The 71431-nt window shown below is 45.0% G+C and overlaps 3 protein-coding genes across 4 annotated transcripts in view; 2 read left to right on the top strand and 1 right to left on the bottom strand.

Moving 5' to 3' along the window:
• Positions 1 to 534: 534 nt before the first annotated feature.
• On the top strand, positions 535 to 38396 carry LOC127476653 (deleted in malignant brain tumors 1 protein-like). The gene is made up of 43 exons (XM_051799776.1): positions 535 to 647; positions 2202 to 2337; positions 2573 to 2884; positions 3147 to 3191; positions 3725 to 3766; positions 3885 to 3929; positions 4164 to 4475; positions 4741 to 4785; positions 5173 to 5217; positions 5747 to 5791; positions 6027 to 6338; positions 6604 to 6648; positions 7039 to 7080; positions 7615 to 7656; positions 7776 to 7820; positions 8055 to 8366; positions 8632 to 8676; positions 10076 to 10117; positions 10423 to 10464; positions 10933 to 11083; positions 11292 to 11500; positions 12592 to 12764; positions 13166 to 13554; positions 14426 to 14697; positions 21956 to 22267; positions 23437 to 23934; positions 24136 to 24330; positions 24423 to 24734; positions 25146 to 25268; positions 26055 to 26366; positions 26826 to 26867; positions 27190 to 27501; positions 27913 to 28035; positions 28822 to 29172; positions 30454 to 30765; positions 31240 to 31281; positions 31738 to 32049; positions 32461 to 32583; positions 35077 to 35227; positions 35522 to 35733; positions 35976 to 36148; positions 36648 to 37036; positions 37648 to 38396. Exons 1-43 carry the CDS (start codon positions 597 to 599, stop codon positions 37931 to 37933), a joined length of 7779 nt encoding a protein of 2592 aa, XP_051655736.1. The 5' UTR covers positions 535 to 596; the 3' UTR covers positions 37934 to 38396.
• Positions 38397 to 66891: 28495 nt separating this feature from the next.
• Positions 66892 to 67971, top strand: LOC127476557 (cell surface glycoprotein 1-like). Its single transcript, XM_051799572.1, has one exon. It carries the CDS (start codon positions 66892 to 66894, stop codon positions 67969 to 67971), a length of 1080 nt encoding a protein of 359 aa, XP_051655532.1.
• A 2063-nt stretch (positions 67972 to 70034) lies between these two features.
• CUNH10orf88 (chromosome unknown C10orf88 homolog) overlaps positions 70035 to 71431 on the bottom strand; it is a 5129-nt gene continuing 3732 nt past the window's right edge. Inside the window, exon 6 of one of the 2 annotated variants that reach the window (XM_051801187.1) lies at positions 70035 to 70590. In XM_051801187.1, the coding sequence (XP_051657147.1) occupies positions 70362 to 70590 (229 nt within the window). In that variant the 3' untranslated portion in view covers positions 70035 to 70361. The remainder of the gene's footprint in view (positions 70591 to 71431) is intronic. The other variant, XM_051801188.1, reaches the window with a different exon arrangement.

The following is a 71431-nucleotide window of genomic DNA, read 5'->3' on the forward strand; positions in this document are numbered from 1 at the left end:
GTATGTTGCAAATAGCTGGCATTAGTTTGCTTTTGATACGTGACATAATCCCACTTATGTACAAACTGCAGGGAAACAAGCCTGCAGTTACAAATGCAGAACAGAAATATAAATATTTATAAGACCAGGACTATCTGCTGAAGAAAACCTGCTGGGAATTTACTGCAATGTTTTACAGTCTGCTTAAGTAAATAATTATCTATTAGCAGTAAGAAAATAACATTGTGATAATTAAGGAAAGGAAATATGTATATTCACCATTCTGGTTCCAAAGGTAACACTGGGCCTGCACATAGAGTTAAGATAATTTATAATAAGGGTATATGCTGGTTCTGGCTGGATTTTCACCCCTAGTGCTACTTCCAGAGCAGCACAAATTATCCAGTGAACAAAAGCTTTACCACTCCTGTATAATCATTCTGCACAGATCAAGTAGTGATAAAAAATATTGCCTGATCTGAGATAGGACGGGCCAGATCGACCTTTGGAGCCTCATTCTTTTACAGATGTAGGGTATAAATTCTAATGTTCAGTTTTACTGGGATGTCTTGGCAAGATGGGTACCACCAGGGCCTTGCTGGCATTATTCCTTTTAAATGCAACACTCCTGGGTGCCACCTCACCTAATCCCCATTCTTCCAGAAAAGGTAGGAAAAAGGGTGTGTCACTTCTCTACACTGGTTCTATAGAGGGAACTCACATGCCAGTTTAATCAACGTTTTGCAAAGATTTGAAGTAAGTCAGATTGAAATTAGATAACATTATGTTGTCTTATTAAAACTGTAAACTGATATCATGATTAAGTATTATTTGTGCTGCAGATAATTTAGTGTGATGAAATTATTACTGTTTTGCAGTAGTGTCTTGCAGCATAGTTTAAACCAAAATTTTAAAACAATACTACCATGAAAATACTACTGAAAGATTTTGTTCCTATATATTTGTCGTTTTCAGTATGGGATGAAGAGGGAACAGAGTTTCTTTGGCTGTAATGCATGTTTGCTTTAAAACACTCCAACCTTGCAAATGCACATGGAATCACCAAATACTTATTAGCTTTATATAATTTATAGAAGTGCAATAGAAAGACACAGTTGCTATCCTGCACAGTGTCATGAGGTCCCACATGTGTGCATTACGTTATGTTCCTGCTAGGAATTTCTTCTGTTCTGGACACCTGTCTGTTCACTGTTCTTTGCAGTTACACATAATAAAAACCCATCCATTATATCCCTGGGAATATTGGCAATATAGTGCGTGTTGCTAATTTTGTCCACTGCTTTCATAAAAACAGTTAAAGAGGCTTGAATTATAAAAACAGAAAACAGAGGGGAAAAAAAAAACTAATCCAAAGAAATCAGAACAAGAGACATTTGAAGCAATAAAATCATAGAACAGAGAAGCCAAAAGAGCAATACCAAAAACAAGCCAGAGTTTGAAATTTTTGTAGGCAGCCTGACTCACATACACAATGAATTACTGAGTATTATTCAGATGAGGGATGATTTGAATAAACCACGTTATATAAACATAACAGTATGACTCAAACCCATGGTTTTACACATCACTTCTTAAAGAAATTCACTTACTTTGGGAAAGGTTGGAGGGAGCATTGGGATTTTTTGTTTGTTTCAAATCAATTTTGAAGAACGCATGAATCATTACTTATTAAAGTCACTCTGTCTTTCCAAAATAATTTCCTACTACAAGAATATGTATTTTAATAATGCAGCCCAACATAGATTACCTGACCCAACCTAGAAGTGAAGGAGGAATTTACATAGTGATTATTGTTTGTTTTTCTTTTACATTAACCTCTGATACATGTCTCACTGTATAAAGTCACTTTTTGAATGTGTGGGAATTATGAAGTACTTTGTGTGTGCTACTGAAAATAAAAAAGGCTTGAGAAATATACAGTGCTTCTAAAATGCTGCCTCGGATCATGGACCATGACTAAGCATGTCCCTAATTTATTTTTACATGAAAATCTTGAATATATTTACTTATTAGATATAAAATGCAAGTTTTCTTTGTACTTGTTTCCAGTGAAGGAAACATTTCAGGGGACAAAAAAAATTAGAACTCAACTGACTGAAAAGAAAATGTTTTGGAGATGTGTTCAAAAATTCTGAGTTTCTTTACTCCTATAACAGACAAACATCCTGCTGAGATGTTGCTCACAATCTCCCATGTGACAGGGTAGCACCAACATCCCCAGCAATGGCAGAAAACCTGGCCATGCTCCTTCATCCACCAGGGATTCACTTGCCTCTTTCTCTTCCTCTCCAGACACTACCACAACCCCGGCAACAACTACAGGCAGCATTCCTCCAGGTGGGTCTGAATTAATCCTTGTTTTTCTGGCCAATTCTTTTTTGGAACCAGGAAGAGCTGCAGAGGTTGGTCTTTGCTCTTCTGTGTGGGAGAGCAGAGCCTGGGACAAGCACAGCCTAATGAAGCCGATGGTGGGTGTGGTGGAACCTGTAGAGCATTGCCAAGGCCCCAGCAAGAGAAGGAGCCTGTGTGCTAGAGAGTCTTCCCAAGTTTTCCATTTCTCCCCCTTTCCAAGGTGCCTCCCTGAGCCTGGTGAACGGCAGGAACCGCTGTGAGGGGCGTGTAGAAATTTCCTTCCCGGGGGGCCGGGGCACCGTCTGTGACGACAGCTGGGACCTGAGAGATGCCCAGGTTGTGTGCAGGCAGCTGGGATGTGGCTCTGCTGTTTCTGCAACATCAAGCAACGCCTTTGGACCAGGCAGTGGCCAGATCTACCTGGACGACGTGCACTGTGCAGGGTGGGAGTCCTCCCTCTTCCAATGCAGCCACAATGGCTGGGGCGTCCACAACTGTGACCACAGTGAAGATGCTGGTGTTGTTTGCTCAGGTACCTTGGCTTTTCCTCCCCAGCTACCTGGACACTTTCTGCAGTTGTCTCTTGTTGACCACAATTAGGTGTGTGTTGGAGACGTGTTCAGGAATATGTTTTTGATTGCTGCCACCAGGCAAGACCACCCTTTTGTTCAGACCCCTAAGTTCTCCATTGCCCATGTGACAGGGTGGCACCAGCATCTCCAGCACTGGCAGAAAACCTGGCCATGCTCCTTCATCCACCAGGGCCTCACTTGCTTCTTTCTTTTCCTCTCCAGAGACTACCACAGCCATGACCATGACTACAGAAATCACTGCTCCAGGTGGGTCTGAATTTGTGTTTGTTTTTTTGGTCCCTTTTTTTCAGTACCAGGAAGAGCTGCAGAGGTTGGTCTTTGCTCTTCTGTGTGGGAGAGCAGAGTCTGGGACAAGCACGGCCTAATAAAGCCGATGGTGGGTGTGGTGGAACCTGTAGAGCATTGCCAAGGCCCCAGCAAGAGAAGGTGCCTGCGTACTAGAGGGTCTTCCCAAGTTTTCTGTTCCTCCCCCATTCCAAGATGTCTCCCTGAACCTGGTGAACATCAGGGTGCGTAGGGTTGCGTACAGATTTCCCACTCCATGGTCCAAGGCACTGTCTGTGACAATGATTTCAGCATATGTTGATTATGTGGGAGATTTTCTTTTATTTCTTCTCTGATTTTATGATATTTGGGCCAACATCTTTTGCTCAGACCCCCAGGGTCCCCATTGTCCCTGTGACACGGGGGCACCAACATCCCCAGCACTGGCAGAAAACCTGGCCATGCTCCTTCATCCACCAGAGCCTCACTTGCTTCGTTCTCTTCCTTTCTTGCAGATACCAAAACCACAACAGGCATCATATGTGACACTCTTCCAGGTGGGTTCAAATTTCTCCCTGTTTTTCTGGCCAATGCTTTTCCCCCCAGTCCAGTGGCCAGGGCACAGGATTCCCTTCGTCCATGAGACCTCACTTGCTTCTTTCTCTTCCTCTCCAGACACTACCACAACCTCGCCCACGACTACAGGCAGCATTCCTCCAGGTGGGTCTGAATTTGTCCTTCTTTATCTGGCAACTTCTTTTTCAGAATCAGTAAGTGCTGCAGAGGTTGGGCTTTGGTCTTCTGTGTGGGAGAGCAGAGCCTGGGACAAGCACGGCCTAATGAAACAATGGTGGGTGTGGTGGAACCTGGAGAGCATTGCCAAGGCCCCAGCAAGAGAAGGAGCCTGTGTGCTAGAGAGTCTTCCCAAGTTTTCCATTTCTCCCCCTTTCCAAGGTGCCTCCCTGAGCCTGGTGAACGGCAGGAACCGCTGTGAGGGGCGTGTAGAAATTTCCTTCCCGGGGGGCCGGGGCACCGTCTGTGACGACAGCTGGGACCTGAGAGATGCCCAGGTTGTGTGCAGGCAGCTGGGATGTGGCTCTGCTGTTTCTGCAACATCAAGCAACGCCTTTGGACCAGGCAGTGGCCAGATCTACCTGGACGACGTGCACTGTGCAGGGTGGGAGTCCTCCCTCTTCCAATGCAGCCACAATGGCTGGGGCGTCCACAACTGTGACCACAGTGAAGATGCTGGTGTTGTTTGCTCAGGTACCTTGGCTTTTCCTACCCAGCTACCTGGACACTTTCTGCAATTGGCTCTTGTTGGCCACAATTAGGTGTGTGTTGGAGACGTGTTCAGGAATATGTTTTTGATTGCTGCCACCAGGCAAGACCACCCTTTTGTTCAGACCCCTAAGCTCTCCATTACCCATGTGACAGGGTGGCACCTGCATCCCCAGCACTGGCAGAAAATCTGGCCATGCTCCTTCATCCACCAGGGCCTCACTTGCTTTTTTCTCTTCCTCCCTTACAGATGCCCTGACCATGAGCACCACTCTGCCTCCAACAACCATTCCAGGTTTGTGTTTTTAATTCTATTTCTCTGAGGCATTACTTTAGAGGTGAATTAGCTACTATTTTGTAGGTGTGAGGGGCAACATTTGCATTTTGCAATATTTAGGGAAAACATCCTTTTTGGTACTGTTTGAATCCTACACAGGAGACTTTGTTGTTTGAGTGATTCTGTTGCTGGGGATGGATTTCAGAGTATGTTGATTATGTTGGAGAATTTCCTTTGTTTCTTCTCTGATTTTATGGTATTTGGGCCAACACCTTTTGCTCAGAACCCCAGGGTCCCCATTGTCCCTGTGACACGGGGGCACCAACTTCCCCAGCACTGGCAGAAAACCTGGCCATGCTCCTTCATCCACCAGGGCCTCACTTGCTTCTTTCTTTTCCTCTCCAGAGACTACCACAGCCATGACCACGACTACAGAAACCACTCTTCCAGGTGGGTCTGAATTTGTCCTTATTTTTCTGGTCACTTCTTTTTTGGAACTAGTAAGTGCTGCAGAGGTTGGTCTTTGGTCTTCTGTGTGGGAGAGCAGAGTCTGGGACAAGCACAGCCTAATGAAACAATGGTGGGTGTGGTGGAACCTGTAGAGCATTGCCAAGGCCCTGGCAAGAGAAGGTGCCTGCGTGCTAGAGGGTCTTCCCAAGTTTTCTGTTCCTCCCCCATTCCAAGATGTCTCTCTGAGCCTGGTGAACACCAGGGTTAGAGTGGTGTGGAGAGATTTCCCACTTTGTGGGCTGGGGTACTGTCTGTGACAATGATTTCAGAATATGTTAATCATGTGGGAGATTTTCCTTTGTTTCTTCTCTGATTTTATGATATTTGGGCCAACACCTTTTCCTCAGACCCCCAGGGTCCCCACTCTCCCTGTCACAGGGGGACAACAACATCCCCAGCACTGGCAGAAAACCTGGCCATGCTCCTTCATCCACCAGAGTCTCACTTGTCTCTTTCTCTTCCTCTCCAGATGCTACCACAACCCCACCCATGACCACAGGCAGCATTCCTCCAGGTGGGTCTGAATTTGTCCTTGTTTATCTGGCCAATTCTTTTTTGGAATCAGTAAGTGCTGCAGAGGTTGGTCTTTGGTCTTCTGTGTGGGAGAGCAGAGCCTGGGACAAGCACGGCCTAAAGATGTCAATGATGCGTGTGGTGGAACCTGTAGAGCATTGCCAAGGCCCCAGCAAGAGAAGGAGCCTGTGTGCTAGAGGGTCATCCCAAGTTTTCCATTTCTCCCCCATTCCAAGGTGCCTCCCTGAGCCTGGTGAACGGCAGGAACCGCTGTGAGGGGCGTGTAGAAATTTCCTTCCCGGGGGGCCGGGGCACCGTCTGTGACGACAGCTGGGACCTGAGAGATGCCCAGGTTGTGTGCAGGCAGCTGGGATGTGGCTCTGCTGTTTCTGCAACATCAAGTAACGCCTTTGGACCAGGCAGTGGCCAGATCTACCTGGACGACGTGCACTGTGCAGGGTGGGAGTCCTCCCTCTTCCAATGCAGCCACAATGGCTGGGGCGTCCACAACTGTGGCCACAGTGAAGATGCTGGTGTTGTTTGCTCAGGTACCTTGGCTTTTCCTCCCCAGCTACCTGGACACTTTCTGCAGTTGTCTCTTGTTGACCACAATTAGGTGTGTGTTGGAGACGTGTTCAGGAATATGTTTTTGATTGCTGCCACCAGGCAAGACCACCCTTTTGTTCAGACCCCTAAGCTCTCCATTGCCCATGTGACAGGGTGGCACCAACATCCCCAGCACTGGCAGAAAACCTGGCCATGCTCCTTCATCCACCAGGGCCTCACTTGCTTCTTTCTCTTCCTCCCTTACAGATGCCCTGACCATGAGCACCACTCTGCCTCCAACAACCATTCCAGGTTTGTGTTTTTAATTCTATTTCTCTGAGGCATTACTTTAGAGGTGAATTAGTTACTATTTAGTAGATGTGAGGTGCAACATTTACATTATGCAATATTTAGGGAAAAAATCCTTACTCATGTTGTTTAAATCCTACACAGGAGACTTTGTTGTTTGAGTGATTCTGTTGCTGGGGATGGATTTCAGAATGTGTTGATGATGAGGGAGATTTTCCTTTGTTTCTTCTCTAATTTTATGGTATTTGGGCCAACATCTTTTACTCAGACCCCCAGGGTCCCCATTGTCCCTGTCACAGGGTGGCACCAACATCCCCAGCAATGGCAGAAAACCTGGCCATGCTCCTTCATCCACCAGGAACTCACTTGTTTCTTACTCTTCCTTTCTTGCAGATACCACAACCACACCCATGCCCACAAGCACCACTACTCCAGGTGGGTCTGAATTTCTCCTTGTTTTTCTGGCTACTTTTTTTTTGAAACCAGAAATTGCTGCAGAGGCTGGTCTTTGCTCTTCTGTGTGGGAGAGCAGAGTCTGGGACAAGCACAGCCTAATGAAGCTGATGGAGCGTGTGGTGGAACCTGTAGAGCATTGCCAAGGCCCTGGCAAGAGAAGGTGCCTGCGTGCTAGAGGGTCTTCCCAAGTTTTCTGTTCCTCCCCCATTCCAAGATGTCTCCCTGAACCTGGTGAACATCAGGGTGCGTAGGGTTGCGTACAGATTTCCCACTCCATGGTCCAAGGCACTGTCTGTGACAATGATTTCAGCATATGTTGATTATGTGGGAGATTTTCTTTTATTTCTTCTCTGATTTTATGATATTTGGGCCAACATCTTTTGCTCAGACCCCCAGGGTCCCCATTGTCCCTGTGACACGGGGGCACCAACATCCCCAGCACTGGCAGAAAACCTGGCCATGCTCCTTCATCCACCAGAGCCTCACTTGCTTCGTTCTCTTCCTTTCTTGCAGATACCAAAACCACAACAGGCATCATATGTGACACTCTTCCAGGTGGGTTCAAATTTCTCCCTGTTTTTCTGGCCAATGCTTTTCCCCCCAGTCCAGTGGCCAGGGCACAGGATTCCCTTCGTCCATCAGGACCTCACTTGCTTCTTTCTCTTCCTCTCCAGACACTACCACAACCTCGCCCACAACTACAGGCAGCATTCCTCCAGGTGGGTCTGAATTTGTCCTTCTTTATCTGGCAACTTCATTTTCGGAATCAGTAAGTGCTGCAGAGGTTGGTCTTTGCTCTTCTGTGTGGGAGAGCAGAGCCTGGGACAAGCACGGCCTAATGAAACAATGGTGGGTGTGGTGGAACCTGGAGAGCATTGCCAAGGCCCCAGCAAGAGAAGGAGCCTGTGTGCTAGAGGGTCTTCCCAAGTTTTCCATTTCTCCCCCTTTCCAAGGTGCCTCCCTGAGCCTGGTGAACGGCAGGAACCGCTGTGAGGGGCGTGTAGAAATTTCCTTCCCGGGGGGCCGGGGCACCGTCTGTGACGACAGCTGGGACCTGAGAGATGCCCAGGTTGTGTGCAGGCAGCTGGGATGTGGCTCTGCTGTTTCTGCAACATCAAGCAACGCCTTTGGACCAGGCAGTGGCCAGATCTACCTGGACGACGTGCACTGTGCAGGGTGGGAGTCCTCCCTCTTCCAATGCAGCCACAATGGCTGGGGCGTCCACAACTGTGGCCACAGTGAAGATGCTGGTGTTGTTTGCTCAGGTACCTTGGCTTTTCCTCCCCAGCTACCTGGACACTTTCTGCAGTTGTCTCTTGTTGACCACAATTAGGTGTGTGTTGGAGACGTGTTCAGGAATATGTTTTTGATTGCTGCCACCAGGCAAGACCACCCTTTTGTTCAGACCCCTAAGCTCTCCATTGCCCATGTGACAGGGTGGCACCTGCATCCCCAGCACTGGCAGAAAATCTGGCCATGCTCCTTCATCCACCAGGGCCTCACTTGCTTTTTTCTCTTCCTCCCTTACAGATGCCCTGACCATGAGCACCACTCTGCCTCCAACAACCATTCCAGGTTTGTGTTTTTAATTCTATTTCTCTGAGGCATTACTTTAGAGGTGAATTAGCTACTATTTTGTAGGTGTGAGGGGCAACATTTGCATTTTGCAATATTTAGGGAAAACATCCTTTTTGGTACTGTTTGAATCCTACACAGGAGACTTTGTCGTTTGAGTGATTCTGTTGCTGGGGATGGATTTCAGAGTATGTTGATTATGTTGGAGAATTTCCTTTGTTTCTTCTCTGATTTTATGGTATTTGGGCCAACACCTTTTGCTCAGAACCCCAGGGTCCCCATTGTCCCTGTGACACGGGGGCACCAGCATCCCCAACACTGGCAGAAAACCTGGCCATGCTCCTTCATCCACCAAGGCCTCACTTGCTTCTTTCTTTTCCTCTCCAGAGACTACCACAGCCATGACCACGACTACAGAAACCACTCTTCCAGGTGGGTCTGAATTTGTCCTTATTTTTCTGGTCACTTCTTTTTGGGAACTAGTAAGTGCTGCAGAGGTTGGTCTTTGGTCTTCTGTGTGGGAGAGCAGAGTCTGGGACAAGCACGGCCTAATGAAACAATGGTGGGTGTGGTGGAACCTGTAGAGCATTGCCAAGGCCCTGGCAAGAGAAGGTGCCTGCGTGCTAGAGGGTCTTCCCAAGTTTTCTGTTCCTCCCCCATTCCAAGATGTCTCTCTGAGCCTGGTGAACACCAGGGTTAGAGGGGTGTGGAGAGATTTCCCACTTTGTGGGCTGGGGTACTGTATGTGACAATGATTTCAGAATATGTTAATCATGTGGGAGATTTTCCTTTGTTTCTTCTCTGATTTTATGATATTTGGGCCAACACCTTTTGCTCACACCCCCAGGGTCCCCACTGTCCCTGTCACAGGGGGACAACAACATCCCCAGCACTGGCAGAAAACCTGGCCATGCTCCTTCATCCACCAGGGCCTCACTTGCTTCTTTCTCTTCCTCCCTTACAGATGCCCTGACCATGAGCACCACTTTTGCTTCAACAACCACTCCTGGTTTGTGTTTTTAATTCTATTTCTCTGAGGCATTACTTTAGAGGAGAATTAATTACTATTTAGTAGATGTGAGGTGCAACATTTGCATTATGCAATATTTAGGGAAAAAATCCTTACTCATGTTGTTTAAATCCTATACAGGAGACTTTGTTGTTTGAGTGATTCTGTTGCTGGGGATGGATTTCAGAATGTGTTGATGATGAGGGAGATTTTCCTTTGTTTCTTCTCTAATTTTATGGTATTTGGGCCAACATCTTTTACTCAGACCCCCAGGGTCTCCATTGTCCCTGTCACAGGGTGGCACCAACATCCCCAACACTGGCAGAAAACCTGGCCATGCTCCTTCATCCACCAGGGCCTCACTTGCCTCTTTCTTTTCCTCTCTTGCAGATACCACAACCCCACTCATGACCACAGAAAACACTACTCCAGGTGGGTCTGAATTTATCCTTGTTTTTCTGGCCATTTCTTTTCGGAACCAGGAAGTGCTGCAGAGGTTGGTCTTTGGTCTTCTGTGTGGGAGAGCAGTGCCTGGGACAAGCACGGCCTGTTTTGGAGATGTGTTCAAAAATTCTGAGTTTCTTTACTCCTACAACAGACAAACATCCTGCTGAGATGTTGCTCACAATCTCCCATGTGACAGGGTAGCACCAACATCCCCAGCACTGGCAGAAAACCTGGCCATGCTCCTTCATCCACCAGGGCCTCACTTGCCTCTTTCTCTTCCTCTTCTACAGATATCACAACCACGACCACCACTACGGGCACCACTACTCCAGGTGGGTCTGAATTTGTCCTTGTTTTTCTGGCCACTTCTTTTTGGAACCAGGAAGTGCTGCAGAGGTTGGTCTTTGCTCTTCTGTGTGGGAGAGCAGAGCCTGGGACAAGCACAGCCTAATGAAGCCGATGGTGGGAGTGGTGGAACCCATAGAGCATTGCTTAGTCCCCGGCAAGAGAAGGTGCCTGTGTGCTAGAGGGTCTTCCCTTTTTTTCCTTCTCTGATTTCATGGTATTTGGACCATGATATGACTTTCCCTGGCACAGATATGGCTGAAGTCTTACTGCAAGGGTCAGTCAGAATTGTCTGAAGAGATCATCACACCTGTTTTCTAACTAAGAAGAGAACAACAATTCAGTTTCCTTTGAGATTTAACCTCCTTTTGCTTTGGCTTGGTTGTATACAATATATTTTAATGTATTATAATTAAGTCTAAGTGAATCCTATCTAAATCTTTTTTTTTTTTCAGACACAAGATTTTTTTGTGGTAGCCTCTTTTTAACTCCCTCCGGGACATTTGAGAGTCCTTATCCTTTGAATTATCCAGAGAGAGCAGATTGTTTGTGGGAAATACAAGTAGCAAATAATTTTCGCATTATGCTCACATTCCAAAGTGTTCAGTAAGTAAACCACTTTCTGCTGGGCAATTAATAGATTCCAAATCTCGACTGCATCCACAGTTCCTGGGCACATTTCCCATCCTCGAAGTGAATGATAAATATACACGGGAAATATGTGAATGCAGAATCTTATTTTATTGTTTGTTCAGCATTGAAAAACCAAAGTTTACCAAATGCATTTCATTATATGTTCAAATTTCTTCCTCAGGTTGCTAGGTGGATGCCTGTATGACTATATTGAAATCTATGATGGGCCACCCAATACTTCACCTCTACTTGGAAGAATTTGTTCTACTTCTAAACTCACATACAGGTCATCCTCAAACTTCATGACTGTCAAGTTTTACAGTGACTCCAAATATTCCAGTGGAAGGTTTCGGGCTCAGTATCAGTCCTTTCCAGCAGACCAGAATACCAGTAAGTTTCCATTCTATTTGTAATTCCATTCTGTTTGTAATGTTTTCTTTCCTCATAAGCTTTTATACACTGATTTTATTTACCATATAAATATGGGTTACTTTGGCTGAAGAAATCCCACATAATTGACATTCCAACTTGAATTTTGCAACTAATTATTGACCGGTCACTTTCAGATAATAATTATATTTTTTTCTTAAAAAAATCTTCAGGTATCAATTTAATTGCCTCTAGATGTTTTCTATGATGTTTTCTAAATTCATATTTCTTTGTATCACATCATAATTCATATATGTTTTTGTACATTTCTGGGCAAATTTTCATAGAATCATAGAAATATTGGTTAGAAGGGACTTTTGGAGGTTTCCTTGTCCAACTGTTCAAAGCAGAGCTCTTGCCAACACCTGGTCAGGTCCATTATGAACTTGTCTAGCTCTGTCTCTAGAAATATTCAAAGGATGAAATACTCAAAGCTACTTCTCTGGGTGACCTGTTCCAGCACTGTCCTGCAGTCCCAATGCTAAGGTGTATCTCAAGCACACTCACAACCTCTCCAGCACAAACATTTGGCTCTCTTGTCTTTTTAACTGCTTTTCAAGAGGCTGTGTGTTGCCAGTAGGTCCTTGTTATCAGACATCTCACTCCACCAAAGGCCAAACTCTCCATGGAACCATTACTTTTCATGTCATGGACTCAGTGAAGCATCATGGAGACAGTATCAGGATCCCCTCCCAGGCAAGCTGTGTTTCTGTAAACCAGTCTGAAACTTCAGCTCTACGCCTTCCACAATATTTTTCGGATTCTTATTCAGGAAAAGCTCCCACTTCTTATCATTTTTGTGTGAGTTGTGATATAGGCTCAAGGTCTCAGCAAAAAACTATTGTAAGCTACATGTTTTTTGCCAGGGGAGTAACTGAAGGTCAGCTGAAGTATGTCAGAGACTATTGCTTCCTCATATCTAAGTCTAAAGTGTAAAAGTAAGCAGTTTGGCTTATCTCTAAATGATAGCAGGGACTGTATTTGTTGAAGTTGCAACATGCAAGCATTATCAAGTGCCTGGAACCACTAATAGTTCATATTTTCTTCCCTAGCCCTTGCGTGCTACCCAACCTCCATGCGCGCAGTTGTGGACAGACACTATCTCCAGTCACAGGGCTACTCAGTGAGGAGCATCAGCTTGCCTGACCCCAACTGTAGACCAACAATCACATCAACAATGGTTATATTCAACATTCCATACAGTGGCTGTGGCACGCAGAGACAGGTTGGTGTCAACACATTTGGGAGAGCTCTGGGCATGGAAATTTAATAGACATTTAGAAAATTGTCTTGAATTGCAAAGGGTGTAGTAGGCCCCAGGTATTCAAAACACAGAAAATAATCACATGTTTCTGGAGGCTAAAGTTTGTTAAATATTCCTATTTATCCTTTCCAGGGTTTAGGAAATCCCTGTGTCTATTTCAGAGTGGTGTTTTAGAGAACAAGAGTAGAGGGGAGAGTTAAGTGAGCAACCCCATGCAGATGCTTAGGTATTTTTGAGTATGACATGTTCTTTCTGAGTAATACTAAGACCTGGCAAATACAGAAGTTTATAGCACACACATGGTACACACAGTGAACACGACCACACGTGGTAATTTTGCACTCATTTAATGTGTCAAATAGGCCGACAGCGAAACCATCACCTACTCCAACGTGATAAAAGTGTCTGCTCCTGGTTACACCATCAAAAGGCAGAAGGACCTTCACCTCCATGTCAGCTGCAAAATGATCCAGAACACCTGGGTGCAAGTAGTGTACACGGCCAATGACATCACTGATGTCAGTGAGACCCAGTATGGCAGATACGACGTGGACCTGGCATTCTACAATTCCTCATCTTTCCTGTGGCCGGTGCAGAACTTCCCGTACTACGTTGACCTGAATCAGAATTTGTTCCTCCAAGCATCTCTTCACAGCTCTGACCAAAATCTGATAGTGTTTGTGGACACCTGCGTGGCATCACCGGATCCCAGTGACTTTAGAACCATGACCTATGAATTGATCAAAAGGGGGTAAGAACTTTCTAAGGAATTACTTTGAAAGTATATGGATACTTCTGAAAGGGCTTAATTTGTGAAAGAGGTGGTTTAGGGCCTGTGTACATTGGCTGCAATTCTCAGTACAAATACACTTCTAACAACAACCTTTTGGCAAAGCCTGAATAAAATACAGTATGACAAAGAAATGCCATTCAGAAGTTGCAGTCAAGCATTGAGATTTCACTCAAGGATCTGCACTGAGATTTCTTCTCAAGTGCAGAAATTGAGGTCTGATTTTGTTTGACAAATTTCATAAATGTATGAAATGTAGGGATGTCAATAGCTCTACACTTCCATATATCACAGTTAGAATTTTACAGCATCTTAGCTAGAACAGAAAACTGTCTACTCAAAAAGCAAAGAAGTCCCTTAGCCTTTTCTTGTTATTCTAGAAACCCAGAACATTTTGCTTAATTTTATACCAAGGTATATTGAGGCACTACAGAACATGTTTATTAAAAAAAAAAAGAAAAGTGTATTAGAATTAGTTTTGTGCTTCCAGAGTAGAAAAGGACACTTTCTCTTTCTTCAGCAACCTTCTAGGGCCTCTTTGCACACAGGCAAATGCAAAACAGGTTCTCAGCTGAAACACAGAGACCAGTAGAACCACTAGTCATTTTCCAGCTCTCCACGCTTACACAAACTTTGTTGAGCTATGAAATTTCTGTGCTGCATGCATTTAATAATCCCTCCTCTTGCTAAAAACGCGCGCTTTTCTTAATCCTTCCGATTTCTGATTTTGTATTTAACTCTGAAACCTATTGCACAAAGGTAATGCAATAGTGCTGCTATTCAAGAGAAGCTATTGGTCAGTGGCTAATCTGCTGGCTTTATGTCTCCCCAGGTGTGTTAAGGACCCTACCTACTCTTTGCACCCCTCACCGCGCGGCAGCGTCGCTCGGTTTTCGTTCAACGCTTTCTCCTTTGCTGAGCAATACCCGTCGGTTTACCTGCAGTGCGAGCTGGTGGTGTGCAGGCAGAGAGACTACTCCTCCCGCTGCTATCAGGGCTGTGTGAGTAGGCTCAAGAGGAATTCAGGTTCTTCCCAGGGACGAGTGAATGTTGTTGTTGGACCTGTGCAGCTTCGGGAAGCTCACGCTGAGAACAGGAACACTGGTAAGTTTAAATACCTTAAATAACGTAAGACTCTGTGTGTTACTGTGTGTTTGCACTGCAGTTCAGACATGAAACCCATTTATTTGCAATTCTGCTATGATTCTTATGGGATTATTATATTTTTTAATATAATATTTATATTAGTTTTACAAGCTGTTTCCTTTCTGTCATGGTTTAGATCCATTCTTTGTTCTACACAATGGCAATTGATTCAGTTCTGCAGAAAGAGGGATGAGCTATAACTCATCTCCCTGCTGGATTTATATTAATATTCCTAAACTGGCTGTGCCTGATTGGCATGTCTCTCATTCATTAATAATCAATCTCTAACTCCCCTTTGACATGTTGCTTCCCAATGCCTTGTATCCATTGTTACCACTGTCAGAAAATGGCATCTTGTGGTCTTTGAGTGTAATAATTACTGACTCTCAGATACTCTTTAATTTCTTGCCATAACCTTTTTGTGGGGCCACAGAATCATTTGCAGTAGAACAATTTGGTTTCTGATCTAACCCAGATTACAGCAGTGTAATTCAAGTTCTCTTTGCCTAATTACCTCTGAGATTAACCAGGTCAGGAAAACAAATGTAAGCCTTTCTCTTTCTCTTTCGTGCACAGAGCTTGACTCTGACATGCAGGCAAGAGGGGAGTCTCTGAGCTCAGAGCCTGCTGGCAGCTCCCACGTCCCCCTGGCTGTCACCGCCGTGGTGCTGGGAGCTGCTGCTCTTCTCACCGTGGGAGGATTTCTTTTGAAGCGTGAGCTGCAGAAACCCATCCCCTACCAGATAATGTGAGAGGCAACCCAGGCTTGCAGGTGGAAGGATATTTTCACCAGCCATCTGCTTCATTGTTTGGTTTTGCAATCAGCATGAAGGGCAACTCTTACTTGACTATTCCACTACCTTCTTGTCAGAAGAATGTCTTGTATCAAGATTACACCTGATGTTACCATGAACTGAACTTTTAAAGCAGTCTGACCTTAAAACCTAGTCCAAACATATCTAAGGTGTAAAGAAATGTTGATTCTTCCACCCTAGCATTCAAATAAGCACCTTCAATGCTGGACATTTCAGGGCATCTCAGTTGAACTCTTGGTTGAGTATCTGTCTGATTTAGGTGACTTGAGAAAGAACTTTGGCCATTGCTGATATGCAGATAAAACACCTGTGTAACACCATGAGATGCTCCGTGTAGTCCAACAAAAATGTTACTTTGCAGTAAAAAAAATCTCAGTAATGAGCCATAAGCAAAAATGCACATAAGGAAGTATTCCTGTACAGTGATCCTTACTTTGGGGGGGTATGGATCTTCCCAAGTACGTGTTTCTCTGAGTAGATGTAGGCCATTTGTAAGATTTTGCGTGGAGGATGAATATGATCAAATCTGTTAGATAAATGTGTAATAAAAGCATGAAAGAAAGTGGGGGTTTTTTTGAGTAGTACTCTTTTTTGTGTACTTGCAAACAAAGCACTTCTGTGCATGAACTCACAGCTAACACATTATCAGACTGGAAAATGTGGCTTCTGACAAAGTGACTTTTCTAAGCAACTATTGCTGCTCTTGCTCTCACACATTTCTACACCTGTGAAGTGGGGGAGAGAGAGAATGTACGTAAATTACCATAAGGAAGTGTGTCCTGTCTCTTATTCCCACGCGAAACCAAAATAAAAACAATAAAAAAAGGAAGAATTTCTTCAGAAGAAGCTACTTAATACAGGTGTAAAGGTCATTGGTGTTGATTGAGAAATGCCCTTCTTCAGACTTTCCTGTTTTCCAGCCAGCTGTGAAAGAGGTAAGTTCATTTGGAACAGCGTAATGTACTAAGTGTGAGGTGAGCCAGAGTCAAAGTAGTGACGTGTAAGGAAGGTGTGCTGTACTCCAGGGTGACATCCTGACCTGACAAGGAGGATGTGGGCAGCTCTGACAGGAATCATCATTACAGCCTGTACAATTTCTTCCTTCAAGCTGCCTTCTCCTCATGATTCCGGGCAGGCCTCTCATCACCGCTCCGTGTCGTGGACATGGGATCATACACGTAGGGACTGGCACTGCACACAGAAAGTATGAGTTTTGTTTTCCACACAGGAGCAACAAAGATTGAGGGCCCTCACCTTCCCTTTGCCTACAGGCACCTTTGAAGGGCAGAACAGGTAGGTGACCCTGCCTTTCATCTAGTCCTGTTGTGCGGACCAGAGGTTGTCCAGACTCAGGGGAGTCCAGTGATCTGCTCAGCACAGCAAGGGCTGCATTTGATGATGAGGAAAGGGTCATGCTCAAAGTACATGTGCCTGGTGAACGATGTCTCTGCCACAGACCTTCCTTCCCACCTCCTGTCCTCCCCCATTAGGGAAATCTACCAATAAATCCAGTGGTGGACAGTTCTGATCCACTTGCATCCTCACCACCGAGCAAATGCAGATCAGTTTGCAATGACATACTTCACATGACACAGGCAACAGAGCCCAAGAGGCCATCAAGTAACCAAATAAATTAGACTAAACCGCCTAACTGCATCATAATACCTTTCCTTTTTTTCAGAAGTCTGTGGCTACCCTTTTTTCAGTGCAGATACTTTCTTGTAGACACATGCAAAAGAGGATTAATCTTGTTTGTTCTTTCAGTGGTTTTCATTTTGATCTCACCAAAACCAGTATGTCTGCAAAGTGTCCTCACTTTCAGTCAGCAGAAGAGAAAGTGTTTTCAAAGCTTCTTTCACAGAGTGATGTGCTGGGAATTACCTCAAGCTGCCAGAAGACCTTAAGAACAAAAGTCTCTTACTGCAAGAGACTAACCTAACCGATGGGAAGGATGAAAACATGAACTGTAGAGTATTTGTATTAATTAATTAATTAAGATTAATTGGAACATACTATTTATCTATTTCTACATGCAGAGATTGTCTGATAATCAAGATGTCTAGAAATATCTAGATTTTTGACATTAAGAATTCATTAGTGAAGAGTGTAGTGAAGAATTAATCAATTTTGTTCTTTTACCTGGGCAGCTTAAGATGTTTTTTTACACTTGAACCACCTGGGAATCCCTTTTGTGTTCCCCTTCCTCCTCACCCTTTTCAGTCATTGCAGGAGTTTGGAGAAGGATTGGAATCCATCACTTACTGTCGCTTCACTGATTGCAGTGTTTGATTGGCCAGTCAAATATACTGGATTTTTTCTGCTTCTTGTCAAGGTGTCAAAACCAGAAGAATATGAATAGTGAATACCAGGTGTTGTGTACATATCCTCATTCATGGGTAAATGTGGTTATTTGGATAAAGAAGAAACATATTTACCCTTGTCAATGTTCACTCTCAAACCTTCCAACGTTATCTTTGGCCTCTGGTATTTTACACTTCCTTCTTCCATTCCAATAATGTTGGCCTTTGTGGAAAGGCCTTCTAGGTCATTCTCTTTCTCCTTTGGCCTTTGGTTTTCATCCTTGATGACTGTCCCTGGAAGCAATAAATTTGTATATGGCAGCAATTTTAACTTGGGATAATTCCATCCAAGAAATGATGGCTGTAGAGGTAGGAATGAGATGGAAAACAACATTCTGGCTCTTCAGGGTAGGGATGCTCATCCCCTTTTTCTTCTTAAATTGTTAAAACACAGAAAGAGAGGAAAGTAATCACTCTGACAAGAGAGTGGTGAACGAGAATTAAGAATTATTTCATGTTGTGGAAAAGCTTTGAATTCATTCTTCAAAGAATGACACAGCTGTAACTGTCACTATGCAAAATTAAACAAGGAATATATTAAGAAATTTTCTTAATAGAAAATCTGAACATTTTCCCCCTTATTTGTTGGTTCAAAGCATCAAAGGAAGTTTTAGAATAAAATTAAGTTGCAAGCTATGTAATTTTCTTAACTCTGGGCAAAATCTACTCATTTTTCTACAGTTTTTGCACAAAAGGTTATCAGCTGACCCCGATCCTCTGACACTTTTTTCTGATCTAACAGCCTCTCAGTGAATTTTGACTTGAGTTTTGGCTTGAAATTAAATGTGCCAAAAAAGAATGGGTTAATTGCGGGGGTGGAGGTGTTGACTTCAATTGCAAGATTCTTCAGAAACTCCCCAGTCACACTTCAACAGGGCCAGCAAGTCTAATCTTATTTTATTTAAAGTATGCTGAAGCTTTAGGACATTCTTGATTCCCCAGGAAGACTTGCCATACTGGTTGATAAGTCTCTTTTACTGTTTTGCTGGAAGAAGCCCATTTAAGTTTCAAGATTCTGCTACCATCCTGATAACCTGTCAAGGAATCTCACCATGAAAGAAAAATACCGAGAATCATCAGCTGGAATTGAAAGGTGTCTTTGGATAGGAGCTCATTCTTTTTTTTTTTGTACAATGAGATGATTGTGAAACCTATGGTAGCATAAATATTTCCTTCCAGGCAATGGAAAATGTTACTCTTGAGATGTTATCTTTTTGCAAAACCCAGGAAGTTACAAAATATTAAATAACAAATCAAACATATGTTTGTTTCAGATCAGAGGACTGTGGTTGTTTTATTGTTCTCCTGTAGAGAAAGAAACCTGTAGAGCCACTCCCCTTCAGAAATAGAGACTATATATTCTGAGGTCCTTTCTATCAATAGTACTTGGTAAGATGGGTACCAGTATGATTTTGACATGGCTATTCCTGTTGGGTCCAGCAGTTCTGGAGGCCAAAACAGGTAAAAACCACTTAGACTTGTTCCAGGGTGCATAAAAAAATTTAATGCTTGGAGCTTCTCTGTTGATTCCGCGAACAGAATTTAGATTCATGTTTGTATCAGTTTGGGAAAAAGGTTAAAGCAGGAATTAGAGGAAAGAGATAGCACAGTTTTGTTCTACTAAAATGATGAACTAAACACCAGATTGAATGGTAAGAACGTTTTGAACCGTTTAGTGGAGTTCATTTTGCTGTCACAGGATCATACTCGTCTTAGTGCCTTGCATCATTTCGAGAATTCTGTCTGTGAGTATGTTATGAACAAGTCATTCCTCCAGTTCCAGAAATTTGATCTAAGAATAATGAAAATGATTATTTATTTATTTATTTATTCATTTATTTTCAGTGTATATTTATTTCATAGTATATGCATGCATACACATGCTATATATTTAATATTCCTTGTATTATTTGGTTCTTCTTGGTCTTACGTACAATTTAGTGAAATATAACAAGAAGTAAAGTTTTCTTACTCTAGCACTGTGGGTGAATGATGGACATCTGAAAATAATGATAGTGAGGAAATGCTTTTAGTTGAACTTTTTTATGACCATTGAATTCTTCCTTACATGATAAGTTTCTATCTCCTAAGCGACTTGGATGACTTTTTTGAGCTAAATAGTTCTGTGTATATCTTAGAATAATTGCTGATGACTTTTCTAACCAGCCATTTAAACATTGTGATGAGAATTTATGTTGCCATCGTCCACCTCATTCAACTTTCTCCATCTGTCCTCTGCTTGCCTGCTGATGAGCCATCTCCCTTTGGCTGCTCTTCTTCTTCTCTCTGCTCTCTGCCTCTGTCTCCTGGAGCAGAGTATTTGCTGTATAATCACAGGCTTTTGTCTTTTTGATACCTTTGAAGTGTGAGGCAGGACTCAATCCATCTCACTGCATCCCCAGCTGATGGCTGTGCTCTCACAGTGATGACAGACCTTGAATGAAAGCAAATTAACCTGGTTTAGATCAGCTTTGATTTCCTAATCCCGCGCTGACTTTTTGCCAGGTTTGCTGTGTCACCTCTCAGAACTCCCGTGAGAGGGATTCAAAAATGTGCAAGTTCAAGTAGATATTTGAAGAAACAAGTCAGATATAAGTCAAGGGGCACTTTTGTAGCTTCTCCCTTTGAAATGCATACAAATCAGGACAAATTTAGTTTGGCCACTGTCTTGACTGTACTTCTAGTCCAATAACAAAGAATCAGATGCAGTGAAGAAATCATGGAGCTGTTAACTCCTGAGATTTGTTTTGCTTTCTATGACTTAGTGTTTAATAACAAGGCAAATATGCACTTGGCAGAAAAGCAAAGGATAACAAGTGCAGTGTGCATGTTTTGAATTCCAAAGTGTAAATCCTGCAAATCTTAAGTTACTGCATTTGTTTGCTCACTTACACTTGGTGGTAAAGACTTTAATAAATGTCTTCACCAAAAATGATCCTCTGAAATCAGGATTTTCATGCTGCTCAGAGCAGAACGTCTAAACAAGCCAAATCAAAGTGAAAAGCAGATGTGTTTTACCTGAATGAGTGCAGTAATCAGATGTATACGTGATAGGTTATTTCTTTATTTCAGAAATCTAATTACACTTCAATTGTATATAAGAAATAAAGCCACTGAATTCCTATTGAAATCTTTATCATCCTGTTGAGACTATTCTGTAGAACATTTGATGGAATCTGAAGGATTCATTGGGCCTAATTTGGACATCATCTTAAGGAAAGTAGTGCCCTGGTTCTCATCTTTCAGCAGTGCACAATATCCCATGAATTGTAATCTATCTGCCTGGCAGCTTTTATATGGCAGCACTATAGCAGCTCCAAGAAAATAAGTTTAGGGGAAAGACACAGTCTTGGCTGTCCAAGATGAATCTTGCTGTGTCACTCAAGTCTTGTCGATCTGCTTGAGCCACTGCTCTGATTTCCCTTCTGCACTCAGATCAACAGAGGCTTTGTATGTCACACTGCAGAGCTACACACACATGCTGGTGGGTAAGATCCAGGTTGAGGGCAGGAAAGCCAGGCTCTGCATCCCAAATTCCAGCAGGATTCAATGCAAATTGTGATGTCTCTCTGTTCTTTAGCATGAAACATTTTGACAGCAGTGAGTAAAAGTAATACATAAATATGAAATGTGTTCTTAAAACATGATATTTTCTTCCTGTTTACAAAAAGAACAAAATTTAGTGCTATTTTCTTAATACAGTTTTACTTAGCTTTCATCAAGAGACTGAAATTAAGTTTCTCTCTTTTTCTTTCCTATTATAATTTGCTTATTAGTAAGAAATGTCCTTTCTAGCTTAAATAGTTTTTGCTTAGCCTGCTTTCTGTTTTTACTGTAGCAATCTTGCATAAAACATACACAGCTGATTTTGAGATCTGGAAGAGAGGAAGGAAAAAAAGGTGTGAATAAACCTCTGTCCTTACGAGCACTTAATATTGGGCTGGGCAAGCACCTTCTAGGGCAAGAGGACAGAATACTCCTTACAGTCACTTCCATCTTATTTGTCTGACTGTTTTGTGCTCGATTCCCTCTCTCCCAAAGCTCCCTCTATCCAGCTGGTGAACGGAAGGCACCGATGCGAAGGTCGCGTTGAGATCCGCTACAGAGGACAGTCGGGGACAGTTTGTGATGATTATTGGGACCTTGCTGATGCCCAAGTTGTGTGCAGGCAGCTGGGATGTGGCCAGGCCATTGCAGCTATGGGAAGTGCATACTTTGGGCCAGGCTCTGGCAGCATCCTGCTGGACAACGTGAGGTGCAATGGGAATGAGATGTCCCTGTGGCGCTGCAATCACTCGGGATGGAGGATACACAACTGTGCCCACTACGAAGATGCTGGTGTTGTCTGTTCAGGTGTTGTCACATTTTTCTTTTCTAAACAATTTTGCTATAAATTGCACTCCATCTGTATGTGTAAGCATGGAGGTATGCAGACATTCTCCTACTAGATAATGTTTCATTCATTCGAGACTAAAAGCTATACTAGATATAGGTCCAACATTTTTTCTACTTTATTATGAAGAATTCTCTATCTGTGGAAAGGCACACTCCCTCTGAAAAGGCCTATTCACAGTAAGCACAGTCTGATCTTCCAACAACCCTGTCTTTTCACCCTGCTGACCCTGCAGAGCCAGCATGGACTCAGGTTTTCTCACCAGGGTGACATACAAACTGTGCTTACTCATCCACACAAAGCAATTTAAAGCCCCAAGGATCATATATATATTGCAATATGCAGAATATTAATTCCATCTAATCACCTGGCAGAGGCAATAAGGAAACAAGTAGAAATTAAAGTCAAAGTTATATCTGGTATCAGTTTATCAGGGAGGAATGGGGTTAGGTGAACTCTTAATGGATTCTTTATGGGCAACAGTAATTTTACAGTCACAACCCAAATTGTCATAGCTGACAATTCACTTTGCATTGTTTCAATATTTTTCAAGTTTTTTTCAAGCCTAGGTCCATTAATACCCATTCCCTTTATAAATATCCATCCATTTTGAATAGTCTGTCACCCTGTTGTTTTGTCATGCTACTTGCCCATTATTTTTTAAAATAATGTAGATAATCTGTATCTTATTTTCTCGAGATGATCGTGAACTGAGACATGGCTAATGGCAACAGTTTGCTCATAAAACAGTTTGCTCATAAAAGTTTGTTTTATGTATATATTGCAGTTTTCTCAGGGAGTAAGAGCCTGGTGGGTTGAATCCATACTAGAGGAAAATGCTACCTACACCAGTGCTTTTTAAGGCTCTTTAAGTGCCGTTTATTTACACACCAGTACCTTACCCTGCTTTCATCATCTGGAAATACCACTTCCAAGAAAAATTTTCAACTGGTTGTTAGCCACCTCCATTCTGTCCATTGACCCCAGAAAAGATGAAGTACACCATCAGAGTAATTTGCCTTGATTTCACTTTGTCCTTAAGGAACTGGGCTTGTCGGTAACACACAGATGCACCCATTGCACAAGCACAGTCCTCACTTGTGGGGTGGTTTTTCTTCTGGGTTCACAGAAGAGGCTGCTGCAGCATCAACAACCACCGTGGCACCAGTAACAGCAACACTGGAGGCAGTGTTCGAGTTGCCTCTAGTTGTTGAAACTACAACATTCCCAGAAACAACGGAATCTCTAACGGAGACAACAACCTCAGCATCAACAGAGATGACGACATCCCGAGGGGAGACAACCATGTCAGCATTAATAGCCAGCACAATGGAGACACCATCATCAGAGCCACCAACCAGCATGGTGCCACTGACCACCAGTGCAGAGCTGTCATTCTCAGAGATGACCACCACAGTGCCACTGACAACCCTAGAGACGACAACCCTAGAGACATCAACCCTAGAGACATCAACCACCAAACCACTAATGACCTCCCTGGAAGACATGTTCTCTTCACCAGAGATGACCACCACAGTGACATCTAGTTTCTCACCACTGGTGTTCACCCAGCTTGATACAACCACCACAGCAACATTGGCCACCACAGCTGAGGAGAGTAGAGCAGGTAACCCTGTCCACTGTCACTCACTGTTCTCTTTAATGTGCCTGAACTTCCTTCACAGGCATGATTGTACTGCAGGAAGATTCCTAGAATGGCAGGATAGAGCTCCTGGCTCTCTTCCTTAGTCCTCTCTTAGTGCTCCAGCTCTGCTTGTCATGTCCAGTGCCATGTCCATTGTCATTGAACTAATGACCTCCCTAACAGAGACATCCAGTGCACTGGAGACAACCACCACAACCCTACAAACCAGCACAGCTCTACCACCTTCCACAGCCCCACCAACCTCCACAGCCCTACCAACCTCCACAGCCCTACCGCTCTCCACAGCAGAGGCGTCCACCTCAACAGTGGTGATCCCCACACTGAGAACAACTACCACAGCAGAGGAGAGCACAGCAGGTGACCTTGTTCACTCTCACTCACTGGTCTCCTTAGTTACCCTCATCTCTTTTCCAAGAGTGACCCTGACCCATGGCATGTGTCCGTGCCAGGTGCCAGGCTGCGCCTGCGGGGCGGCAGGAACGGCTGCGAGGGCCGCGTGGAGCTGTACGACGGCAGCACGTGGGGCACGGTGTGTGATGACCAGTGGGACCTGCGGGATGCCCAGGTGGTGTGTCGGCAGCTGGGCTGTGGGGAGGCCCTGGGTGCCCCACACACTGCCCACTTTGGCCCGGGCTCCGGCCGCATCTTCCTGGACGACGTGCAGTGCCGTGGGGACGAGCCCTCCCTGCGGATGTGCAGGCACAACGGCTGGGGAGTGCACAACTGTGGGCACGTGGAGGATGCCAGTGTCATCTGTGCAGGTGGGTGGGTGGCAGAGACCACGGGATTTTTTGCACATCGTTCTGAGTGGGTTCCTAATTTTTCCTCTGGGAGCAGCCATGCTGACCTCCCTTGGGAGAGCCAGAGCAGGGAGGAGAGGTTGGGGTCTTCTGCTACCTGGGGCTGAAGCCCATGTCATACAAGTGCCCTGTTGTTGCCCACAGCCAGGGCACAGTAGGCTCTCCACACTTGCTGGTGAGGTGACAAAGAGCTGGATTGTGGGATTGTTTTTTGGAGAGGATGGGGCTGGACTGGGGACATGTCATGCTGATGTCTGGATGGGAGAAGGGCAGGACAGAGCTCCACACTCCCTCATCTCATTAGTCCTCCAGCTCTGCCTGTCTTGTCCTTTGCCATGTCCATTGCCACTGCACTAATGACCTCCCTAACAGAGACGTCCACCCCACTGGACATGAGCACCACAGAGCCATCCACGGTCATACCAGATGTGTCCACCCCAGCAGAGGTGACCACCACAGTTACAATGTCTGCCAGAGCAGAGGAGAGCACACCAGGTAACCCTGCCCATGACCACTCATTGGTCTCCTTAGTGCCCCTGAGATCTTCCTTCCAGACCTGATTGCATTGCAGGCAGTCTCCCTGACTTGGGCCACTCCAGTTAGGCCATTCCTGGCACCCCAGACCACAGGGATGAGGCAAGCAGAGCATGGAGAAGAGTTGGGAAAACACTAGGGGGACACTGGGGCTTGAGTCCAGGAACTCTGTAGCCATTGATGGTGAGGGAAACTATTCAAAGAGGGATTCCTTCTCACTGCAACCAAGGGCAATGCACTGGGGGAATCATTTTGCTTTGCCCCTCCAGTTCATGCATGGGGACTACCACAGCAATTTCCCACACACATTCAGGGCTTTGCAATACGACAGGAAAAAAGCAAGCTGTTACATCAAGTGTTTTGCAATTCAAGATAGGTCACTGGGGGCTCAGGGCTCCTGCCCAGGGTGCAGATGGCAAAGGTGCCATGGTCATTTCAGCTGAATCAAAAACCACCACAGGACATAAGAGGAATCACAGGACAGGGACTGCTTGCAGATGGGCTATTTTGGGGTGCCTGAAATGTGCTGGATCTGCTTGGAACCTTTTTCATTGACACCAAATGCTGAATTGTACTTTTACCTCCATCTCACTGCAAAGACAACATATTCCACAGGGAATTTCTGCCCATCACACCCATCCCTGGTCTTGCAGGGAACCTGCAGGCTCCCTGCTGTAAGAGCATATGTGGGGACAGGAGGGTGCTGGGCTGGTGGGGCTGTGACGTGGTGCCTTGTGTCCCTGTCAGGTGCCAGGCTGCGTCTGCGGGGCGGCAGGAACGGCTGCGAGGGCCGCGTGGAGCTGTACGACGGCAGCACGTGGGGCACGGTGTGTGATGACCAGTGGGACCTGCGGGATGCCCAGGTGGTGTGTCGGCAGCTGGGCTGTGGGGAGGCCCTGGGTGCCCCACGCACTGCCCACTTTGGCCCGGGCTCCGGCCGCATCTTCCTGGACGACGTGCAGTGCCGTGGGGATGAGCCCTCCCTGCGGATGTGCAGGCACAGAGGATGGGGAGTGCACAACTGTGGGCACGTGGAGGATGCCAGTGTCATCTGTGCAGGTGGGTGGGTGGCAGAGACCACGGGATTTTTTGTAATCATTCTGAGTGGGTTCTGGATGTGTCTGCTGGGAACAGCTGTGCTGACCTCCCTTGGGAGAACCAGGGCAGAAAGGAGAGGTTGGGATCTTCTGCTGCCTGGGGCTGGTAACACATGTCATACAAAAGCCCTGTTGTTGCCCACAGCCAGGGTACAGCAGGTTCTGCACGCTTCCTAGTGTAGTTGGTCAGTGAGGGGCCAAAGAGCAGGATGGTGGGATTGTTTTTTGGGAGGATGGGGCAAGACTGGAAACATGTCCGACTGGTGTCTGGATGGGGGAAAGATAGGATCCATTCTTTTTCCCCCTTTAGTCCTCCAGCTTGGCTTTTCATGTCCATGGCCATGTCCATATCCATTCCATGCACTACCACAAGCCAGCTGCATTCTCTGTCTTTTCATTCACTGCCTTTTCTTTCTTGCAGGCACTCGTCCACCCCCTCCTGCTCAATGGCCACACACAACAGGTAATTGCTGCTCACCCAGCTTACAACCAGTTTTACGCCAACCCAGCCTGGAAAGAAAAGAGAACAGAGAGGATCTGCTGGTCTGATTCTGCTCAGTGCATGACCACTGGTTCCCTCTGACCCTGACATCTCCAGGGGGCATAAATTTTCTGCCTTAGAATATAGACCACACTGAATGGATCCCTGTCCTCTCCTCGTCCCGTTGGGACTGAACCTCCTCAGGTCATGGTTACTGGGGCACAATGTCCAAGACAGCTGGGGAGGTGGGGGCTGTGGATGCCGGGCTGGAGTGACCCTGACCCATGGCATGTGTCCCTGTCAGGTGCCAGGCTGCGTCTGTGGGGCGGCAGGAACGGCTGCGAGGGCCGCGTGGAGCTGTACGACGGCAGCACGTGGGGCACGGTGTGTGATGACCAGTGGGACCTGCGGGATGCCCAGGTGGTGTGTCGGCAGCTGGGCTGTGGGGAGGCCCTGGCTGCCCTGCAAACTGCCCACTTTGGCCCGGGCTCCGGTCGCATCTTCCTGGACGACGTGCAGTGCCGTGGGGACGAGCCCTCCCTGCGGATGTGCAGGCACAACGGCTGGGGAGTGCACAACTGTGGGCACGTGGAGGATGCCAGTGTCATCTGTGCAGGTGGGTGGGCGGCAGAGACCACGGGATTTTTTGCACATCGTTCTGAGTGGGTTCCTAATTTTTCCTCTGGGAGCAGCCGTGCTGACCTCCCTTGGGAGAGCCAGAGCAGGGAGGAGAGGTTGGGATCTTCTGCTGCCTGGGGCTGAAGCCCATGTCATACAAGTGCCCTGTTGTTGCCCACAGCCAGGGCACAGTAGGCTCTCCACACTTGCTGGTGAGGTGACAAAGAGCAGGAATGTGGGATTGATTTTTGGAGAGGATGGGACTGGACTGGGGACAAGTCATGCTGATGTCTGAATGGGAGAAGGGCAGGACAGAGCTCCACACTCCCTCATCTCATTAGTCCTCCAGCTCTGCCTGTCTTGTCCTTTGCCATGTCCATTGCCACTGCACTAATGACCTCCCTAACAGAGACGTCCACCTCACTGGACATGAGCACCACAGAGCCATCCACAGCCAGAGCAGATGTGTCCACCCCAGCAGAGGTGACCACCACAGTGACAATGCCTGCCAGAGCAGAGGAGAGCACACCAGGTAATCCTGCCCATGACCACTCATTGGTCTCCTTAGTGCCCCTGAGATCTTCCTTCCAGACCTGATTACATTGCAGGCAGTCTCCCTGATTTGGGCCACTCCAGTTAGGCCATTCCTGGCACCCCAGACCACAGGGATGAGGCAAGCAGAGCATGGAGAAGAGTTGGGAAAACACTAGGGGGACACTGGGGCTTGAGTCCAGGAACTCTGTAGCCATTGACGGTGAGGGAAACTATTCAAAGAGGGATTCCTTCTCACTGCAACCAAGGGCAATGCACTGGGGGAATCATTTTGCTTTGCCCCTCCAGTTCATGCATGGGGACTACCACAGCAATTTCCCACACACATTCAGGGCTTTGCAATACGACAGGAAAAAAGCAAGCTGTTACATCAAGTGTTTTGCAATTCAAGATAGGTCACTGGGGGCTCAGGGCTCCTGCCCAGGGTGCAGATGGCAAAGGTGCCATGGTCATTTCAGTTGAATCAAAAACCACCACAGGACATAAGAGGAATCACAGGACAGGGACTGCTTGCAGATGGGCTATTTTGGGGTGCCTGAAATGTGCTGGATCTGCTTGGAACCTTTTTCATTGACACCAAATGCTGAATTGTACTTTTACCTCCATCTCACTGCAAAGACAACATATTCCACAGGGAATTTCTGCCCATCACACCCATCCCTGGTCTTGCAGGGAACCTGCAGGCTCCCTGCTGTAAGAGCATATGTGGGGACAGGAGGGTGCTGGGCTGGTGGGGCTGTGACGTGGTGCCTTGTGTCCCTGTCAGGTGCCAGGCTGCGCCTGCGGGGCGGCAGGAACGGCTGCGAGGGCCGCGTGGAGCTGTACGACGGCAGCACGTGGGGCACGGTGTGTGATGACCAGTGGGACCTGCGGGATGCCCAGGTGGTGTGTCGGCAGCTGGGCTGTGGGGAGGCCCTGGCTGCCCTGCAAACTGCCCACTTTGGCCCGGGCTCCGGCCGCATCTTCCTGGACGACGTGCAGTGCCGTGGGGACGAGCCCTCCCTGCGGATGTGCAGGCACAACGGCTGGGGAGTGCACAACTGTGGGCACGTGGAGGATGCCAGTGTCATCTGTGCAGGTGGGTGGGTGGCAGAGACCACGGGATTTTTTGCACATCGTTCTGAGTGGGTTCCTAATTTTTCCTCTGGGAGCAGCCATGCTGACCTCCCTTGGGAGAGCCAGAGCAGGGAGGAGAGGTTGGGGTCTTCTGCTACCTGGGGCTGAAGCCCATGTCATACAAGTGCCCTGTTGTTGCCCACAGCCAGGGCACAGTAGGCTCTCCACACTTGCTGGTGAGGTGACAAAGAGCTGGATTGTGGGATTGTTTTTTGGAGAGGATGGGGCTGGACTGGGGACATGTCATGCTGATGTCTGGATGGGAGAAGGGCAGGACAGAGCTCCACACTCCCTCATCTCATTAGTCCTCCAGCTCTGCCTGTCTTGTCCTTTGCCATGTCCATTGCCACTGCACTAATGACCTCCCTAACAGAGACGTCCACCCCACTGGACATGAGCACCACAGAGCCATCCACGGTCATACCAGATGTGTCCACCCCAGCAGAGGTGACCACCACAGTTACAATGTCTGCCAGAGCAGAGGAGAGCACACCAGGTAACCCTGCCCATGACCACTCATTGGTCTCCTTAGTGCCCCTGAGATCTTCCTTCCAGACCTGATTGCATTGCAGGCAGTCTCCCTGACTTGGGCCACTCCAGTTAGGCCATTCCTGGCACCCCAGACCACAGGGATGAGGCAAGCAGAGCATGGAGAAGAGTTGGGAAAACACTAGGGGGACACTGGGGCTTGAGTCCAGGAACTCTGTAGCCATTGATGGTGAGGGAAACTATTCAAAGAGGGATTCCTTCTCACTGCAACCAAGGGCAATGCACTGGGGGAATCATTTTGCTTTGCCCCTCCAGTTCATGCATGGGGACTACCACAGCAATTTCCCACACACATTCAGGGCTTTGCAATACGACAGGAAAAAAGCAAGCTGTTACATCAAGTGTTTTGCAATTCAAGATAGGTCACTGGGGGCTCAGGGCTCCTGCCCAGGGTGCAGATGGCAAAGGTGCCATGGTCATTTCAGTTGAATCAAAAACCACCACAGGACATAAGAGGAATCACAGGACAGGGACTGCTTGCAGATGGGCTATTTTGGGGTGCCTGAAATGTGCTGGATCTGCTTGGAACCTTTTTCATTGACACCAAATGCTGAATTGTACTTTTACCTCCATCTCACTGCAAAGACAACATATTCCACAGGGAATTTCTGCCCATCACACCCATCCCTGGCCTTGCAGGGAACCTGCAGGCTCCCTGCTGTAAGAGCATATGTGGGGACAGGAGGGTGCTGGGCTGGTGGGGCTGTGACGTGGTGCCTTGTGTCCGTGCCAGGTGCCAGGCTGCGCCTGCGGGGCGGCAGGAACGGCTGCGAGGGCCGCGTGGAGCTGTACGACGGCAGCACGTGGGGCACGGTGTGTGATGACCAGTGGGACCTGCGGGATGCCCAGGTGGTGTGTCGGCAGCTGGGCTGTGGGGAGGCCCTGGGTGCCCCACGCACTGCCCACTTTGGCCCGGGCTCCGGCCGCATCTTCCTGGACGACGTGCAGTGCCGTGGGGACGAGCCCTCCCTGCGGATGTGCAGGCACAGAGGCTGGGGAGTGCACAACTGTGGGCACGTGGAGGATGCCAGTGTCATCTGTGCAGGTGGGTGGGCGGCAGAGACCACGGGATTTTTTGCAATCATTCTGAGTGGGTTCTGGATGTGTCTGCTGGGAACAGCCATGCTGACCTCCCTTGGGAGAGCCAGGCAGTGAGGAGAGTTTGGGATCTTCTCTGCCTGGGGCTGGTAACCCATATCATGCAAAAGCCTTGTTGCCCACAACCAGGGCATAGCAGGCTCTGCACACTTTCTGTTGTAGATGGTCAGTGAGGGGGCAAAGAGTAGGATGGTGGGATTGTTTTTTGGGAGAATGGGGTAAAACTGGAGAAATATCAGGCTGGTGTCTGGATGGGAGAAAGATAAGACCCACTCTCTATTCCTCCTTTAGTTCTCCAGCTTGGCTTCTTATGTTCACGACCGTGACCATACCCACAACCGTGTCCATACCCATGTCAATCCACTACCACAAACCAGCTGCATTCTCTGCCCTTTCATTCATTGCCTCTCCTTTCTTGCAGCCACCCGTCAAACCCCTCCTGCTCAATGGCCACACACAACAGGTAATTCCTGCTCAGCCAGTTTAGGTTCAGCTTTGCAGTGGGTTCCAGTCTGGCATAGGAGGGGAATAGGGGCTTCCTCCTTGGCTGATCCTGCTCAATGGACGACTGCTGGTCCTTTCTGCCCCTGACATCTGCAGGGTGCATGAGTTGTCCTCCTCAGGGAATTGGTCAATCTCAAGGGTTTCAAAGGGCTTTTCTGCAAATGACCCAATGTCTTGATGACCTCTGCCCTCAGGCAGCTCCCTCTGGCCCCCAGCAGCAGGTCCCTGGACAGGACAATTCTACCATATGTGCAACCTGGGGTCTTTGCTGCATCTCTGCTCAACCCTTGTCCCCTTGAGCCTGTGCCACCCCAGTTCAGGGTTACTGGAGCACAATGTCCAAGACAGCTGGGGAGGTGGGGACTGTGGATGCCGGGCTGGAGTGACCCTGACCCATGGCATGTGTCCCTGTCAGGTGCCAGGCTGCGTCTGCAGGGCGGCAGGAACGGCTGCGAGGGCCGCGTGGAGCTGTACGACGGCAGCACGTGGGGCACGGTGTGTGATGACCAGTGGGACCTGCGGGATGCCCAGGTGGTGTGTCGGCAGCTGGGCTGTGGGGAGGCCCTGGCTGCCCTGCAAACTGCCCACTTTGGCCCGGGCTCCGGCCGCATCTTCCTGGACGACGTGCAGTGCCGTGGGGACGAGCCCTCCCTGCGGATGTGCAGGCACAACGGCTGGGGAGTGCACAACTGTGGGCACGTGGAGGATGCCAGTGTCATCTGTGCAGGTGGGTGGGTGGCAGAGACCACGGGATTTTTTGCACATCGTTCTGAGTGGGTTCCTAATTTTTCCTCTGGGAGCAGTTTTGCTGACCTCCCTTGGGAGAGCCAGGGCAGTGAGGAGAGGTTGGGGTCTTCTGCTGCATGAGGCTGAAGCCCATGTCATACAAAAGCCCTGTTGTTGCCCACAGACAGGGCACAGCAGGCTCTCCACACTTGCTGGTGAGATGACAAAGAGCAGGAATGTGGGATTGATCTTTGGAGAGGATGGGACTGGACTGGGGACATGTCATGCTGATGTCTGGATGGGAGAAGGGCAGGACAGAGCTCCACACTCCCTCATCTCATTAGTCCTCCAGCTCTGCCTGTCTTGTCCTTTGCCATGTCCATTGCCATTGCACTAATGACCTCCCTAACAGAGACGTCCACCTCACTGGACATGAGCACCACAGAGCCATCCACGGTCATACCAGATGTGTCCACCCCAGCAGAGGTGACCACCACAGTTACAATGTCTGCCAGAGCAGAGGAGAGCACACCAGGTAACCCTGCCCATGACCACTCATTGGTCTCCTTAGTGCCCCTGAGATCTTCCTTCCAGACCTGATTGCATTGCAGGCAGTCTCCCTGACTTGGGCCACTCCAGTTAGGCCATTCCTGGCACCCCAGACCACAGGGATGAGGCAAGCAGAGCATGGAGAAGAGTTGGGAAAACACTAAGGGGACACTGGGGCTTGAGTCCAGGAACTCTGTAGCCATTGATGGTGAGGGAAACTATTCAAAGAGGGATTCCTTCTCACTGCAACCAAGGGCAATGCACTGTGGGAATCATTTTGCTTTACCCCTCCAGTTCATGCATGGGCACTATAGCAGAGCAATTTCCCACACACGTTCAGGGCTTTGCAATACGACAGGAAAAAAGCAAGCTGTTACATCAAGTGTTTTGCAGTTCAGGATAGGCCACCGGGGGCTCGGGGCTCCTGCCCAGGATGCAGATGGCAAAAGTGCCATGGTCATTTCAGCTGAATGAAAAACCACCACAGGACATAAGAGGAGTCACAGACAGGGACTGCTTGCAGATGGGCTATTTTGGGGTGCCTGAAATGTGCTGGATCTGCTTGGAGCCTTTTTCATTGACACCAAATACTTAATTGTACCTCTACGTCCATCTCACTGCAAAGACAACATATTCCACAGGGAATTTCTGCCCATCACACCCATCCCTGGCCTTGCAGGGAACCTGCAGGCTCCCTGCTGTAAGAGCATATGTGGGGACAGGAGGGTGCAGGGCTGGTGGGGCTGTGACGTGGTGCCTTGTGTCCGTGCCAGGTGCCAGGCTGCGCCTGCGGGGCGGCAGGAACGGCTGCGAGGGCCGCGTGGAGCTGTACGACGGCAGCACGTGGGGCACGGTGTGTGATGACCAGTGGGACCTGCGGGATGCCCAGGTGGTGTGTCGGCAGCTGGGCTGTGGGGAGGCCCTGGCTGCCCCACGCACTGCCCACTTTGGCCCGGGCTCCGGCCGCATCTTCCTGGACGACGTGCAGTGCCGTGGGGATGAGCCCTCCCTGCGGATGTGCAGGCACAGAGGCTGGGGAGTGCACAACTGTGGGCACGTGGAGGATGCCAGTGTCATCTGTGCAGGTGGGTGGGCAGTGAAGGCAGCTGAGTCTCCTGTGGAGCTTATAGCCTAGCCCCAGTGTCCCCATCCCCTCCTCCCTGCGATCCCCATCCTGATGCCCCGTGTGCCCCAGAACCTTTCTCATGAACAACACATTTCACTTGTGTCTCTTCTTCCTTCACACCCACAGCTCCTGCGGCCACCACACCACCTCCATCAGGTAATGCTCTTCTGTGTCTCTTCTCACCTTTCTAATTTGTGGGCTATCTCCCTCTAACATATTTTCTTTTGTCTTTTACCTCTCTGACAGCATCACTTTAATTTTGTGTGGTGATTTCTAGACAGGCTGTGATGTCCCCTTGCCTTGCAATGATGCTTGTTTTGCAACCATGCTGATTGGATGTGTCAAGCCATTTCCTTGCTGGTCAATTCAGCTGGGTCGAGGCCTGGGAAATATTATCTAAATCTCCAATTTCTAACTGCATTCATAAGCATTAGGAGAATGGTGTTCAAGTGTGGCAATGTGCAATCTAAGGCACTTTTATATTTTTGCCTTAGAAAGCAGATTTTAGATTTAGAGCTTGACCATTCACAGTTGAAAATAATATGAAAGTGAATTTTGCTAGAGCCTGTCCAGTCTGATCAGAGGAAGAGTCAGTGTCTGGGTACAGCTGATGCTCCCAAGCTTAGAATAACCTGTGAATCCCCAAATTCTGAGGCAGGGAGGCATGTATTGTACTGGTGTGTCTCTGTGCAGGACTATAAAATGGGTTGTCACCTCTACATGTCTCATCTTGTAGCATTTAAGTTCAAAGCTTGTATTCACCTCCCTACAGAAGAGCTTTTAGGTTTAACAAGAATTATGTAATTCATGCTAAACATGGAACACAAAAGCTTTTTGCAGCTATGTTTATAGGAGAAATGAGTTATATTTAAGACTTTCTCCAGCAGCCTGGAGTGCTTATTTCAGTCTAAGACCATAAAATCATGGAGTTTCCTAGAACACTTGCAACTTATTTACCCTCCAAAGTCCTTAGGGGAATAAAGAGAAGCAGCAGAGTAACTGAGGAGAGGGTGTTTGTTGAGAAAGACACTTCCATTTAGACTGCCATGACACCTCCCAGAATCAGACCCTGGCTGCGAAAAGGAGAACAGACTAGAGCAGAAAGCATCAAGGTGTTTCCAACCCATCCTGAAGAGGGTAGTCTGACACCACAGATGTGACAGGGAATTCCAAATCCAACACGAAAGTAAAGCTAAAGCAAAAAGCAAATATTTGTTTTGATTTGGCTCACACAGAATATCACCCACAGTCAGCAGGGGACCTGCTTTTCCACAGCTACAGGTGAGATGTACAGCTCAAGTGCACTTTTGCAGAGGTTACTGTAAGTAAATTCTCTTCCATTTCTTTCTGCAGCACCTTCTTTTTGTGGCGGCTCAATCTCAGATTCCTCTGGGGTGCTGCAGAGTCCCCACTACCCTGGGAGTTATCCAAACAACGCTGACTGCGAGTGGCAAATACAAGTCGAGAGCAATTTCCGTGTTACACTCACATTTAGAGATATTGAGTAAGTAAAACACTGATTCCCTGCACAAATAACAAAGTCAGAACTTACTTGAGAGGTTTGAAAACTCATCTAAGACAGGCAACCTTACCAATTTTAAAGATACTTTCAGTAAGATCTGGCTGCTGGAAGACCAGACCAAAATCTAGATTACTGTGGTATTTTTTGCTCACAATTTTCTGCTACAGCTACATACAAACCAAATGAAACCTCTCCTGAAGGATTTTGTCCCATGTTAGGCAGTAAAATCAGAGTCTCTGGAACGGATTTAACAAGGTGCTCACGTTTCCTCACCAGGATGCAAAGCAGCACGTGCCAGCATGACTACATTGAAGTCTATGACGGGCCTCGACACTCTTCCCCACTTCTTGGGAGACTTTGCTCTGGTTCCTTCCCCACATACGTGTCCTCTTCGAACATGATGACCGTTCGCTTTCACAGTGATTCCAGATACTCCTTCAGAGGCTTTCAGGCTCACTACTCCTCCATCCCAGCAGATCACAACACCAGTAAGTCCTCAGCTGGTGTTTCTCAACAGACAAGCTTATTTGTTGCTTTTGTTTGCAAAATAAGTATTTGTGTAAATTTAAAGATACTTGTGGAAATTGAATGATGTGCATGAAACACGATGGGTTGGGGTGTGAACTGCCTGACTTCTAAATTAGGAAAACAACACTTAGCTCAATTGCAACCTTTAATCATTAACAAATTCCTGAAGTCACTAATATATTGTACCTCCTTCTTCTGCCAGCCCTTCTGTGCCTGCCAGACTACATGCACGCAGTGGTGAGCAGGGACTACCTCCAGTCTCAAGGCTACTCAGCCCAGATGGTCACCCTGAACGACAATCACTGCAGACCAACCATCACCCCACAGGAGGTTGTGTTCAACATTCCCTACGACGGCTGCGGGACGACACGAGAGGTACGTTCACCAGGGTGGGCTCTGAATTGCAGGACCCGCTGTGAGAAGAGTCACAGAAAGGCCACTGTGGCCAATGAGACCTGGAGGTCTAACTGTTCTAGCTTTCCAAGCCTTAGGGAATATCTGTGCTTAATAAGAAGGAGCTTCTAGGGAGGAAAGCATGGGAGAGAGCTATGTGAATTTTCTGTGATTTAAAATAGATGCAGTCCTGTAAGTGCACAGGATTGGGATGCCTGTGTTCCACACAACTGGGGTTTGTACAGATGTTCAATGAGTTGGCTCTGCCTTGGATTTAACAGAGTTTTTCTCCACTGAATTCTGCTTAATTACATACAATTTACAATGTGTGAGCAGAAAAGACCAACATCAAGCTCCTTGATTTAAAGTGTGTAAGACGAACCCACAATTTTAAAGTGCATATTTAAGCTTACCAAACCTTAGAACTCACATGGAATGTGACAAAAATGCAATTCCTCATTTTAAATTGCACATTAAACAGGAGAACAACGACACAATCAACTATTCCAACACGATCAGAATTGCATCTTCTGGGTACATAATCAGGAGGAAAAAGAACATCAACTTGCATATCAGCTGCAAAATGCTGCAGAAGACGTGGATGCAAGTCATGTACACTGCTGAGGACACTGTGGATGTGAATGAGTATCAGTTTGGAAGATATGACATGAACATCACCTTTTATGATTCCTCGGCGTTCTCGCGGCAAGTGCGCAGCTCCCCGTACTTCATCGACTTGAACCAGAATTTGTACCTTCAAGCTTGTCTTCACAGCTCAGACCCAAATCTGAAGGTGTTTGTGGACACGTGTGTGGCATCGCCTGATCCTCGTGACTTTCACACTCTGGCCTATGACATAGTCAGGGACGGGTAAGAGCTCTCTTCAAGCTGTGAGAAGCGCCCCTGTAATCTGCATTTATTTAAAAGAACAGAACCAGTCTGAGTCAGGTTACAACAGACTGTTAAAAGAGGTCTTTGATTTTTTTTTTTTTATTTTAGCAGCACGAGCCTGGAAATAAGAAATTGCATTTAGACCTTACTAACATTTCTTTTCAATTACTTCATCTTTGTCCTATAAGCAAAATTCGAAGTAGTGGGAGCGACGTAAATGAGGCAGTGAAAACTGGCAGCAGGAATCTGTAATCCTAGGAGTTTAATGTTTTAGTAAAGCCAGGTCAAGCATTAGACTAACTTTTTTATGCCTCGCACAGCACAGATATTAGTAAGAGTCTGCTGTTCCTTCTTCTTTAATTGTTCTCCTCTTGGGAAAAAAAAAGAAGAGTTCTCAATGCTCTAGCTTTTTCATAGGACCTAAATAAGTCTATATTTTTAAAGTCTATCTGCTGTGAAAGTTGCATTTTTATCCCTTTGTTTTTAATACCTGACTATGATATAGTTTAGTTTTAATCTATTGTATTTTTGCAGGAATGTGCACCTGTGCATCCATGAAGGCTAACTACCTTTTTTTTGTTCCTTTCTAGCTGTCCCAGAGATTCTTCCTATGCCACGTTCTACTCCCCTTCCAGCCACTTTGCTCGGTTCAAATTCAATGCCTTTGAGTTCATCAGCCGCCACCCCTCGGTGTACCTGAAGTGTGAGCTGATGGTCTGCAGGCTCGGGGACTATTCCTCCCACTGCTACCAGGGCTGCACCAGGAGGTCCAAGAGGGACACGAGTTCTCTCGAGGAAAAAGTGGACGTGGTCGTCGGGCCAATTCGACTCCGAGAAGGGGCTGCTCAGAGTGGGAATACTACCAAAGCCAAATAAATTTCTCTCACATTTGCTGTAAGGTGACTTCGGGCTCCAGGAAAAGCCATAGCTCTGCATTTCTGATGCCTGTCACTGCAATCTGCTTTTGCCCAGCTTCTCCGTAAAAAGGAAGCTATCAGCTCCTTGCAAACCCACTATTTTTACCTGCATATTTAAAATGTATAACTGCTCTGACTGTTCAAAAGGAGAGATTGCTTATAACCCATTTTAGTGCTACGACACCTTGAATTGAATTAGTTCCAATCTGCTTGTGTGATGGCACTTGGGGACATGGTTTAGTGATGGACATGTCTGTACTAGTTTAATGGTTGGACTTGGTGATCTTAAAGGTCTTTTCTAACCTAAATGATCCCATGATTCCATGATGGTCAGCTGGGAGCAAACATCCAGCCTCCTTGAGAAATACTTCATTCCCTCAGTTGTCTTCTGCTTATGAAGTTGACCTAGTTAAGTTGTCATCCCTGCCAATACAAAGCCTGTCCAAATAGTTGAAAGCAGTGAATCTGTGAGATCACTTCTGATTTCAATCTGGGAGCCATCCCTTTAATGCAGGAGCTCTTTGTGCCCTGATCTTTAATATACTGAGATCAAACTCCACCGACTTTCACTTGTAGGGCTGGGCTCTTCAGTGCCTCCTCCCCAGGCGGTCCCCACTGCTGCTGACAGCTCCCTCACCCTGGTTGTTGGTGCTGTTGCCATCCTGGCAGTTGCTGGTTTTGTTCTTGATGGTTTCATTGCAAGGGCAGCGCTGAAGAAACTGCTTTCACATGGGATAATGTCAGTTCAAAGGTCAGCACCACCCACTAAATGACCACAGGGCAAACATCACCTATCACCAGCCGCCAAAGTGCTTTGCTGATGACAGTCACACACGTGCCATTTGTGGGAAGCCATGGTATCTTTACCCACGATGAATCCTAGCCTGCTAGAGTGCTTTAGAATAGCTTTATAATCCTAACATCTCTTAAATAATCATCGCAAATAATTTCAATAGTCATGCCACAAGTCGTTTGATACAACCATTTTATCATTTTTCTCCTCTTCAGTTCTCTTCTCTTGTCAACCTAAAACCATTTATCTGATGCCTCAAAAGATTTTGTGAGTTTGACTGAAAATGTGAACGAGGTACCATAAATATTTCAAGGCTTGTTAAAAGGGAGGAAGATTTAATTTGGGGAGAATGGGTCATGTCTGGAAAGGAAACGTAAAAACTGATCTCACCACAGCAACTGGAATTGTGGCTATGCAATATTCTAATTCTTTTGAGCATTGCTTTTAATGCTAAATTTCTTGGTGAAACAATAATGGGACTGTGCTTATTTAATGCAGAGATTTCCAAGCTAAAAGTAATCTGTTCTGTGAGCAGTGTAATTTATAATCAAAAGAAGGAATGTTTACAAAGAAATAAATCTATTTTGTCTTTCAAATTAATGTCTCTGTGCTTAAAGTTCAAACAAATGTGTTGAAGAGTGTGGTCTGTTGGATTAAAAATTCCAAGAAATGGAATATTTGACTTTCCAATGTTTGACATTCTGCCCATCAACTTTGTTTTGAAACACTTCTACACGATGTTTTGAAGAGGTGTGAGGCACCTCTGTCTTCTGTAAGTGTTCAGCACAGCTACAGCAAGGAATTTTAATGGGGTTAAACTGTAAAGGGTGGGTAAAAAATTAAATAAAGTTTAGAAGGAAAAGAAAAAAAATCCAAACAACACAGGGAAGGCCTTAAAATTCTCTCTGATTCCTCACTGATGGTAGAGATATTTGCAAAGCTAAGAAGCAACAGAGCACAGAAGTCATTGTGCCATTTCCCTTCATCACAGGGGCTTCTACTCAACCAGAGCACCAAAAGCATCAAAATGATGGATATTCCCAACAGACATTTCTCCAGCTTGCTGAGGCAATCCCTTCTCATGCTTAAGGAGACTCAATATTGAAATCAGCATCACCACAGAAAAGGCTTCCCACAATGTCTGTCCTCAGTTTTCACCGTCTCTGGCCAAGCCCAGGAGTTCTTGTCCTGTCCCTGCTGGCCATGGGGAGGAATTTTCTCTACTTTCTTTTTAGGTGCACTTTTTAGTTGAAAATTGATATTTTTCCCAGTAAGTTTTCACTTCTCTAGATTGAATAAATCCAAATTCAAAAGATGTTTTGTTAAAGATGTTTGCTGAATCACACAGTCTGACATAAAGGCTTGTCAAATCAGTTGGTAGCCTTCCCACTGACACACATCCTGAACCAGGTAAAACCAGAAATCTCATCCAAGAGATCAATTCTCAGCCAGAAGACATTTCAGCTCTCACCAAAATTTAAAAGTTAAAAGACATTTCATATCTGCTTTCCAGAAGGGTTTTTGTTCAATTTTTATTACTTTTGTCTGCTGATCATGAAATTATTTAATTTTTTTTCCCCTACATGGTTGCATGCTTTGTGGTTGTGAGGAGTTTGGCTTCTCAGGACCTACCCAGCCTTTCAGAATGTCTTGTGTGCATTCACAAATCAGACTGAAATATGCTGGAAATGCAAACACCCAAATCCCACATAAACATTTATCACTGGTGCATGAAAACATGAAAAGCAAGACCTGAGATTTTTGCCTTTCATGTCCTGGTTAAAAATACAAAGAATTAAAGCCAAAATGTAAACTGAATTTGCTTATTTGGCCTTTTGTTTTGGTTTTTTGTTTATTTTGTCTGGGATCGGTGTTATGCCAATGTCAGAGTGAAGCCTGGTGCCTGCGAGCACAAGGATGTCAAGAATCAGGAGCATGTGGTTTTTAAATGAGTTTTCTGGGTGCTGCTCATTGTTGTCACCTCCTCCACTCTCAGAGAAGACACACCATCCACCATTTGGCAGCTTTTTACTTTGAATAACCATATGATTTTGGTGTTAGACTACTTAATTTCTTCCTAGTGTGCCTGTCATGACTGAAACTTGCAGTCTGTACTTGTTCACCCAGTAGTATGTACTCAACTAACTATCTGAGCATCAAATAAACACATTTTCAGCATCATGACAAAATCCCTTACAAGTGTCAACCTAATGACTGGATTACATCACTCCCCCAGTTTTGGCTGGGATAGAGTTAATTTTCTTCCTAGTAGCTGGTACAGTGCTGTGCTTGAATCCCAATTTGGTTTCAAATACACACATATTTTTTAGGAAACAATTGCACAGGGTCTATGGGTTCCCAAAGTTTTGTTGTTCCCAGTGTTACAAGACCACCTATTTGGCCAGCACTGGGCTTGAAGCAAAGCTCAGAAACAAAGTCCTTGTTTGCTTGTTTGTCTGCTGAATTTCCTGTGCTTTGCTGCCCTGTTTATCTTTCCATTCTAATTTTGGATTGTGAAGCAGATAATTCAGCTCTGCAGTCCTCCTTCCCAGGAACCCACTAGAAAAATATTTATAATTGGGTATAAATAAACATGGTTTTGTTTCTGCATCTGGTAGCTAGCAAGTAGATTCATCTTTCAGCTGTTAATAACAAATCCTCATGCAGGCTGAGATTTAAAAAAGCTAATTAGGGTTTGCAGGGTAGGTACAAGAAACATGATTTTTCTTGCTTTCATTACTTTCCCCCCATCCTTTCTCATAGAATCCCACAGATATTCATTGACACCAAGCTGAACTGAGCAGCTAAGCATAATCTTCTGCCCATAGTTCAGGCTTAGGAGTCCTTTAGTGCCTGAGTCTAAAAGCTTGTGCCAAATTCCAGTTAAATGACTAAAGGAATGCACTCTGGAGATCACTTCACTTGACTCATAATTTAATTTTTTTTTTATTAACTTCATCAGACTCACCAACTCACCATCCAATTTTAAGAGGGTTGCTCTGGGCTCTACCTTGAAAGGGAAATTAGGCAGAGAGCACTGCAGCTGTGCTGCTCAGTTTTCTACTGTGCTTAATAAATTCTAAGGAAACAGTATTTCTGAGACTGACCCCCCACTGCCTTTCATTTGTGACAAGTTCCACATAAAAAGAATTGCAATCCTTTGCTCTCCAGCACCCCCAAACCCAAGCACAATTTTTTTTTTCACACTTCTTGTTAAATGCCTTTTTTTACAAGCAGGATATATTTTCCTTACTTATTTGCTTTTTGTTATTTTGGTGGTTAATGTATCATGTATTTATTTACATTACTATTTATTTATTATTTATTTGTGAGGTTTTATTTATAATTATTATTTTATGTGTTATTTATTAACCTGGAACAGGTTGTCCAGAGAAGCTGTGGATGCCTCATCCCTGGAATTATCCAAGGCAAGGTTGGACAGGGCTTGGAGCAACCTGGGCTAGTGGGAGGTGTCCCTGCCAATGGCAGGGGTGGAAGGAGATGATCTTTAAGATCCCTTCCAACCCAAACTATTTCAGCATTCTATTTTCATGGAGTTTTTACTTTATTTTTTACCTGTTTGGCAGTTTTTATCTAAACAGGAAAAAATGAGGAGACATTAAAATTCTCATAGCACTTGTGTACCTCAGATTTTCTCTCTCAGACTCAATGACCATGACAGAAAAAGTCTATTTTAATGACATCCCTCCTGGCTGAGGAAACTCGTCAGTGGGAGTGAGATTTGTTTTCATTTCCTAGAACAACACTTGGATCACCTCTTTTGCCCTGAATCACTGGGTACCCATCCAAGCAGATTTTTTTCTTCTTCTTTCTCAGATAAGTGGATTAGTCACAGGGTGTAATGTAGAAATTAATTGTACTGCTGCTGTTCTAAAGTCTGAATGACTGCCACCTTTTCTCGTGGTTGGTTTGTTGGTTTTTTTCCCAGTTTTCAGGAACTACAGTTTCAAAGAGATGGGTTCTCTCTTTCCTCCTAGTGATCTATACTGAGGTGTTTCTGAAGCATTTGGCATTAGTTGTCACCATCTTCCACTGCTAGTCCTGGCTTCAAGCAGGGCTTTGTTGCATGGGACATGATGAAAATTGAGTTATGTTGATATGAGGACTCCATTCTCCCATGAAAGGAGGTGTCAGGGAGCATGACTTAATGCAACCACCTGAAAGGAGGTTGTAACCAGGTGGAGGTCAGTCTCTTCTCCCAAGTAGCGAGAAGCAACAGGACAAGAGGAAGAAGCCTCTTCCTGTTTTGCCAGGGGAGTTTTAGAGTGGATATTAGGGAAAATTTCTTCACAGAAAGGCATGGTCAAGTTGGAACAAACTACCCAGGGCAGTGGTGGAGTCCCCATCCCCGGAGGGATTTAAAAGCTGTGTAGATGTGGCACTTGGGGGTGGGTTAGTGGTGGGCTCGGCAGTGCTGGGGGAACAGTTTTACTCAATGGTCTTAGAGAGCTTTTCCAGCCTAAATGATTCTCTGTGGCAAAGCCAGGCCTTCTTTCCAAAATGCTGGATCCCTCCATCCCTTGCTGCAGGCTCAGAAAGCCACCTGTGTAGCCCCAGTTGCAGAAGGGTGGCCAAAACCTGTTGCTTCAGCTTCTTTTCAAGCTCTTGGGCCAGGGCAGCGTTCGTTCGAGAGCTGCACACCCAGTATGGAGAGTAAACATTTGATCTGAGCCTTGCCAGTGTGAAACAAGCCTTCTTTGTTTCAGGAGTTCACTGGATTTCAGCAAGGAATGCATTGTTGAGGAAGACAAGTGGGGTTCTCTCTGCCAACACTGCAAGGATTCATCCAGGCACCACATGAGATGCTTCCCGAGGGCAGTGGAGTCTGGCAGCTGGGATGACACTTGCAGATCAAGCTGAAAATTAACTGCCTGAAATACAGGTGATACTTTGGACAGCCTTTAGGGGTTTCTGGCACTGCATTTTGAAAGAAAAATAGCATTTTGTTTCTCAGCAGAAAAGGCAGTGCATTGCCCTGGAAATTCTTTGTCCCTGGCTGGTTCCTCTGGGCCAGTGGCTGCCTTTGGATACACCAAGAGGAGGATTTAACAGTCCCACAGTCTCACAGAAGAGAAGAGCTTCAAATAATAATTACTCAAAAAATTAAGGTATTAGAAACAAACCCTCAAAAAACAAACAAAAAATCTAGAATGCTTTTAGTAGTTCAAAGTAATTTCATTATATGAAATTATATTGGCCATGCCTGCTCTTTCGGGTTCTTACCTTCCAGTAACATTTTCTCTGTAGTATTCAAACACCTCTTGATTTTATTTTGATTTACCTTGGATTTTTATTTCGATTTACCTTGGATTTTTATTTCAGTGACTACATTGTCTCATTTACACAATTTTTTATCGCTCACACTTTAAAAATCCGTATTTTCCCCTGCAGTCATAAACTGATGTGTTTCAAAACCGGTGTGACTTCTGTTGTAGACATGTGAAACATGTGAAACATCTTGAAACAAGATGCAACAATCTGCTTCTTCCTGTTTCAATAACATTTTTAGCACAATCTGCAGTGCTCCCTTTCCTTGATAGATGTAGTAGTTAGTGCAGTGACTGAATACTCCACCTAGAAATGACTGACCCTTCTTTGTTCACAGCTGGCACAGGATCTGAAGCAACAGGGAAATTTCTTACTTTTGTGCAATTGCATTTAATGTCAACATGTTTTGATGTTCTAGAACTGGATTTGTACAGTTAAAAACACTGATAGATTTTAACTGAAAAGTCTGGACATTGCTGTCTTTGTATTGCTTGTGCCTTTCCTGTAAAATAACATACCAGTGTACAGCAGGCACCAGAGAGGTGAACAGCTTTTCTATTCTGTTGGTAATTAATAGCAACCTGCTCTGAACCTGCCTCAAGCAGGGGCAGTACCAGAGACCTGTGGAGGTCCCTTCCAACCCACATAAATCAATGAATCTGTCTTCCCATGAAGTGTCCAAGTTCAGGGGAATTCTCTTTTCTCTTTCAAATAAGTGTCAGCAAGGCTGCTAAATGGATGGAATGAGTGTGAAGGGCTTCTTGAAATGTTTTACAAAGGAACCTCTGGGACTGTTTGTGACTGTTTCTGGGATATGAGTGACACAGAAGTTGTCTGCAACCTGGAGTTTTGTGGACATGTTGCATCATCTTCAGGAAATGCTACCTTTACTCATAGCCCAAGAAATATTGTCATGGGTGATGTGTAGTGCTGGGGAAATGAAATCTGTCTGTGGGAGTGTTCTCACATGGGGTGGTACAGAGAGGAGCGTGACAGCCACCACGATGCCAGTGCCATTTGCCCGTGCACACATCAATGTCTTTGCTTGGCCAAGAAGAATCACAATGAATTTTTTATTTTGTCAAGTTGAAAAATGCTCCTCTGAACCAGAAACCACGTTTCTCAAGAGCATTATGCCTCTCTTCACAGCCATATTGTTGCCAAATCTCTGTCCTGAGCAGAGCATTTCCCTCTTTTTTTCTTTTTTTAATCAATATTTGACGTGGCAAACTTCCATCCAACCAAGAGTCAAAACCTTTTAAAGCATTTTAGCCAGTGCCACTCAGAGTCCATCCAATACTGTTATACTACTATCACACTCTTTTAACCACCTGTAATCTCTGCTAACCAATTCTGTTTGCTCACTACCAGGGCTAGGGAGGAGCATCCAAAAGCAATCCCGGGGCACATTCTGCCCTTACAGAACCAACAAGCTTTCACACAGGAGACTCTTCATGAATTTAAGGCCCTAATCCCACATCTCTCACCTGGACAAAGCTCCTATTGAACGCCCACAGATCGTTTGTTTGAGTGAGATAATCAGGATAAACCAAATCCAAAGGTTTAGAGTCATGACCCCTTTGCAGCCCAGGGAGAGGAATCAACAAGAAGGAACCAGGACTGTGTTAGATCCCTCCGAAGAAGGATATGTTGTGATCTTCTGGTCATTCTAGTTCTTATCCACATTTAACCCCAGCAACTTTTTTAATGCCTGTCAGCTGGTAAAAAAGTTGCAAAGCTGTCCTGTTCTCCGTTGATTTTTCAAGTTGCTAGCAAGGAAAGACAGCTCATCATTTCATGTGCCATCATTTCTGTCACCTTCAGAACACATGCACCTTTAAGAGCTTAATCATGCACTTGTAGGGCATTTTCTGAAACAAAACAGGGTTTGCAAAAAAGGTGAAGTACTATCAGAGAGTCGTAGAATATTGTGAGCTGGAAGAGAACCGCAAGGATTGAGTCAAACTCCCTGCTCCTCACAGGACAACCTACATCTAAACCCTATGACTAAGAGCATAGTCCAGGTGCTTCTTGAGCTCTGTGAGGCTTGGTGCTGTGACCACTGCCCTGGGGAGCCTCTTCCAGTGCCCAACCACTCTCTCAATGAAGAACTTGTTCTAAAAATATAGTTAATTTTATGAAAACCATAATTTCTAAGATGTATATTTTGTCTATTTCCTCCTCTCTCAGCTTCTATGGGACCTCAAATACCTTGCAATTTCAATTTCATATTTATTCAGACATTTCTGTCTTGAAAAAATTTTCCTTAGTATAAACTTCCCCTTTAAATTATTTTTTATTTACATCTTCAGTTTATTTGGTAGTTTCTGCATTTGGAAACCTTCTTAAAATATAGCTTATTTTGATCAGAATGAAAGCACTAATACTGATTTACATTGTTTTCATGAGGCTAACCATGGATTTTTAAACTTTAGAGAGAATAAATAAACGAAACTGAAATGTGTATCTGGTTTGCCACAGTATGGGAAGGATGGGATTTTTTGTGTGTGAAAAATTTATTCTCTGGATCAGGCTGCTAAAAGTCCCAAGTCTTAAAAAAAGAAAAGGCATGGCATAAAACAGCATTTTATCTGTTGGTTAGAATTACCTCAGACACAAAAAAGCCCTAAGAGACTCTTTCCACTTCATAATGAAACTCAAGGGCTCTTCAGTGATACTAAAATGCAAGGAGAAAAGAAAACTCAGTTATAAGTAAGTCGTGGTCACACTGTGTTGCTTTGGCTTGATTAACCTCATCTCTTGGTCACCTTTGCCTCAGTGAGTTGAACCTTGATTTTCCTCTACTAATTTAAATACTTCATTGCAAATATATCAATAGATAAACACCCCCCAGCATTTTTAAACACAGGTAATTTATTTCCCTGCTACTAATTTCACAACCAGTATTCAGCTGGGAATAAATCACCATCTTAGTAACAGAGAATCATGGAATGGTTTGGGTTGGAAGGGACCTTAAAGCTCATTTTGTTCCACCTCCCTGCCATGGGCAGGGACACCTTCCACAAACCAGGTTGCTCAGAGCCTCATCCAGCCTGGCCTTGAAAACCTGATTTAGGTAACTGTGAACATCTACCTGGCCCAAGCCAGGGATCTTTGGGTCAAACAGTGACCCAGGAAAAACCAAGGGATTTCAAATTGCCCCACAGTGACCCTGTAGGTCTGCTGGCACTGGTGAAATTACTCTCTCCAACTTCCCTGGAGAGGAAAGGCCTGGAGAGAATCCAATAGCCCCCATGATATACTAAATCAGCTTCACAGTATTCCAGAATTTAGTTTAGTGGTTTGGCAACCTATAAAGCCTCATCTCCTTCTCTGCACTGGGAAATGCACTTTTCATTCCAGGATCAAGGAACATTTTCCCAGATGATGCCTGGTTCCCTGAGGGAAATGCTCTCATGGAGGATGGTCGACACATAATGGTGGGCAGAGGGGAGATGATGATGTGCTTTTCTCAGGTACCATTGGCACGATCTTATTTTTTTGATAGAAAATTCTAAATTGTGTAAATTGAGACTCTTGTAGTCGGCCTGGAATAAAGCCAGCAGAGCTGTCAGGGTGTGACACAAGGGAAGAACAGGGAAGGCAGGAGTGAGTCAAGACCCGACTGGCTCTTTGTGTTCTCCCTCATGTGCTCAGAGGTGGTTACTGGGAGCAGGAGCTGGAGTTACATACCCAGGAAAGGTCGTCTGTCCCGGGATCCTCAGAATGTGCTACTGGTGGTGAGCCAGGAACACTCATGGGAGGGCAGAAAGGAGATACTGGTGGAGGAAGTGGCTTGGTAAACACAGTTTGGGTTTCTCAGGGCTGTTATTCCTGTAAGAATTCTAAGGTAACTGGATACCATCTACTGTAGCACAGACATCCCAATCTCCGAGTGTGTGTTTGAACTGAACCTCTCCCATGCCTCTGCAGTGCATAATTTCAACTGGGCTTTGGATCTGTTGGTTGGGGATTTTGGTGGTACTCTGTGTGACCCCTGCCCATGGTACCTGCTGAGGTCAAAGGGATCTCTTAAGAGCTGAAAAAAACCTTTTCATTAAGACCATTGTCCACATGGAAGCGAAAAACAGGAAAAGCAGCAAGAATGCAGCACATGCCAAGGTAAGCAAGGTGTGTTGACACAAAGCCTTAGCTGGGCAGCAGGATGAAGTGACCTATCCTACCATGTGTACAGCCAAGGTCACCAACACCCCTTGACTTTGGCATAGCCTGCACCTCTGACAAAGATTTTTCCCTCACAGGGGTGCACTGAGGCTTCCAGAGACCAGATGGTGGATCCTCATCCCAAGGCAACTCTCCTCTGGGACTGCAAAGCCAGACCCAGCACTCAATACTCAGTTTTGTCCAAAGAAGATGGCTTCAGAGGGAAGGTTTCCACTTTAGCAGTAAATTAACCCTAAGCATGGGGAACCTGTTTGCAGGTTATGTTATCAAGGTGTGAGTCACTTCACCTGGGATTTCCCTTTTTCTCCAATTATTCTTCAGCATTCAAAAATACCTTTCACTTCAGAACTTACTGGACTTGGATTTAGTGGAATGGTTTGCAGAGAGAGAACATGGCCTGGATCAGCAACAGAGTGGCAGCAGGACCAGGGCAGTGACCCTCTCCCTGTGCTGTGGAGCTGAGGCCACACCTCAGATCCTGGGGTCACTCTTTGGGTCTCTCATGACAAGAAAGACATTGAGGACTGGAGCATGTCCAGAGGAGGATAGTGGAGCTGAGGAAGGGTCTGGAGCACAGGTTTGATGAGGAGCAGCTCAGAGAGCTGAGAGGGGGATTTGCCTGGAGAAAAGGGAGTTCAAGAGGGACTTCTCACTCTCTACAACTGAACTCACTTGTGTGGAGATCCAGGTTTTGACACACTGGTCCCTCAGCCCCACTGGCTTTGGGGCCAGGGCTGTTTCCATATGATTCTGTGAAAATCTCCCTTGTGGCAGGGCACTGGTCATGGCCAGCACCTGACTGTAGGAAACACAAAGGGTTCAGCAAAGAACAGGATTTGCTGTCTAAGAAATATTCTCAAAAGTGCAGAAAGTATATCTAAAGAAGTAACAAGTATATAACTATGGTATGGGGAAAAAAAAGAGTCCCATGTTGTGAGTTCACACACATCAGTGATTTCTTTCTTTCAAGGAAGAGGAAACACAAATAAGATCAGAAGCTGCATGAGAATAGCCTGTGAACAATTGCCTCTCCCTCCCTTTCTCCAAACCAAAGCATCTGTATGAGAAATGCACATACAGGAGAAAGGCAGTCAGCCCTAGTTTATTCCTTCAGAAGTACTTCAGGGAAAAATTCCACATGAATGTTAGACATGAGAGCTACCAGGTGTCGTGGGTTAAAATCTCTGTAAGGGATAATGAGTGAGGAGCTGCAAGGGAAAATGAAACAGGTTGATGTCTCAGACAAGCCAGAGTTTCTCCCCCTTTCCACCTGTGCAGAGACACATCCTCCAACCTTGGCAAGAGGTAAGGAATGGAAACAACTGTCCTGCTCTTTCTAGCTGTCTCTTTTGTGTCTTTCTCTGCTTGCTTTTAAAGGTATTTGCTGAAGGGAGGCCTCTTTACAGACTCCCCAGAAGCACTGTGGTGTCGGAGCATCTTTCCCAGCCCTGTGCACACTTCCCAAGGACAGTGCCTCGCTGCCCTCCGGTGGCAGCAGCCTCCAGAACAGTCTCATTTTCCCTCTGCTTTTAGTCCCTTAAGCCCCAGATCCTTGTGAAAATTATACCACTAATTTTCCATAAAAATCAGACGTTTAAATGCCTTCGGTGAGCTCGCTTTCATTTTGCAAATGCTGGAGGAGTTGCAGAGCAGGGTGACTTCGTGGAGAACTTGTCCCTTTAGCAGAAGGTGTCCCACAGAGAACATGTCCCATGTACAAATGTTGTATCTCTGCCTGTGTGTGCACACATATATCCCACACTTCACGCATGCTCTTTCCCCAGTATTCAGATGCTGCATTTCACAATACAAAATACACACTGAAATTCATATGTGGTCAGAAAGAGCTGAAAAAAAGCTCTTTGCAGAGAGGGGCAGTTTTGCCAGTGCAACAAAACTTCACTCCATGAAGAAAACATTAACATCCAACCACGAGCATGAAGCTATTTCATGACATTCAGCTGCTTGTTTTCTATGAGCAGATTAAGATAGATTTCTCTAAGAAGATGTTCTGGGAAACAGCTTTGCTCTTCCAAGACCACAAAGGTCAGCCCTATTGTCATCACTGCTGGTTTCTGCCACACAGGATTAGTCTGCTTGCTTACCTTTGGACTGAAATCTTACCCCTTCCTTTCTAATCATAGAATTATACAATGTTTGGGTTGAAAGGGCTCTTAAAGATCCTGTAATTCCAACCCCTGTCATGGGTGGGGACACCTTCCACTACACCAGGTTTCTCAGAGCTCCGTCCAAGCTGGCCTTGGACACTTCCAGCCACAGCTTCTCTGGGCAACCTGTGCCAGGCCCTCACCACCCTCACAGGGAACAATTCCTTCCTCATCTAGCCCTGCCCTCTGGCAGTTTAAAGCCACCCCCCTTGTCCTGTCCTTCCAGGTCCTTGTCCCAAGTCCCTCTCCAGCTCTCTTGGAGCCCCTTTAGGCACTGGAAGGGGCTCTAAGGTCTCCCTGGAGCCTTCTGTTCTCCAAGCTGATCAACTCCAACTCTCCCAGCCTGTCTCCAGAGCAGAGGAGCTCCAGCACCCTGAGTATGTCCATGGCCTCCTCAGGCAGCAGCATTGTCATATTGGGGGCCCCAGAGCTAGAGGCATCACTGCAGGTGGGGTCTCACCAGAACAGAATAGAGAAAGAGAATCCCCTCCCTCCACTGGCCATGCTTCTTTTGATGCTGGAGGCTGGTCATACTGTGACACCTGTCACCACAGGTTTGCTGTACAGACCTCCTGCCCCCTCTAGTACCCACCACCATCACTGCTTAATAGGCTGAGATCCAGCCTCATTAGGCAAGAGCTGCATGGTAGAACCCTCAACCCTCTGCATGTTTGCTGGGACTAATGACTGCTTTTGGACCTGTTTCATAAAAGAGACTGAGGAGTGCTGAAAAAGCAAGTATTGATGCTTTTCTTATTCAAGATACTTGCATTCAGTCATATTCCCCATTCCTTCTCTTCCTGTATCGAGGCTTCAAATAGAGCTGCACTGAAATGTCACTGATTAAGGGCTTAGTCTATGAATAGATTGCCTGCCTACAACTAGATAATGTGAATTGCTTCCCCACTTTCCATTAACATCCATGCTCCTGCTGCTTGGGATTTCTTGGGCAAGTAACTTTACTGCTGAGCAAACTGTTTGGCTGAGTCAGCAGAGAGACACAGCTCTTTCCACAGGAATCTATCCTTCCTAGGGAGAATATTATTCAAGGGAAATTACTACCCACCATAATGTTCCAGCCCAGCTTAGAGCTACATGGAGAGAAATATGTTGATAAAGATCTACCATAAACCCACTGAGTCACTTCGGGAAATTATGCTGAATTCCAGCAATATACACGCAGAGAAGTGGGAGTTTAAGAAAAGCATTCATGGAAAGAAAGAATTGATGTTCACTTTTGATTCAGATGAGAAAATTTAGCTTTGTTTTTTTACTCTAGATGAGACTCATCTCCTCCCTGACAGTACAGAGTGAGGCAGAGCTGGAGGCATCCTCTGGGGTATCAGAGGCCATGGTGGTGCTGACACCACCACTTCATGCCATGGAGAAGACTGTGTGGCTGGAGGGATCCTGTTGCATCCAGGGCTTTGATAGAGGACAGTCTTATCCACCTAAGTTGGATGGCCTTCCTGGGTAGGATTCCCTTTTTCCATGCAAGTCACCTAATCTGAAAAGATGCCACGGAAACAGCTGGCAAAGTATATCCAGGTGACCTACTGTGTGTATTTCCTCTCCATGATGACTTTATTTCATGCATTCTCCTAGTCCTTTATTCATTTGTATTTATAATGACGTTACAATATCTTTTGCCTCATATCTTTTGATCATATATCCCTTGACAGCAGCATAAAACCCTGTCACTAGTGAAAAATGTGTTGATAGCACCCTGTCTTGTTCCATTTTCTTTGGTTGCTGTAGTTCTTCTTACCCAACCTTACCTCAGCCAGTATGTCTTACACCTATTTTATTGGTCTGGGGGCTGCAAGTGGCAAGGAGAAAAGTGCAGATCTGAACCACACTGAAGGGATCCACTCCCGGGTTAAAGAGGAGTCAGAAAAGTAAGAAAAAAAACATAGAAGCTGCTTCTTACAGGGGTGATTTGTGGCAGACAAAGAGAATTTGTTTGAGACTTTCCTGACATTTTTAGGGTGCTAATCCTTTGGCACAATTCTTTCACCAATTTAATCTGGTTTAGTATGGTTGTAAACTGAAAACTGTCTTAATGGGTAGCATGAGAGTCCTTACCAAACAGCCTAACCTCCAAAAGTAAATCACAGCTTCCTGGAACAACCACATGATCAACACAGGGCCACAGAGGTGCCCGGGGAGTGTTTGGGAAGGTCTCCACAGCCAGTCTGGAACAGCTCCATGATGTGGATCCCCTCATCCGGGTGTCTGGGTGTACCCTGTGAAACGAAAATACCCAGTAAATCGCTTCCTTGGCATCGATCTGGAAGGTCAGGAGGAGAGATCAAGTTGCACAACACACACCTTTGATGCAAACCAGAGCCCATGCAGTATAAATTCGGAGGCTGTGCCGGGTTAGACCAGACCACCAAAGCCAGGATGGACCTTCAGGTGCGTCTCACCTGGCTGCTCCTGCTAAGCACTACTCTTCTCTCTGGACCAGGTACTGCCTTTACAATTTTTTCATGCTTGCAGGGGGATGTTACAGGCAGAATCATTTACTAATACAGGCTGGCTTGCTGGGAAGTGTGGCAAAGATTCTCCCAGAATATTGCTGGTGAGCTGTGCACCATAGAATTCGTGGTTTAAATTGACTTCTAATTAAAAGATTCAGTCCAAATACGTAGCTTATATTCAAAAATACATGTATTTTAAAATACAAAATATAACATATATTATATATATTATATGCATAATATATTATATACAACATGTATGATAATATATTAAGATAATGTACTTAAAAATATAACCTATGAAGGTGATGGACTGATGAAGGATGAAGAATATTTCTTTGTCTCTTTGCTGTGATAAGAATAGTTTGTGGAAGTTTTTCCCTAATCACTCACCTTCTAATATCCTAGTTTTAATTAAAAATGTTGTACACTGTACATTTTCAGATGTAGAGAAAGAGAGAAAAAGAAACACAGAGCAGTCTGCCAGACCCAGCTGGAAATATAGTCTGCTGCAGTGACATCTTCCTTCAAACTTCAAACAATAATCCCAAACCTCCCCTGTAATCTTGCTAGTTTAAATGAGATACTTTGAGCTTTAATTATCAGCATGAGCACCAAGAAAAAAGTCTTGCCAATTCCTTACAAAAAGAGATAATTTCATAGAGTGCAGGTTAAGTGTTGGCTATATTGAATTATTCAAAAAACAAGAGCAAAGACAGCCCAGAGGGAAGGTCAGCATCAGAGAGTACAGTGATGCATTTCAAGAATGTGATCAAATCCCAACACTCCAGTAATAATATGATCTTGGTCCTTATTCCATAGGTTCCTTTTTCTCTTTGATTTGACTTTATGTAGACCGGATTAATTTTGACTGGAAAACCCCCTTAGGATCCTGTCTTGCAAACCTAAGACATTAGTATCACTAAAATAAAAGTCTGTGAAAGTGAGTGTCTGGAGATCAAATGCCAATTTGAAAAGGAAGTAAAAAAATCCCCAAGTGAAATTTCCCCTGATTTTAATGAATGAATCAGGCACAGGTTTTCAGAGCATGCCAATTATTTTTAAAAGCTGATATTTGAAAACACTGCTCTGGCCCCTGGCAGCCTAAATCCTTTTTTCTTTCATGGATACTGGTAGGGTTTCTAAGGTATTTATGTGACTAAGGCTACAGATTATCAAATCCACACGTCTGATTATCAAATCAGACCACAGGTTTGTATCCCCTTTTGGAAGACCATTTCATCCTCTGGTATCTGAACCATGATGCCATGGGCTGGTTTAATCAAACATACATTTTGTTCTATAATATACTGTATTATATAGTATATTCTTCACTGCAGAGTTAGACAAATCTGGGTTTCACATGCAGACCTGAGCAGGCATTTGCAGAGATTTAAGCTATGATGTGCTGCCAGAGAAATCAGGTGTCACGTTCTGCACAGACAAATGGTCCACAGCCTGCCCTGCTCCTTCAGCAATCATATATGGCAAGGAACCTTTCCTGCTGCCCCAGTGAAATTTGGCAGAGCTCAGCTCCCAGAAGCCCATGTCTTCACTGGGGGTAAAGCTATATGAGGATTTCTGGGGTCAGATCCCTTTGCTCTTTGTACTGTCATGAAATAAGATTGTCTACAGCCATCTTCCAGTGAGCCATGAATGAGTGAACAAACTCATCTCCACCTCTCCTACCTCTTTTCCTAAGGGATTGGCAATATTTTTTCACAGTGTTCAAGCTCAAAGCATCTCATTCAACCACAGGATTGCCTTGAAAACACATCACATGCCAGCATTTATTGCATGTAACAGGAGGAATTTTTTCACAGAAAGATTTGTCAAGCATTGGAAGGGGCTGCCCAGGGAGGTGGTGGAGTCACCATCCCTGGAGGTGCTCAGGGAATGACTGGACAGGGCACTCACAGCTCTCATCCAGTTGACAAGGTGGTGATCAGTCAAAGGTTGGACTCAGTGAGCTTAGAGGCCTTTTCCAACTTACATGATTCTGTAACTGTATCAACACATAACAGGTACCACCTCACAGCAAAAGATAAAACACACACGGAATCGTGGTGCATTACTACAATGCCAATATGTTTTCTTCTCTACCACAGCAAGTGGCACAGAGGGGAACCCACCATCTGGAGATAACGAATCACTATGGGACAGAGTTTCAGACTGGTTTAAACCCAAAGGTAAGAGGGTGAGATGTGCTGCTGAGTGTGAACACACGGGGCAGGCCCGCAGAGCTCCCTGGGTGAGCTGGTTACCTCGGCAGCACAGCCGGCGATAACCCACCGAGGCAGGCCCTGCACACAGCAGAGCCACGGGGGCGCACGATTAGAAATAAGAATAAACAGGCACAAACCAAACAAACTGAGATTTACCTGCCGATTTCTGCTTCTGTTCCACGGCCAGCACGCCTGCGGCTGGCATCCGGAGGGGACCGCTGCGCCGGGAGGGTGGAAGTCTTCCATGGCCTCAAGTGGGGCACGGTCTGCGACGATTATTTCAACATGAACGCCGCCAAGGTTGTGTGCAGACAACTCAACTGTGGTGAACCTGTGTCTGTCCAGGGCCATTCCTACTTTGGCCCCAGCAGGAAACGCATCCTGCTGGATGACGTGCGGTGCAGAGGGACGGAAGCTTACCTCTGGGACTGCAAGCACGCCGCCTGGGGCAGACACAACTGTAGGCCCAACGAGGAAGTTGGCGTCATCTGTTCAGGTAAATAAATGAGTTGTGCACTCCTAAAAACCCCTTTGGACTTTCCTGTTGACCATAAATGCACGAAACGTCAGAGCAGAGCTTGGGAATCAGAGCGAGGCTGAAATGTGTGTGTGGAGGCTCACTGTGGGATCGAGGAAAAGAAGGATGTCCCGGACAACGTACCAGGATTAGTAGCAGCAAGCACTGAGTATGAAAATGGTGAAAAGCAAGTACTTCAGGACCACTTTAGTCAACATCTGATTACAGCCCATTCCCAAGAAAAGAAAGGCAAACAGTTAAGAGAAAGAAGAGGCACATCCAGGTGTGAACCAGGCATGTCTGGCTGGAAATAAAAACAACTCTAGCTGTAGATACAACCAAAATCAAAGATTGCATCATTAGGAGCAACCTAGTTTGAGGCACTATAAATAACTGCACAATAAAGTAAATTTTTGCTTTTTTTCATGTTCACAGATGCGGTACACACCACGGTTGCACCCTCAGGTAAGGCAAGGCTTTTGAGACATGAGCCCACCAGCTCTTCACAGACTAATTTTTAACTCAAAAAAATCATGTGATTACACCTCCTTAGAAGACAGTTTTCTGGAAAGGCACATTGTCTGAATTACCAGTTATTGCTTCAAATTACTATTTATTCACCTACTGGAGCATTATTTCTGTTCTTTACATTTCTAATACGGACTGTATTTGCCATTTATCTACTAATTACTAGGGAAAACACAAGGCAAGTCTTAACACTTCAGGTCTAAGTTTCTGACTCCTTTTTTTTACCTGTTCCTGAAATAATAATTTCCTAAATGAAATCCTAAAGTACAGACTCTACTCATGTTTCCTGGGGGGTTTAATTGTTGATTTAATTATGCTCTTCATAACACACAGACACAGAAGAGCAGGTGCTAAAATGCAGTTTTCTATCATATAGAATAATAGAATCATAGTTATATGGTTTATTATATTATATGTAACACAGAAATGAAAAAATGGTTCCCAGAATATTCATCCTTAAGGCTTTAACCCACAAAAGCACACTGTAGTAATGCTGAGCTGTTGCTGCATATTTTTCCACAGCCATTTCTGCACTGATGGCACCACTGCCAAATATCTCTGAAGCTCATTTAGAACTGCCACTAATTGACAGAAATCTCAGTTTACCAAAGTGAAGGTCTGGTGCATTAACCCAGTGCTGCACAAAATCTGATATTTAAATTATTTCACCAGTGTCTCAGTTCTCATATAATAAGTTATTTCCTCTCATTTCCAGTACCATCAACAAAGGCCCAAACTTCCATTTCTACATCAACACCTGCCACAGAGAGCCCTGTTGTGACATCTACCACAGAACCCCCAACTTCTGCTGACAAAGGTAAGGTTAAAAAACAAACTGCAAATGTCATGTGTGGAAATTTTGAGCAATATGTGCAATTTGTTTAGAGGAGGCAGGAGGAATGCATTGGGAATACAGTAAAAATATTGACTAGCACTGTGTGTAATTAGCCTTGGAAGAGCCAATGGCCAACATCATCTTTGCATCTTTCCAAATGAGTACAGCCCCTCTAGTAGGGAAGGAATGCAACCAGAAACAACACAAGTATCGACTACCTTTATTATTAAATATTAGCTGAAGGTGAAAGTCTTTTTTTTTCATCAAAAATAAAAGGCTGTGCAATGACTCACTGTCCTGCAAAGCCCAAATCTACTTACCTTCATCAAAACTTCCATTCACGTGTTCACTCCTAATTCCTGCCAATCTCTACTCTCTGTATTTCCTCAACTGCTCTCAGCTGTGTCTTCTGCATCCACTGCTGTCATAGAGGATATTGCCACATCCCCTCCTGAAATCCCAGCCACAACTTCTAAAGGTAAGGACAGCCATTTAACAAGTGCTATTTAGAACAAGTATTCTGTTAATTTGGGGGGGTTCAGCTGAATTAAGATGTAAATCTGTAAATATTCATATCAGAATAAATAAAACGTCTTTGTGAAGGAGCAACCCCCTTACAACACCTTCACTTGACAAATATTGGCTGTCAAGACATAGCAAGGGTATATGCACTTATTTATACTTCTGAGCTTGTGGGTATAAATAATACACTTATACATTTACAAAGCAAAACTGTCCAGGTCATTGTAATTTTGTGCATCCAAGATTCATAAAAACTCCAGAAATGTTAAGGAGCACAGCCAGGCATTTGCAGTCATTGTTCCTCAGCTGGGAGATGAGTTATTTAGCAGACTGATAACCATGGAATGGTTTGAGTTGGAAGGGGTTTTAAAGATCATTTAGTTTCGATCCCCAGCCATGGGTGGGAATGTCACCCACTAGATCAGTTTTTTATCAAGCCTGAGACCTAAAGCAACTCACAAGCTCTTCAAATCACTCGTTTGCTTTTAATTGCTGCTTACAACCATTTAATTTCTCATCCTTCCAGCCTCCCCTGCTAGCACATCTGCCTTCCTTCCTTCCCCCACCATCACAGAGGAAAGCCAGACATCAGAAATCCCAGCTACCCAGCAGACAGGTAAAGGGCATTTCTGCAACCTGCAGCATGTTAGGAAAATGTGGTTATAGGTTTTGTTTAGGAGGAGACACAAGTGGAGATGCCGAGAGTTGCAAAATCAGCATCTCTCAGTCCAGGTGATGTTTGTCCAAGAACTTTCTGGATTTCTGGCAGCATGAGCAGGCTTCCACCACCCTGGTGGGAGCTGTGAGTGCTGCATGTAGAGCCTGCCCCGAGGGAAGATGGATGTTGCACAGTTTGAACCATGGAATCTGAAGGAAATCTTTCTTTTTTATTTTTATTTCTTTATAAAACATGACTCAGGGGGAAAAAAGCCACTCAGTCTACGTTGCTCACTATTTGTAACATTACCTGTCTGGGTTCTAAACAATCCATAAGACTCCAGACTTGGGCTTTCTTATCAAATCCCCTCAAGCTGACAAAACATACCCTGTTTGCAGTGTTGGGACATTATATATCAGTCAGTGTTACTGCCAAGTTAAAACATTCACTTTTATTTATACTGTGCCATAAAATCTAATAGCAATAGTGCTTGAGTTTGTTCAAAATAGATTACATTGGTGGGATTAAAATAACTGTATAAAGATTAAAATCAGTCAACTGCTAATTAATTTTCTCAGAGAAGAAAAATTCAGCTTATAGTCAATATTAACAAAATACCACCTCACCTGAGTAAATATTTACTAGAAGTTTTGACTCAAATTACCAGATTTTAGAGGCTACAATCCAAGTCACTTTTCCTTCAAGGACATAATCAAAATCACATCAGCAATCATCAGCTCCAGTTTCTGTCACTGGTTGATGTTTTTCTCCAATAACGTATTTCCTCAATACTTTCACAGTCACTTCAGCATCCCTGAGTTCCTCCTTTGCACCCACTGCAGCAAATGAAGAGGCTGAGGCAGCATCTACACCAGGAGCCCAAAGCACAAGTGCTGAAGCCAAAGTCAGAGTGGCAAGAGCTGCCACTTGGAGCCCCGGTAAGCTAAGGAAAAGCCATACTCTGTGGGAAAAGTATGCAATGAAGTTTAATAAAGGGGGCTAAAAACATAGTGCTTTATTCTCCAGTAGCTAAGAGGTTTCAAAATCCAGCTTTTACACATTTATTCATTGTGGTGTTATGTGTCGATAGAGACTTCACACTTTTCTTTAGCAAAAGGGCAAACCCAGATACTTTAATCCAAATTTAATTCTGGTTCATATCTGTGATGATGGTCATTATTGCTCATTGTTCCTACTGTTTTTTTCTTCAAAACCTCAAGAGGTTATTTTGTCACAGGAATAAAGGCTTTGGTGGAAGCTGTCCGAGCTCAAGCCCGAGCTGCGGCAGCGACAACAACTCCAGCACCACCCACTACAGTGACTGAAGGTAAGGAACAGCCAGGTACAACCTCTGTGCTTCAGGAGCAAAAATATCTCTGTCCTCACCACTGTGCAAGGCACATTTGGGGCTCAGAAAGTCCCTGACCTGCCAACGGGTGCCAAAGAGACAATCCTGGGCATATCTTGTCGTGCTTGTCCCATTCTCATGCTCCTCCTCAGCACCTCTTAGTGGTGCCCACCGGTGGGAAAATCAGCTTGGGATGGGAAAATCCAGAGCTTGGGTCCAGCCCTTCCTCTGTGCTGATAGTGCTGCAAGGACCCCTTTCCCCATTCTCTTTGTGGGGGCAGCTCTTATTCTGGCACCTATTTCATAATACACTTTGCCAGTTTTTAATGAAAGAGCTGCTTTAACAAATTTGTGAAATAACTTCTTAGGCATTAAAAAAAATCTTAAAACCAGAATTTCAGCAGACAGGGCCATTTTGCATCAGCCATAAGCTGAGCTGGCACCTTCCTGTCACCCCACATGCCATCCTACCTCCTGTTCTAATGAAGCAGAAATTGATAGCATTAGTACCTTTAAACCCCATTTTTTTCAAGCCTCTTTTATTCTTGAATCATTCATCCAAGCTGTCCCCATTATCTCTGTCTTTCTTAAACACACAAGCCCTGGCAGAGCAGCTGAGGTCTGTTTAGTACCAGTGACAATAAGCAGGTCCATGTGAGAGCAAGACTGAGCCTGCACTGGCTGACTGTAGTGTAACACCACTGACTTCCAGCTTTTCCATGGCCCTTCTGTGCCTCCTGAAAGGATGACTTTGCCACTGTGCATCAGTTTTCTCTTTCCAACGAGCTGCCTGTTCCACCTGTCTTTATTGACCTTCATCTTGCTGATTTTTGACATCTATTGGGTTTATGAAGATCATTTGGAATTCTCATCTTGTCCTCCAGAGAGTGCACAGATCTCACCTTTCCTTCTGCCATTCTCTCTGTGCCTTTCCAGTTTCAGTGGCATGGGCTGAGGAGATTATTACAGTCTGGGAGCTGTGGCCTCCTGGTTAGCACCCAAACCATCTGCTAGTCCAAGATGCTGCATAACATGATAAACAATTACCAAGGCAACTGATAGTTTCTCTCTTTAAAACCTTTTTTTTTTAACACTGCTTGTCTCCTACAGCCTTACCTCTGCTGTCCGAAGCTCAGAGTTGTGACTCAGTGCCAGAGAGTGTAATCCTCCATCAACCTTATTTAAAACAATATCTTCATGTCCAAGATTTAGGATCCACTCATCCTAATTTCTGCAAATGTTGTCTCACAAATTAATAGGCAAATCTTCAACTCAGCAAAGAAATATCAGTTGCTCTTTTTCTACCTTTTTTTTCTGCCAGTCATTTCCCTTTCAAAAGGATAGAAACAAAAACTTCCCTGCTTAAAGACTATTTTACAAAACTTTGATCAGATTTTGCTGCTTGCCTTGAATCTACTCAGCTGAACGAAAAAATTTGCAATTCTTTGCATACACCAGTGAAACTGAGAAATTAATGTGGTCCCTCAAGATTTATTTGCTTGCTTTTCAAAAGTTAAAAGTGAATTTCTAAAAGGAGTGATCTCTGGACTGTTATTAAGGCTTAAGGAACCAAATGCATGGTGTAAATGTGGTTTCATAAGAATTACCATGGAACTCTGTGCTTGTAACCATTAAGTTTTTTGCCTCCATCTACTTAACCAAGTATTTGAGCAAACAATTTAATCTTATTTATGCATACGGTGTGTAACAGGGATGCTGTTTAGTGGTTAAAGGGATAAAAAGGTTCCTCTATAGCTCTAATTAATAACCTCATTATTTTCACTTGTACATATTGCAGGTAAATTGTGGTAAAATCTCAAGAAAATTAATTGTTCACTGATTCCTTTGATTAAGTTCTACACTTAATTAAGCAGAAATAATTGATTTTGAAAAGATACAAATATATCAATTATTTTCCTTTATTAATTTGCCAAAAGTGAAAAGTTGCAGTTCAGCTGTCTGCAGACATCCCACAATAATACACTAAAGATTCTTGAGACTGCAACCTAATCAGTCCTTTATTTTCTGAAAAAAGTGCCCATGAAAATTTCAGATTGATGATCATATTTCAGATTAATTAAATACTTCATTTACTTATGAACTTTTATAGGCAAGGTGCTTCCTTCCCATAAAGTCATTCTAAATATCAGCTGAATTCATTTCAAATTCATTTCTGCCTGTAATTCAAGTCAAGATCTGAATCTGAATAGAGAATTTTTAATCTGCCTTTTTCCCCCTATTCCCACCTGGTTTTACATAGCTAATTTAGTCTTAAAGTAGTCTTAAACTTTCTGTTTAACACCTTTCACCATCTTTGGCAAATACCCAGTGCCTGGATCAACAGGTTAATTAGCATTTGTTTCAATTATCTGTTTTTCTCCCTGAACTTGTGTTTGGCATTCTTGTGGAAGTTTAGACCTAGATCTCAGGAAGTAGGCCAAGCATGCTGCTGCTGGCAGTTCTTCACAGCCAACCCTTGCAGAATTAAATGCTTAGCATGGTACTCAGATGGAAGGAGCTTTGATCATGGTCAGCAAAAAGGAGTTAAGGACAAAGAGTCCCAGGAAACATGGCCCTCATCCAGAATGGATGTGCATTAGCTGGTTACAAATGTCTGCCAGGTGACAGCAAAACATCCCAAAATGAAAACCTCGTAATTACTGACCCACCAAGGAGTAAGACAGGTGTGTATACTTGGTGCAGTTTATGATGGCCACAAACTAGGAGGAACTCAATTATGTTGTTGGCAGTGTCTCTGACTTCTTTCTCTGAAAGAAAAATACACTCCAGGCCCATAAAACTAATTTGGAACTTCAGGTTTCTAAAAGCCTATCCCTCTGCAAGGGAGATAAATGTGTGGAGTATTCTGTAAGTACCCAGCTCTCAGAAATGAGCGTGGTCTGAAGAAATAGCTCTGCCACTGTTCTGGGGAAATGGTGCTGTGCCAGCCATCTGTTATGCCAGAGGGTCAGCAAGGATGGGGAAAGAGGCTGAACAAGGCATTATTTAAAGGATACAAAAAAAAAAAAAAACAAAAACAAAAACAAAACAACCAAACCATATCCCTTGGATTGCGCAATATCCTGGGAAAAGGTTGGGTATTTGTCCTTTAGTCCTTTAGGCAGCACTGTGGTGTGGATGATGGTAAAGAAAAGGTGGGACAGCTTCCCTTTGATCCACATAGTGGGGAAGGGTGACTGGCTGCACCAGAGAGGAGCATTTTCCCCAGAGATCAGCACACTGGGAGAGGACCCTGTCAGTGCCCGCTGGGTTTGAGAATTTATAATAACTGTCCTAGAGCAGCACTGAAATTCCAGGGAGGAACCAGGGTGTGGGCTGCCTGCTGCTGCCTCCTCTGGGGTGACCCTTGGCCTGAGAGCAGCTGTGCCACCACCTTGGGAACACACTGCTGAGACACAACACGGGCTCTTTCTCCACAGCACCTCCCCCTGCTCTGTCCCTGCGGCTGACAGGCGGTGACCAGTGCTCCGGCCGCGTGGAACTCTACTACAGCGGGAGCTGGGGAACGGTCTGTGATGATTCCTGGGATCTGCAGGATGCCCAGGTGGTGTGCAGGAGCCTGGGATGTGGAGAAGCCCTGATGGCTCTGTCTGAAGCCCAGTTTGGCCCGGGCTCCGGGAGCATCCTCCTTGATGATGTGCAGTGCAGAGGGGATGAAGAGAACCTCTTGGATTGCTCCCACGCAGGGATCGGTGTCCATAAATGCCAGCACAAAGAGGATGCCAGTGTCATCTGTGCAGGTACACTGGCACTTCTACGCTAGATATTAGGACAAGGTTCTTCCCCCAGAGGGTGGCTGGGCACTGAACAGGCTCCCCAGGGAACTGGGCACAGCACCAAGGCTGGCAGAGATCAAGAAGAGTTTGGACAATGGTCTCAGGCACGTGGTGGGATTGTTGTGGTGGCCTAGGCAGCACCAGGAGTTGTATTTCAATGATCCTTCTGAGTCCTTTCCCGCTCAGAATATTCTATGTTCTCTCATAAGCTTTTGCCTACTAAGCAATTTAAGCGTGCCTGCTGCTAAGATTTTTATGCACAACTTGTTTCCATCAGTGGACTCATTTCGGGCATGAAGCCAAGCCCGGTGAGAATTGCTGGGTTTTACCACATTTTTTCTTTTTGTTGACTCATGCAGCTTTGTGTTTTATTTTTTTATTTTAATTCTCAAATCCTTTGGCTACCTAGAATATAGTTGTCAATCTTATCTGATGCCATTTCCTACTCTGTTACCTGTCTGCTTTATGCATTGCTATCTGATTTATAATTTTACATCATCACTGGTATATCTAATCCTCCTACCCCTGATTTCCCATAAATTATAAACTATGACTAGTCAATCAAATTCCCTTTTCTTGTAGTCAGTGGGAATTATTTTTAGTAACTTCCTTTAGGATTTTTTCCAAATCCATTCCCAGTTTTCCAGCAGTTCTGTATTCTGGCTGGAAACACACGAGCAGTTGGAGAACCCGAGTCACCAGAGCCTCTGTGTGGTCAGAATCATGGCAAGTTGTGGTCCATGGACAAAGCTCATTCATAGGCAGGCACCCTATGAACCTGGGATGAGTGAGGTGTGACACAACTGGCTGCAACAGGTTGTGGATGAGAACTGGCCCCAAAAATGCTGCTTTATAACTTATCCTGGGGGAAAATGAAAGCAAATTTCTAGTAGGGTTAGGTTTACTAGTAAAGGCCTCAAGTGAAGTCAACAGACAACTCAAGCAGACGTGCCTCCCTGGTGAGTATATACCACACCTAAAAAAATTAAAGATTTCCCCTGCAAGGTGACTGCAACCATTACCACCTGACATTTGAAACAGGGTTTGCCACCTTATCCTTTTTGATGATGATGCTCCCAGAGAGGAATGGGTTGTTCTATGTCCCTGCTGCTTCCTTGTTTTTCACATAGTAACTGAAAGTCTCTATCAAGCATCCTCTGTAGCAAAACTAGAAATTCACTTTCCTGTTTTTTTCCCTAGAGCCACCTGCTTCCACCCCTGCCCCGACACAGCCCACTCCAGCTGGTGAGTTCTCCCTGCACGGGTCTTGCAAAGCTCCCACAGTTGATATATTTTGTGAAGCACTGGTCAGTGTGGTGTCCTCCCCGGAGCAGTGCTCTCACAGGGGGCTGGGCACACGCAAAAACATAATAACTGGTGTTATCACACGTGCACACAATATTTAATTTCACCTTTTCTTTCCAACAGCAACACTCTCTCCTAGTGCAGCACCAGCAGACACTACTCTTGGTAAGTCCTGCAGTGTTATTCTGTCTTATATGCCACATGTCTCATGGCAAAAATATACATTTAAAGTGCACAAAATATTTAATTTAATCTTTTCTTTCTCGCAGAAATAGTATCTACTACTGCTGTACCAGTAGAAGTTACCACTCGTAAGTAAAATAGCATTACTGTGGCTTACATGCTATGAGTCTCAGGGAAAAAATATACATTTAATATGCACATTAAATTTAATTTCACCTTTTCTTCCTCACAGCAACAGTCCCTCCCACGGCTGCACCCACAGATGCTATTGCTTGTAAGTAATACAGTGTTACTCTGACTTACATGCTACAGGTCTCAGAGCAAAAGTAGTTCTTAAAATGCAGACAATATTTAATTTCACCTTTTCTTTCTGTATTAAGTAATAAAACATTACTCTGGCTTATATACTGTGGGACTTGGTGGAAAAAAAATCCATTTAAAATGCATGTAAAATTTAATTTCATTTTCATTTTTTCTTTCTGACAGCAACAGCCTCTCCTACTGCTGCACCAGCAGACACTACCACTCGTGAGTAACTTATCATTACTATGCTTTACATGCTGTGGGTGTCAGGAGAAAAATACACATTTAACACACAAACAATATTTAATTTCATCCTTTCTTTCTCAGAGCAACAGTCTCTCCTACTGCTGCTCCAGCAGACATTAACACTTGTGAGTAACACAGTGTTACTCTGGCTTACATGTTTAGTTGTCTACCCATGCTCTGATCCTGTATGGACTGTCTCCCTGTGTACAATCTCATGGGTTTAGCCATTGGAATCAGTGATGATCCCAATTGTCTCTCCCTTGGCTTCCCTGCACAGCAAAGGAGGGAAAGGGAAAGTAGAAATACTGGCACTGATGGAAGCACCAGAGAAGGGGAAACCAATGGGGCAGACACACTGCAGCAATATAAACTCAGATCTGCATTTGATCATCCCACTCCAAGAAAGCCAGCCTTCCAGCACTTCCCAGAGCTGCATCCCCATCGCTGCACAAAGTGGGGTGTGCTTCCCATGGGAACGGGCAGGTTCAGTGCCCACCGAGGTGGCAGCACAGACCACAGCACTCCTGTGGGCACGGGGTGTTAGAAATTCGTCTCATTAAACCCAAATTGTTGGTTAGCAAACAACCTGTCATGGTTTGAGAGCCCCAAAATCCAATTCTCGAGTCCAAACCCCCCCCCTCATCTCAGCCCAATGTGAGATGAGTTTTCCAGACACCATACGAGACTGAAAATGGGGGGAAAGGGTTATATATTACAATGACTGTACAAAATAAATACTACAATACATTACACACACAATCTTAACTATCTCTACCATGACAAAGCAGTATTTACAATGGATCAAATCTCTTCTCTCTCCAAATAAAAGTCCAGGAGGGAAGAAGGGTTTCCAGGGCCTTTCACATGGTGGGTCAGAGCCTGCAGAGGCCATGGCAGAGGCAGCCTGCACAGGGGTGTGTTCTCCTCCCACTGAGGCTGCTCTTGCTCCGGGCAGTTTGCTAATGCCTGCCCTGGACAGCAGCACCATCTTCCAGCCACTCCAGTGAGACCTCCAGCAATCCTGTGGTTCAGGTATCTCTCACTTTTCCAGTGCTGGAAAAAGAGTTTCTAACCTGCTGTTTTGTTTTCTCTCATGTCTCCAATCAACCCCTGCAGAAAACACAACACCTGAAGCTGCAGGTATGTGTGGCTCTGATTTATTGGTCAGAATTGCAGGATCAAGCATGATCCTGGGAGTAAACTGCTGCCCTTCCCATTGACAGTCCTTGCTTTGCAAGGAACAGTTACCCAAGTGTGATTTTTGTTTTCTCTTTGACAGTCACGACCGAGTCCACAACAGCTGAAAAACCAGGTATTTATTTCTTCAACTGTGGTGAGCAGTTTGCTATTTTTCACATGAGTCATCGGTGTATTTAGAACATGGACAATGTTTAACTTCATATTTTCTCTTCTCACAGTGACAATCTCAGCTGCTCAACCTTCTCAACCCTTCCCAAGCAACGGACCCCCTCAACCTCCCCAACCCATCCCAAGCAGTGAACCCCCTCAACCTCCCCGACCCTTCCCAAGCAATGGACCCCCACAACCTCCCAAACCCTTCCCAGGCCACAGACCCTCTCATCCTCACAAACCCTTCCCAGGCCACGGACCCCATCGACCTCCCCGACCCTTCCCAGGCCAAAAACCCTCTCATCCTCCCCGACCCTTCCCAGGTCACAGACCCCATCGACCTCCCCGATCCATCCCAGGCAACGAAACCTCTCAACCTCCCCAACCCTTCCCAGGCAACGGAACCTCTCAACCTCCTCAACCCTTCCCAAGCAACAGACCCCCTCAACCTCCTCGACCCTTCCCAGGCCACAGACCCCATCGACCTCCCCGATCCATCCCTGGCAATGAAACCTCTCAACCTCCCCAACCCTTCCCAAGCAACGAACCCCCTCAACCTCCTCAACCCTTCCCAAGCAATGAACCCCCTCAACCTCCCCGACCATTCCCAGACAACAGACCCCCTCATCCTCCACGACCTTTCCCAGGTCACAGACCCCATCGACCTCCCAAACCCTTCCCAGGCAACGGAACCTCTCAACCTCCTCAACCCTTCCCAGGCAACGGAACCTCTCATCCTCCCCAACCCTTCCCAGGCAACGGAACCTCTCATCCTCCCCAACCCTTCCCAAGCAACAGACCCCCTCAACCTCCTCGACCCTTCCCAGGCCACAGACCCCATCGACCTCCCCGATCCATCCCAGGCAACGAAACCTCTCAACCTCCTCAACCCTTCCCAGGCAACGAAACCTCTCAACCTCCCCAACCCTTTCCAAGCAACGGACCCCCTCAACCTCCCCGACCCTTCCCAGGTAACGGAACCTCTCATCCTCCTCGACCCTTCCCAGGCCACAGACCCCATCGACCTCCCAAACCCTTCCCAGGCCACAGACCCCCTCATCCTCCTCGACCCTTCCCAGGTCACAGACCCCATCGACCTCCCCGACCCTTCCCAGGCAACGGAACCTCTCAACCTCCTCAACCCTTCCCAGGCAACGGAACCTCTCAACCTCCCCAACCCTTCCCAGACAACAGACCCCCTCCTCCTCCTCCCCAACCCTTCCCAGGCAATGGAGTCCCTCCTCCTCCTCCCCAAGCTATAGGACAAGAGGCAAAAGAAGCACAAGTGACAGCGTAGAGGTTGTTATTGTCCCCCAGTAAGAACAGCCCCAAAAATGCTCCTTCTGCCCAGAAAACGTTGATCAACTTCTCTATGTGATCACTGCATTGCAGGATCTGCTACTGATTTCTAATATCACAATACACTAGGTGTAAATCTAAAGGTATTTAATCTTAACTGTCATTTAGTTCCTTAATTTCACATCTTTTGGGCCCATATTGCAGATTTGTAAAAGCCTAAGCTTCAATAAATTCTCTCAAAGAATAATTGGATCAGCTGCTGTTTTTTTCTCATCAAGACTCTGTTTCCCCCTCAAAGTTTTCTTCCAGTTCTCCCCATTGTACCAAATAATTCAAATATTGAGCATTTAAGGAAGATTAACCTGCCTTACAGGTGCACACATCACAGTTCTGCTTTCTGAGCTCACAAAGAGAGATAAACCAAAGGATAATTATCCTTTGTAACCAGGAATGCTGAGCACTTCCCTTAAATAGGAACTTTAAAATTTTGGAAAAAATATTGTACATATACTGAGGTATAATCTCTGCAATACATATAAACTATTATAATCTTTCCATAGGTCAGGTTTTATAAGGGAAGATTAGAACTATAAAAAAATGGTACGTTGAAATCAACTTCATTATAAGCATTTGCTTCAGCCTTTTTCTTTCAATGTATCTTCAGGTTATATCACTTTGAGCCAAGAAAGTGTTTCTGCACTTTAATGTTAAATTGTCCTACTTGGAGGGACTCAGTGGGGAAAGAAGTGGAAATTAATAATTTTCAGTTCATAATAGAGGAAAATACCTTGTTGATTGCAAAATTGTGCAGGAGCACAGCAGTCATCTCAGAGATAGAGATGGATTAAATGTTGACAATCTGGTGGATTTGGCCTGACTGTGAGAAACCTATTTAAGGCCAATATTCAGTTTCCATATGACAAATATCACGAGCTGCCCTGTACTGAATAAGGCTGCCTGGAGTCCAGAGGCTGTGCCATACAACAGAAAAAAAAAGTCCACTTCTTCAGCAACTTTTCCTTTTATGCTTCATCCCTTCAAAAAAGGGAGTAGAGCCACTCTGAAACTTGGCTTCTCCATGAACAACTTGGCCAGCTCTCAAAAGCCCAAATCCCACAGGTCTCCTATGAAGGCTCAAGGTCTAATCTCTTACCTGGTGCTTGAGCCTTGGCATGGGCTGAGCAGGTTCACTGCCAAAGTCCTCATCCTGCAGGATGCTCATCCTGAGCCAGAGTGTTTCCTAATCACATTTAATTCGTACTAAACTCCATCACACTCATAGCCCTGCTGCTCTTCTTACCAAAGATGATTTAAAGTGCCTGAAATCACATTTTCCCTGCTGTTGCATTCCTGGGTGCAAGCAGTGAGAAAAAGTGCCTGTAAATACCTGTCACAACAGTGAATCCTTGTTCCTTTGAAGTAAAATGCACACTACTTTCTTTTGGGGAGCTGCTATTGTAAACCACCTTCCCTACATGTACTCTATCTTAAGTCAACTCTACCTGAGTCAAAAAAGAAAATGTGTCTACCTCAGGGTGTTTCTAAGCAAGCATGTAAAAACAAATTTTACAGGTATAAAGTACAAGATAATTAAGATCCTTTTTTCTCAAAAAGAAAAAAAGAAATCTTTTTATCTTTTCAAATCACTTTGAAACTGCACCTGGCAGGAGTTTAGCTGAGGGATAACTGCAAGATGTCTGTTCAAAGCAAATTGTACTCCCTTCCCAATCTGCTCCTCTGAGTTACAACCATCAAGATGGGCAAGTCTTCTTAAAAGACATCAGTTTTCCTGGAGAAGAAAGTATTAGGCAGACTAAATAAAGGTACTGGATTGTACATGTCTGTGCTGCTTGTTGAGTCAATACTCGCTTCCCCATTGATATTTTTTCCCAAAATGTCTTTGTACCCAACTTGGGGTTTTACCATAAAGCCCCTACACAGTCCAAGTTAAACCCTGTACCCCAGAAGCAAAGAGCAAGAAACAGAATGAAGTGTGAAGGGTGACCTTCCAAAAAGAGCAAACTGATTCTGTGCAGGTAAAAAGATATGCAGTAACTCCATTTATTTAGAGTTCAAACTGAAACTGGGGAACTGTTCATATGGCTTTCAGCATGTGTCCTTGAAATAAATAAGCCACAAAGGGCATACAAAACTCTTATATTTAGGAAAAAAACCCACACATTCTTAAGATCTTTCATAAAACTAACAACTGTGTACAACAGTGGGTAGAATTACAGTAACAAAATGCAAGTTAACAACACTGAGGTTCCTTACAGCTGTCAATCCATAAATACTAAGCTTTGTAAAGTGTAATTGCCCTTAAAATATTTACACTGAAATCCTCCATCTCTGTTCATCTCTCTCCATTGGAAAACCCTTCATTAGAATCATAGTGTGCTTGTGAAATTTTGTTTGGCTTTGAGTTCTGAACCAAGTCCATCAAGAGAACCATTTTATTGTCTATGTGTGCCTGAAGAGCCTGGATTTGCTGATCAATGTAGTCCATTAGCTTTTTCTCCATCAGATCCATATTTTTGGAGATGATCTTTTCCAAATAGGAGCAAATAGGCTGTTGTTCCACTCTGTAAAAAGAGCAAATATAAGAGTAAGTATAACCTATTTCTTAATGACAGGGAGCATATTAGAGATCTGGGCACTTGAACTTGTTTTAAATGTAAAATCTCATTTATTAGGCAATGAACTGTGGAAGGCATTAGGCTTTTAGCACAAGTAAAATACCCTGCCTACCATGTTTTAATTTGCAATTTTTTAATAAACATTTACGGTATATAGTCATTTTTCTTCAACCTTTTCTTTCAAAGGCTCAATGATGCAATAGAGAGCTTAGTGAGATAAAACAAAATCCACACAACTCAACAGTACACACAGAGTTCAAATTCTGTCAGCATGGCAGACTTTGTCCTTCTCAGCAGAAATGCTTCAAGAATTATCCAAACTATGCAGAATGCGTTCTTCAAAAGCACTGCATTCTTTCAGGAGCTGGAGACATTCAGGCTCTATTGCAATCCCAGCTCCTACACAACATTCCTACATCTCACAGTTTCCACTATTGTTCCTTAGGTATCAAAGTGGGTGCACTCTGAAGTCTGCTCTGTAAATGCCAACAGATGAGTAGGAGCAGGTACACACTAAGTACAGTAAAAAGGCTGGGTCACATTGTGTGAAAAAAGGAAGACATAAGAATTTGGGAGGTAGAAGGAGTCAAAATGAAAATGTAGCAAAAGACGAGAAAGATAAACTACACGTGTATGGGAATGCAGGAACATATTTTTTAAAAATTATAAGAGGGGAAATGGAGGTAAAAGACAAACAGTTCAGTAACAACAAATGATGTGATTTCTTCTGAAAAAACTCCCACATTCAAACAGCCCATCAGAAAAATTAATTGTAATCACGCTCATT

The sequence above is a fragment of the Manacus candei genome, unplaced genomic scaffold (assembly GCF_025592945.1).
Source record: "Manacus candei isolate 608988 ecotype Guabito, Panama unplaced genomic scaffold, ASM2559294v1 h1tg000050l, whole genome shotgun sequence".
Taxonomy (NCBI): Eukaryota; Metazoa; Chordata; class Aves; order Passeriformes; family Pipridae; genus Manacus; species Manacus candei.

What these genes read in the sequence shown, in the direction of transcription:
- LOC127476557 (XM_051799572.1), top strand. Translation starts at nt 66,892, where the DNA reads ATGGACCCCCACAACCTCCCAAACCCTTCCCAGGCCACAGACCCTCTC.
- LOC127476653 (XM_051799776.1), top strand. Translation starts at nt 597, where the DNA reads ATGCAACACTCCTGGGTGCCACCTCACCTAATCCCCATTCTTCCAGAA. An exon ending in CACAAGCACCACTACTCCAG is followed by an intron (nt 7,081 to 7,614) that starts GTGGGTCTGAAT and finishes CCTTTCTTGCAG; the next exon opens with ATACCAAAACCACAACAGGC. An exon ending in TCCAGCAGACCAGAATACCA is followed by an intron (nt 11,501 to 12,591) that starts GTAAGTTTCCAT and finishes TTTCTTCCCTAG; the next exon opens with CCCTTGCGTGCTACCCAACC.